The sequence below is a fragment of the Anopheles stephensi genome, chromosome 2, assembly GCF_013141755.1.
Source record: "Anopheles stephensi strain Indian chromosome 2, UCI_ANSTEP_V1.0, whole genome shotgun sequence".
Taxonomy (NCBI): Eukaryota; Metazoa; Arthropoda; class Insecta; order Diptera; family Culicidae; genus Anopheles; species Anopheles stephensi.
In genome coordinates, this window is record NC_050202.1 from 72,913,613 (window position 1) to 72,985,701 (window position 72,089).

The 72,089-nt window shown below is 46.0% G+C and overlaps 2 protein-coding genes across 9 annotated transcripts; one reads left to right on the top strand and one right to left on the bottom strand.

Annotated features, from left to right (window-relative positions):
* Positions 1-4,037: 4,037 nt before the first annotated feature.
* LOC118507935 lies at positions 4,038-22,277 on the bottom strand. 7 transcript variants are annotated; one of them, XM_036047245.1, is made up of 8 exons: positions 22,016-22,277; positions 12,474-13,661; positions 9,251-9,403; positions 8,694-9,171; positions 8,391-8,558; positions 8,024-8,213; positions 7,738-7,886; positions 4,038-7,041 (listed from the first exon to the last, which is right to left on the bottom strand). In XM_036047245.1, exons 2-8 carry the CDS (start codon positions 13,195-13,197, stop codon positions 4,746-4,748), a joined length of 4,158 nt encoding a protein of 1,385 aa, XP_035903138.1. In that variant the 5' UTR covers positions 13,198-13,661; positions 22,016-22,277; the 3' UTR covers positions 4,038-4,745. The 7 variants fall into 7 exon arrangements, with proteins under 7 accessions (XP_035903138.1, XP_035903136.1, XP_035903135.1 ...); XM_036047243.1 differs by having other exon boundaries at positions 21,923-22,277; XM_036047242.1 differs by having other exon boundaries at positions 21,844-22,277.
* A 1,375-nt stretch (positions 22,278-23,652) lies between these two features.
* Positions 23,653-49,731, top strand: LOC118506312 (neuroligin 4-like). Of its 2 annotated transcripts, XM_036043262.1 has the most exons (12): positions 23,656-23,715; positions 24,905-25,808; positions 26,038-26,201; positions 36,105-36,266; positions 36,348-36,545; positions 38,313-38,555; positions 38,674-38,824; positions 38,908-39,120; positions 39,226-39,364; positions 42,683-42,834; positions 43,414-43,520; positions 44,224-49,731. In XM_036043262.1, exons 2-12 carry the CDS (start codon positions 25,360-25,362, stop codon positions 45,171-45,173), a joined length of 2,928 nt encoding a protein of 975 aa, XP_035899155.1. In that variant the 5' UTR covers positions 23,656-23,715; positions 24,905-25,359; the 3' UTR covers positions 45,174-49,731. The 2 variants fall into 2 exon arrangements, with proteins under 2 accessions (XP_035899154.1, XP_035899155.1); XM_036043261.1 differs by having other exon boundaries at positions 23,653-25,808.
* Positions 49,732-72,089: the final 22,358 nt, after the last annotated feature.

A 72,089-nucleotide genomic window follows, 5' to 3' on the forward strand; every position in this document is an offset into this window, starting at 1 on the left:
GGGATAATCGATTCGGGGCTCGAAACCTGGATCTGCCGTGTGAACTGCCGTCATCAGTACTGCCATTGTCACTGAGCCATCCCTATCCAACTAACGGCAGACATCATCAACAGGAATGGCTTAATTAAATCAATTTTATGTTGATTTATTGACTCATTCTTCGGACGTTTGTCTACATGCGTTTCTTAAAGTAATTCTATTTTTTTATATAAACGGAGAAGCTCACATAACATAGATACATTATAATCGAAAAATTCAGAGACTGCATTAAACGACATAAACAATAGTCCGATTACACAAAGCATGCAATAATTGTGCTTAGACCTGCTCAGACTTAGGATCTTGCTAATGTCGAAACATGTTGGACTACTCATACTCATACAAACAACATACTCAGATGTTAGGATCAATCAATAGTTTTGTCTAGAAGGTCAGATACCGAAAAGCTCTAGAATATTTTACGAAGAACTGACAGTGATTGGAGTCTTAGGAACAAACTCTCGGCTACGTACGATTGACGCGAGCTACCCTCTCTCTCCAAGGAAGTAGTCTTATCGCGTAGCGTGTGAGTTTTTGTTGAGTTGCTTCTACCCGTGCTTCTACCTATATTTCTGCAATTAAATTTAGTTATTGCACCTGATAATGAAGTATGTAAGTAGGTGTGCTTAATCTCCTTCTAGAACACGATAATCCTCCATCTCGTCAAGAGGTCCTCATTTTTCGCTTCCTTTTATTGCGTCAAGCACTGCACGTTTGCTCCTGATGAAGAATTTTTTTTGAATATTTCAATTTCTTCTTCACAAAAGCTTGAGTAAAGCAAAATACTTACATTAAATAATTTGGTTCGCTTTTCAATGGTTCCATTACTCGCCCGACGTATGGCTCAATAAAGTCATTTCCGTTCTCGTTCCGCAACGCAATTGAATGGCATTCAAAACATGACGATAATCGCAGCTTTTCCTAACCACAACCAACCTTCACATGCTCGCCACATATTACAAGCCGATTGAGACGCACACCGGAACGGAATTCAGTCGAAGTCGATATCATGATTTCAATAAACTCTTGCTCTACTACCGAAAACCAGAAACACGCGAAACGGTTCAATTGCTTGCAGTTGAAGTACGGTACCGCATTACTTAGAAAACAACCAAAAAACACACACACACACACCTTTTCATTTATTTTCCACAGCCAACAAGCTTTTACCGTGCACATTAACGCGAGCATCTGCAAACAATTCAATTTGCCATGCATTCTTTCGGCTACCACTGTTCGCTCACTCTCGGCTATCTGGCGCACTGCGCATTAAGAAGGATTTACGAAAGAAAGGGGCTTTCCATTTTTTTATTTTTCGTTTGCTTCTCTCTCCCTGGTGCCCTGTCTCAAGCTAACCATCTTCAAAAAGTAGGGCAGTTATCGTAATTCCGTTCGATCCGATTGCGCGACGGCATCGCGCTCTTGGTGCTGCGGGCGCGGTGCCCGATGCAAGCTTACCGGTTCGTTGTGCAAGAAATAAAATCTCCCGTCTTGCGAAGAGGTAGGCGAAACAACAATCTTTCCTGACAACAGTCACCTTGCATCATGGCGCAACCCTCCACATTACCGCCCGCTCAAGGGTGCGCCTTACCGGGTTTTTATTATTTTCAAGCGTTATCGAACTGCTACCGGGAGGAAACAAAAAGATCGGCACAAGAAGGAGTAAAAATGTTAAATGAACTTCCCACGAGCTTAGTTGCCGGGGAGGGCAAGGTAGGCAAGGGTGCCCGGTACGTCTGGCAGTCAGTAACCATAATGAACACGGAAGAGGATGGTGCTGCATGGTTCAGTGCTGCCGCTCAACCGGACCGAACTTGTCCAATGTGCAGCGAAGCCGAATGGGAAAAGCTTAAGCGAACAAGCGAGAAAAACTCAATTAAAAATTAATTCATTTCAGGGCGTCCGGTCCCGGTAGGTATCGGGGGAAGGAGGAAAACGGAAAGACAAGTACATACAGGCACACACACAAGGTGCCGAGAGCGCTGTGAAGTTGCGCTGATGGAGCTGAATGGTCGAGGTATCGATGGCAGCAAGCCGAAGAACAAATGGACGAGAATTTCCCAACCGGACCAAAAATACCCACTGGTAATCAAGTTTTGCTTTCCAATGCACTCGATATTGGCGAATAGTTTCATGTCGGCTTTTGGTTTGAGTGTGGCTGATTTTTTTGTTTCACCTTGCTCTCTTTCTCGCCGATTTTGCTTTCCTTCGCTGCAAGATCCGGCTTTGCCCAGCGGTGGCTGCCCTATTCGTCCGCGAACGGCCACTTGCTCTTGATTTCCCTTGCTGAATCCGGTTTTCTTTGCTCGGTGTTGGTTTCGGTGAATAACGCCAAACAACATGCTGGTTCGGTATTGGGTTCATTGAAAAAGCAACTTAAAATAGGTACGCGTGCGAAGAATGGGTGTTGGGCGCTTGCGAATCACAGAACAGCAATAGGAATAGAAAGCGTTAATTAACAATGAGGCGAGCTTTTGTTAATTTCTTACTGCTAGACATGCCTGTATCGTCCAGTAGTCCTAGATTCCGGGAAGTTTGCATCACAAAACTGACGTACGAATATTTGAAAATGCGAAGTTCTCGGTAATGGTCCGCCATGCCCGACTAGAATTAATGGATTCCTAGACTCATCAGTACTGCACACCTGAATGGTCAGTCCTGAATGGTCAGTGGGAAGTCTTTGGCGTACTTCAGCGCACTTTGATGATTTTTCAATGTCCCAATGTCAAAGTTGAGTGATGCAACGGAATTATATTATTTTTGAAAGGCACGCACGAATTCTAAGAAACATACCTCTACTTCATTAGTAATATTTTTCCGCTTAATTCTTTTTAAATGCCTACGTTCATATCAAAATTCTGGAATGAGAAAGTCTACATGTAAAGTGGAAGAATGAATACAAATAGGAAAAAATATACGTCCATTCGTTGTACTTACCCCAAGGACACAAGCACCTAACGATAAGCAACCTAAAGTGAATTGATACATAATTATATTTTTCCGTTTGCCTTTCTTTGCCTAAAGACTAGTGTTGAGGAAAGTGATCTGAAATAATAGTTTATAAACCAATATGGCCAGGCCGTCCCTCATACATAAAAAATGGTTTATTGACTTAAATATTCAAATATATTACAAAGCAAACTCACCCAAATCGAATCTCGTTTACAGCGTTCCCCCGCAGTAAAGACTTCGTGGTATTAACAAGTCCAATAAGAAATTCAATCTCCGGCGTAACCTAGAAGATCGTTAAGCCAAGTAAAGGTGGTTAAAGCAAAAAAAAAATGCAGAGTATCCCGAAGCTTCTTGACTCAAATATTTTTGTTAACATCCAATTTAAAAAAGGTATTTCAGCAAGAACTAAAATTGAAGTGGTTTACAAAAAATATATTAAATTTAACTAGCTTTGATTTGATTACAAGAATTGTTTTTTCACTAACTGAACTGTGCTTGTCGCAAGCATACTATCCACTGTTTTCTCATTTAAATCATGCTAGAAATTCTTATTGGCAGGCTATGTTTATGTTTATCTTACCTCATAAATAATCGCAGAAAAAATGAAAAAAGGAACGTCTCAAAATAAAATTCAACAAAAACCACAAATTAACACGAACAAACAAATCTCTGGACGCGACGCTTAAAATCGCCGGGATATCCTGTAAAGGCTAAATGGTTCGATCCGTAACTGTCAGTTTAATTCACAGCCACGCTGCCATGAAATATTTCAACCAACTCGCGAGCAAACTACAGTATGCAATGTTGTACGCAAGAATCTTTCATGCAACAGCAATGTTCTGGAGCTTTGAGATTGAGCAAAGTTCAACATAAGCTGAAAAGGATACGTTTAGAACAACGCAACGCTTGGAAAAATAGAATTTTGGGTAATATATTTGAAAACTGTACCGATATTAGAAGCAAATACAATTTAACCGTACTGAAAGAAACTCCATGTTGAATCATGTTTTTTGGTGATTATTTTATCCAAAAAGAAACACGGGCTATCTTGCTATGAAAATTAGTTTATTTCCACCCGATGAATGTATCCGTCGTTCTTCGCTAAATGTTTCTTACCGACTAAAACCGTGTGTTTGTTCTGCGTGCTACTTTATTTGTACAAATAGCGTAAATAAATAGTCGACCACCAACGGGTTCGGTACGGTCTGGCCAAAACTATACCGATCGACGAATCTGTTTGACCGATTACCGTTTGCCAGCCGCCATTTTCCGTTAGCGCTGCGGATTAATGTAATCAATATATGGAATCTTGTTGTGTGTGTGATTGTTTGGTTGTATCTTTGTGTGGGTCTTCAAACTATTAGTACAAACTGCTTGCTACGAGGATGCTCGTACAAGCGAATCGCTCCGTACTGATCGCGCGAATGACCAAATACAACGTTCCGGCTGTTTGTCCCCGGCAGCAAACCGGTCGGGCGTTTGTGTACACGCCCGCCAAGAGATATTGCAAGTAAACGTGATCCTAAGAATAAATACTCCAGCATGCTTCAAGTGCATGACAAAAACGTACGCCCGTTCGATATTGCACAGTGACAGTCCCAGTTCCCACTACCCATTGATTCCACTTCCGTGGAAAGCGGCGGTTCGTTAGATGGGTACAAATCGATATCCGTCTCGTTTGCTCGTTAGTCAAACTTTGCACGGTAGGCCCGACAATGGTGTCCTTCTTGTCCCATCTTGTCTTATTTCGCTATTTACAGTTTCTTTATCGTTCCGGTGCTCCCGGATGTCGTGTCGGTAGCGGACGAGTCGGAACTAAACTTATCCCGTACGGGGAGCTGGGCGTCTCCATCGTGCTGCGGCGAAGGCTGTAACGTTTCGCCATCACCGGCGCTTCGTGTTTCCATACCAACACCCGTTCGGGGCGTTTCGGGACATTTGAAGGACGACGGTGTTCGCATTAAGCCAACTGGCCGTACGTAGCTGTAGTTGTTTTCTGGCTTATGCTCTATACAAATGATGTCGACCGGTGGCTGTTCCTCGACGTCACACAGCCCACGGTCATCCTCCGTTTGCGTTTCACAATCGGGTGAGCATGGATCACTCTCGGAGCCTACCGAGTTCTGGCGGGACATCGTCATGTAGGTACTTTCCTGGTGCGTCGGTAGTAGTGGCCCAACGTGTAACGTGTTCAGTGCGATCGGAGGTTCCTCTTCCACCGGTGGCTCTTCCGCCACTATCGGTGGTGAGCTGATGAAGTTGTTGCTGGTTCGCGCCTGTCGTCCGAGCGTGGAACAGATCCGTGGAGGTGGTGCTGGAATCAATCGACTACTGGCGCCTGATGCATCCCGGCGCAAACTGTGACTACCGTGAGGAAGCGGCCCGTACAAAGACTGCGGTGGCAGGGAACGTCGCTTCATGGAGGTTCCGAGCGTCGCACTGCCAACTCCACCGGACCGTGGATGATCCGGGAGTACTTTGGGGAAGTTGCGCCGCTGTATTACTCGCAGTGCTTCTTCGGGCGAAAGAGGATCCTTTTCCGAACTTTCATCACGGCACGTTACGTTTATGTCTCCCGGGACTTCCGGCTCGATAAAGCTAGTTACCTCTTCCTCGCCTTGTTCGGCCGCACCGAACCGTCGTAACGAATAATCGGGACAGTTGTAATAAATTCCAGCTCCAGCTGGCATGGTCTGCTTCAGTTCATCCGTAGCCGCCGAACTGGAGCAGGACGATGTCGTCCCGGAAGAGCTGCTACCAGCTCCGCTGGAGTCAGCCTCTCTAACCGGTCCATCCACAGGTCCACAGCCTCTCACCGCACAGTCCACCTCATCGGTCGTCCCGTACTCGAACGACTTTGCCTTCGTTATCTCTATCGGTTCCTGCCGCAGGACACTGTTGCCCCGTGCCTGTGGCGTCGCATCGATGGCAACGCTGATCTTGTGCGGCGGTACGACCGGCGGCATGCGACAGCCCGCCGACGCCACCATCCAATCGCACACCTTCGTATGCGAATCGACCGCATCGACACCCATCGAAACCGGCCCGTGGACCTCATCGCCAAACGGTTGCTTCGCTACCGGTTCGTACGAGTTCGATTTCCGCAGCATCATCGTTGCTGCTTCGTCCAGCAGGTACGACCCATGGTGCAGATGATGGTGGTGATGCGCGTGCAGCTGATTGCATCCATCTTCCTTCTCGCCAAGACCCACGCCCGACACCACGACGGCGGCCGCACTCTCCAGCATCGTATCATCGTACTTACTTTTTGTTTTACGTCCCGCACCTCCACCCGAACCACCACCACCACCAGCTCCACCACCCTGTCCAAGATGGCGTCGGACGAGGTATCCCACAATGACGACTATGTTAAACAGCAGAAACACGATAGCGACCGCTATCAGCACGGTGAGCGTCGATTCACTTTTCATGATTTCCGTCGCATTTCCATCCAGTTCCGTCACGCCCGACGAACCAAACGAATCCTTCGTCGACTGGAGCTGCTGAAGATGCTTCTGGTGCTTCTGATGTTCACCGCCACCGGCAGCGAGCTGAGCCGGCCCGTTTCCCTTTTCGGGAATGGCGGCCGCAGACGACGTTGCCGGCGCATTGTACATCCCGGGACCGCCCAGCGGATCCTTCATCTGGTACAGCAGCTCCTTAAACGGATCCTCCGTCGGACGCTCGATGTCAACGTGGATCGGATAGAGATTGATGTGCCCGGTCGGGTAATCGGGATGGGGCGTGGTGCCACCCCGGACACGGCTCACACCCGCATTCACGACGCCCTTGCCCGCCCCCGGCGGACTGAAGAAGTCAGAGTACGGTGCGTACGCCTTCGAGCTGGTAATCTTCTTCAGCTCTTCCGGCAGCTCCTCGTTCCAGAACTTCATGTACTTCTGCCGGTACCGGTGGCCGACCACCGGCGTAATGCCCATGTGCAAATAGCTCTGGTTGATGCTGTTGTACTCCGGCCAGTCCACATCGTAGTACGACCAATCTTCCGGGTTGAGATTCAAAAACAGATCCTTCCAGGGCGCCTTCGGGTTGCTGGACGGGGAAATGCAGGCAAACGGAGGAAAACCAATTATTTGTTTGCTGTAATCATGGGCCAGCCACGGGAAAAGCTGAATGAAACTGCCGGGGCCAAAACTTTCGCCCAACTTCGCTCGCCGTGTGGACGTACGGGCGGGTTGCCGTGCATTGCGAGGGGGAAAAGTGTCCGAACGGGATGCTTTGGCGCACACACACACACACACACACACACACACACACACACACACACACACAAGCGCGTGGTTGGGAAATTTGAGCTCATGCTGGGACGGGAACCCGTGCCGAAGGAATGCAACTCCAGCAAGCAGATTAGTTTGTCGGTTAGTTTTACATGCATGGCAAAACCATAATGTGGAAACATGCTTTTAAAGCATTATCGATCTGACAATTTAATTAAAAAGTCCACCGTTGTGTGGCGGTCCGAAATGGGATATGCTTTCACGATTTATCACGATTCCACGGTTGACGGTAATCTGGTTTAATCTAGTCACTAAAAGGGAATATTCAATAAAGCGCACTTTGCCGGCCTTATCGAAACTTCAAAAAGAATTGTGATGTGTTTTGCTAGGCATGGAAAATATGATTCATTTGGCCTATTTTCTATACTGAGGTTAAGTTTACAAGGTAGAAGAAACTGCTTGTTAGTTAAAGCATCTCAAAATTAAGAAACAAAAATCCACTCTCACTCACCCAGTTTTGGCAAAGTTGGTAAAATATTTCATCACCGCCTCGGAAAACAGACGCTCGCGCGCATTGTAATGATGCTGGAATGGGCCCACCTGCCCGAGCGGTGCACCAAACACGTACGCCAAATCCTCGCCGACCACGCTCTGTGATAGCTGTTGTGTGTGTGTGTGGGTGACAAAAAAGGGGAAACCAAAATAGATAAACCGTTCGGGAACGGTTACCAGTAATTAGACATCATTCATGTACTCCCGGCTGTGGAGACGCTAGTCGCCGGCTCACAAACACTCACCCGGCCATATTCTCCCGCCTCGCTGTTGTGACCAAACACGTACATGTAGCACTTGGGGTTGACCTTCGACAGATAGAGCCCGGTCTGGACCATGGGGGCAGCGACGCGCGCATCCGACAGTATCTCCAGCAAATTGTCCCGATGTTCGTCCGCCAGCGCCTTGTTCGGGTCCATGTAGATGTCGGTGTACCTAGCATCGGCAAAAGCAAAAAAGCATAAAACACGGTGAAAAGGGGAACGAGGGTGCCGTCGAAATCACGCTGCTGTCCCATCCGCTTCCCACATTTTCCTAGCGTGTGCAATTTTCCGTTCCGCGCAGCAAACGGTGGGAAGAAATAATGCAGCAAATGAAATAAAATCCACTTACTCGCGCAGCGTCGCAGCGAGGGCCAGGTCGGGACGAATTTCGAAGCGATTTTGCATGTAAAATCGCAATAAATTGTCTCGTTCGTTTTCCAGCAGGCCGTACGTGAGCGCGACCGCATTCAGGATGTGATAGGATTCCAGCTCGGTCATACCGTACAGCAGATCGTATCTGCGTGATTCGTAGTCCATTGGGGGCGGGTCGGCGACGAGTGTTCGAGTGACCGGGGAAGAAAAATGATAAATCAAAATTAATTTCTGAATCGCACACACACACACACAGCGGGATAAATCACACGACGGTTACCCACTAAAAATGTCACTGTACTGGCCCATGACTTTGTGCGGCATATTGGGTATGACCAGCCCATCGACGATCGGTCCGAAGCGGGTCGAGAACTGGGGCGAGGCCGTTTTCACGCCCAGTATTTCGCTGTACCGTTTGCGGCGCAGACAAGCCGTCACCTCGTCATTTTCCCCGTTCAGCGGACAGTTCAGACCCTGCAGGACTTGCATCGTTGACTGCAGCGGGTGCTGCGTCAGGGCCCAGTCGGACAGGGCCGAGCCCGACATCAGAATCGCCCGATGGAACAATCCCTTCGCGACCGGGGACACCATCAGGAAGTTGACGCAGGCCGCCCCGGTACCCTGGCCCATCACCGTCACCAGCTTTGCATCGCCACCGAACGCTCCAATGTTTTCCTTGATCCACTGCAGGGCCGCTATCTGGTCCAGCAGGCCAAAGTTGCTGGTCGTATGATCGCTGATGCCGGGTTTCATGAAACCTGAGAAGCGGAGGCATACAGCAAATAACAAGTGGGTCCAATTAGCACGGGTTGGCGGTGCGTAGAAATGAGTACTTACCGAGTATCCCCAGCCGGAAGTTGAGCGTTACCACTATCACCTGCCCGTAGCTGGCCAGTATGGAGCCGTCGTACGGGTTGCCACTGTTCCACTCGTACGATTCGCCGTGGATGTACACGATGACGGGATACTTAGTCTGCGGTCCGATACCATCTGCAAAGTACACCCGAGCATGGGAAATGGGATCAGTCGTTGTGTGAGTGTACCGGGGCAGAAAAAAAGGGGTTGCGAGCTAGCATTATGCTGAACAATGCACGCTAATTGAAATTCAATATCAAATTACAACGCGTAAATGCCACGGTCAACCGTGTTTCCATGTACTGCGGGTTGGTTGGAACTGAAAACGGCTGCTTAGGGAATGCGATACACCGACAGGTGCGAAAGTTGAGTTGATTAGATTCGGTGTTTTGTGCGAACATAATTATGCCTTCACGAATGCGCTCGAGTCGCGCTGGATGACCTCTTTCGGAAGTATTTTTGAAACTATTTTGCCCGGAATATCATGCTCATTGAACACTTTAATAATATTCTTATAATATTTTTCAGCTCCTGCTTTATCCTAAGAGTTCCCTAAAAATTCTGTTGAATATTGTTAATGTCAATAATCTTCCAAATAAGGCATTAAAACATCTTCTAGGACCTCGTAGAAAGAGTTTGAGGTCATTCTTGTTGACATTTAGCTGGTAGGAAGCTTAGCTTAGCTGGAAAATGCATCACCGACTATTACTTTTCCTCTTCTAAAATTTCTCTTCCTTGGAAGTTCGTCCCTTGCTTCTTCAAATCATGCCAGCTATAGATGAAGTTCTCAGGATCATAAAACATGGTTCATTAGTCCAATGCATGAGGCATAGCCCAAACTTCAATCGATCAAATTTATGCCTCTCATAATGTGTCTGGTTTGGCATTGAGTAAACGAATAAAGGTATATTTCTGCATCGGAAGATCGATTTTTCTTTGAAGCTAGCAGCAACTCAAGTTGCTTCATGCAAAGTTCCTCCTTTCTATCTATCTATCAATTGAGAGTTCCCTTTGATATGTCACCTAACACCATATTGATTGATATGTTCTAGATAATTTCGACCATCCTTTTCAGATCTGCTGATATTCCATTTTATGTCACAAATAGAGAGTACAATATCAGTCAACAAGCCAGATTTGTCCCTTTTCAGTAATGGTAATAGTTCTTCCTACTGAAACTAATGCATCGCACTGTAGTAGTTAAATACCTTCGAATCAAATATGGGAATTTACTTACTTGTCATTTGGAACGATTTAAGGGACGTTTGATTAATTTAAGCATTGAACCAGATTTTTACTAATTTTAATATAAATCTCCCCTAACAATATTTTCCACAAATTTCATTCGAAAACATCAAACCTCCTACCATCATCAGGCATTCTGCTGCTCTCGCAACATCCCCGAAAAACAATCCTCCGAAATTCCTGACCTCAACATCCTTGAAACATTGGATGCCCACCCCAACCTGCGCCCCAAAAATGCCTGGACTGGCATTGTTCCAAGAACGTCCACGACTTCCCCACCAACCAAAAGCCCAAAACAGAAAAGCGAATGCAACAGGAATTGAACAAAGCGTGCCACTGCAAGCAACCGCAGCGACTCCTGTCGAACTTCGTTTATTCTCTTCATCTTTGGCAAGTATTTTAACTACAGCATCATGATGGGGCTGACCCGTCCATCCTACCGCGGACGATCATTTTCGCGTTTGGGCGAAGTGGGTCAGTAATTGAATTCTGCTGAACGTAATAAAATTTACGCTCTTTACCCGCACCCCTCAAAACACTATGCCAAACCGCCCATCCCCACCGAGGCTAAGTTGTTTTTCATTTATTAAATTCAATTTCTGTCCGACGCTTTTCTGTCCGCCTGCTCTCTCTCTCTCGGCCACATTACACAAGCTGATTTTTGAGCTCGTCTCGGAGTTTCCGAATTCGTTTTTAAAAACCCCGTCCATACTCTCACCTTTCGGTACAAGACAGGTGACAGGCCCCACCGTCGACGACTCCTCCGCTTCCTGAAGCCGGGAGAATGGAGCATGGGGGGGGGGGGGGGGAAATTAATTCCATTCTCAAGCGTCCGTGTATAATGCGAACATAAATTTTCATCCGAAAGCTGAAAATAGCGGCCAAACTGCTAGTGCACGCCGCCAGCGGTCAAACTGCAGTGGAATGAAGCACAGTAATGGGAACGAAATAAACACATACTAACTCTTCGCGATATTCCCAAAGTTCCCGCAGTTCCTGACACGCTCGGCCGACAACACGCATTATCACGATGGTTCAGCTATTTCAATACTGAGAATTTCATTACAACATTCTTGCTGTGAAACGTGCTTTAACCCATCGACAGTTCATCAAACTGTATCAGTTGATCCTTGCGATGGTATGATAATTGTGTTTCTGGTAAAAACCATCTCTAATTTTGCGGGAAATCTATTGGAAAAATGGGTGACTTCATGAACGAGATTCCCGAGAACTCATAGCCCGAATTCTCAAACAAACTTCCGATAATAATATCATACAAAAAGGGATTTCAAAAGCAAACTAATGAGTATTTACAAAAAAACAAAACCACTCAACCAAGCTAAAGCATCAACTTGCCCGATTGCCGTGCCAAAACGTGATCACCGAGAGGATCAATAAACAGCTACGCTCTACCATCTACCAATTAATACCGCCCAGCGAGGAGAATAAAATATGGACCCGGTCCAACTGCGATCGGGATTCGGGGTGGCCTTCTTTCGACCCACATTTCCCAAGACGTGTCCGCTTCCCTGCGATCCCTGCGACAAACCTGTGTTGGTGTCACCGTGGGAGGCAAGCGCCAAACAACGGCAGCGGAAAAAAGACAAACTCGCGTCGAAAATACTTTGCCCCGTTACGCGTGCTACGATCGAGATTTGTTTGGCGCCACGGCACGGCGGTGTGGTCTGCACATTCAAGGACGTGGTGAGTTTGTCATTCTTGGCGGTAAAGAAATAGTGGAAGGTACGCACACAACCACACCCGTGTGTCATTACGTTTATGATTGATGTGTCGAACGCTAAGATAGGTAAGATTCCATTCCGGAACGATCCAAACTATCCAAACATCGATCTGACGTCAACTGACCACCAACGTGGCACGTCACCGCACACACTACGGAAACATGCTGCTTTAATAAGTTTTCTTGAAGAGCAAACAAACCACAACAAAAAAAACTCACCATAACTTGGCACGTACAGGTTGAGATAGAGACAGTCTTCACTTTCCACCTTCAGGTACGGTAGCAATCGTTTGATCTGATCGTACCGGCCCTTCGAGTAGTTGTTGTTCGCATTGTTCAGGCTTGGCAGATTCTGTGGACAGACGGGCGAAAGCTTCGTGGCCATCTTGAGCCCGTTCCACGGTATCGGTGCACTCGGTGGCATAAAGCGTCTCGAGCCAACCGGAGCCTCCGCGTACGGTATGCCCAGGAATTGGTCCACGTTTTTCAACCCCGACTGAGGATGCATCACACGCACGAAACCACGCAGAATGCCCTGTTTGACGGCGATATCGCGTGTGTAGGGTGTACCGTCCCGGGGGTCATAGCCTTGCTGTTGCTGCTGCTGCTGCTGCTGCGAAGGGATGAGTTGTGGTCGTGGACCACCTCCACTGTGCGCTTTTCGGTACTGTTCCGCACGGGCTATAAACGGGTTGGCGTAGTTGGAAGCCGATGGACGCTGCTGATAGGTCATCGATGGACCATCGTTCGACATCGATACCGATGGGAAGAGATCGCTTCCATCGTTCGCCAGGAAGCCCGCAATCTGAGGCTTCGGTTCGGTCACGGTGGGCAGGCCCAAATCATCGTACTCGCTGCTGTCAAGTATCGTTTCCACCTGGGAACTGCCGAGTCTCACCGAAAGGCACACCGTAAGCAGCACGAGCACTGTGAAGCTCGTCATTTTGTTTTGGATTAGATATCTTTAAGATGCTGACATCAACGAATAATTCGTTTGTGAGGACTCAATATTAAGTCCACAATCTTCTCTACCGACGTTGGAAGAACTTGTTTGGCACTTGTCACTTTTCACACAGAAAGAGGGATTTAAACACTCGTACACCATCACTAATTAACAGATTTCGTATCAGTCACACAACACTACTGCTCGCACAATTTGTCACAAACAAGCTCGCTAATCTGGCTTCGTTCTCCGTTTGATGTTAGCCACACGCACACACACACACACACACATTTCTACCCAAGCTTCACTTGATCGTCACACTGTATCGTGTTGATGTGTTTTGGGTGTTGCATGCAGCATCCACTTAGATAGTGCATCGTAAAACCTCAAAGGCTTGGCTCGGATTCACCCACACGCCCGTCGTCGAGTTTGCACGGCTCCCGGTGGCTCGAAATCAAAAACCCCTAGAAAGAGATAAAACGATAACATTAAAACTCTACATTGTGGTACGGTTTTCCCGCCTGCATGTTTTTTTTTTCTCGACCTACAAAACGAAAAGGGCAACTACCACCACCACAAGGGCCCATTTCGTGAGAAGAAAAACAATAGTCGCGCAGTTAGGCGAAGACGCGTTAGGCGATGAGGGCGATGTGAGGAATGTTTTGAGCTAAGCGCAAATGCCAACAGCACCGTATCATAGCAAGCCATGCACATATACATGGGGGAAAAGCGAAAGCAAAAAAAACCCACACACACACAGAGGTTGGGAGGGAAATATGAGGCACTGGGCGCTGGGTGCGGGAAGGATTACCGGTCGCCCGATGACACAACATGATAATGCGCCGTTTTCCTTCCCGGCCACGGGTGCGTAAAACGGGGACAGGTGGAAAATGAAAGAAAATGCTTTTCCCCCTTGGCTCACTCCCCGTTTGCTGCAACGCACAGCAGCAGCTAATCAGATGTTTACGCTACGGTGAAACGCGAAACGGTTTTAAGTGAGTTCTACCAAACTAATGGGGCCGCTGTTTGGATTGTGTACACGCGTGTGTGTGTGTGTGTGTGTATGTGGAGTAAAAGATGCATTAGAGCGGACACCAGAACAAGAACGAGGGGCGTAAGAGTAAGCTCCCACAAACGGTTGAACTAAAAATGAACGCCAACGAGCGAAAAAAAATAAATTCTACGAAAAAAAAAACACCACGCACGACATCTTAAGCATCTGCCCATCTAGTGTGGGGCTATTTTTATGTTGACGGGTGTCCTCTGTCCCTGCAACCCCCTACCTACCACTTCTTCCTACCACCCAACACTCACACAAAAATTCGTTTCTTCTTCTTCTGGCACCGTCGTTGCCATCGTTTTCGATTTCACCAAAAAGAACTCGGTTTGGTACGGTGTACGCCTTCAACGATACCGGGTGCCGTATGTTGTGTGTTATTGTGCTCTTGAATTGCGCGAAAATGAATTGGTAAGCCGATCGGTTTAGCGGGTCGGTTTTAAAAATATCTCACACATAAATGAAAGTGCTTAGGGCACGCGTTAGGAATTCACCACAAGAAGACAACATTAAACTAAAGCCGCATACCTTCCGCCCAATCACTTCCAGCGATGGTGGCCGGTGGTGGCGTGCGGCATCAACACATCACACCGAGAAGTGTATCAATTAGAAACCGTTCCAAAAACAGCTCATTTACATTAACGGCAACACTCTACCAACGTAGCGCGTTTGTCAGCGTTTATGATTTACCTATAACCGCCAACAGACGCCTTTGATGATGATGTTGGGCGCTAGTTACTAGTTCGTTCAGTAGGGAAAACATGCGCTTGAAGAGTGTGTAAACTAGCGAACAAACAGCTCCACTTATTTGTAACCCCCGTTTCAGACAGAGGTTCTTGAATTGGGCAACATTTTACGTGAGTAAAGCAGGGTAGAAAAGTACACTCACCGGGTTGGGTGAAAATTGGTACAGTCTGGGCAGACAATTCGCGCATTCCTGTGCGTTGATGCAGTTTGCTGTCGAGTCGGTGCGACAAAAACTGCGGCCCAATGAGTGTGCCAAACGTCCAAATCGATAAGAGTGGTGTTGTTTTTGCTTCTGCTTAAATTCCTCGAACCCAAAACATCTGTCTACGATGAGTACACATTGTTATGGGTGGCTAGGGGTATGTCACTCTCATATCGTCGTTTTTATAATTAGGACTGTGTGGGAATCTTTATGACTAGCCGTTTTACCAAGAAAGGAGATTTGTCATGAGTTTTATGTTGTTTAAGCTATCAATGAAGCTAGTGCCCTGACTTCATAATTGAGAAACTCATCGGAGACAGATGTTTCATTAAAGTCACGAACATGAAGATATATAAGATAAGATATAAGACATATAAGATAACTACACTTATCAAATTATCTAGCTTAAATTATGAATAATTATTTTTCTTCTGTGGCTCCTTTTACTGCTGACTTCCTTGACTTAGATTTTATCCTTGACTGGATAATCAGGTTATACACCAAGTCTGCCTCAAACACCTCAAACTGTAAGTGATAGAATGCAACCAGAAACGGCTGGCTAAGATCTATTGAGGTTGTAGTGCCAAGGTAGAGGAAGAAGATCTGTTGTCTTATATTTGAATAGAATAAAGACGCTAAAGACACTTCATAGTTTGGGGCTATTCAGTGCTATACAATCACTCATATAGATGATGATGATTAAACGATGTCCCTCTCGAGTTATAAGCTCATGAAAGATAACAATTTGAATTTGGGCCAATTCATTTGCCTACAATATTTAACCATTGCTTGAAGTATGTTGAATACAATTTCAAAAGTTCACCGTTTAGAACTAACTTTTTTACCCCTAAAGAGTGCTGCCTAACTGATATCCCGATCAAACAGCTTCAATACGAACAAATAGTACATTACATATCAACACTAATTCCATTAGTGCTATCATCTACTTCTGCGATCAATCCATTAGCTGTAGTTGAATAAAAACTCCCAGCAAAGCTGTTTGATTTGAAAATTTACGTTGGTGGAGAGATATAGAACCTTCCGCACACACATTATCAAGCTTATCTAGCACGAACGAACGACGGTTAATGTACATTTCATTCACGCGAATTCATCAAATTATCCTACGCTTAGCATGTACGGTTCGCTTTCATCACGGGCCATCCAATATTCAGTATACGTTGTTCGAATCAGATGCAAAATTTTACTGGAAGCCTACACATCAAATCTCAGCACCATTCCAGACCGCTAGTGCTGTTTACCGAACAATAATTATTGCTCTTCGCGTGCATCTGCCGGTTGGACCATACAACGTTGCGTCCGTAACCCGTACGCACGATGTCGTTACTTGCCGCTACGTACCCAACCGCGTATAAATAGAACCACCTTTCGCTTCCTGGCCTCCTGGCTTCAAACCCACCCGACAAAACGATCGCTCTCTCTCTTTCTCTGCGTAAAACCACGTTCGGAACGTATAGGACACACAAGAAACCGGGAAACGGGGCCCATAACTTCTTGATGAATCTTGGAGTTTTATTGCCGCAAGGGACCCAAGAGTGCTGAGCTCATTTTCGATGAAGAACCAAAAAAAAATTGCATCAAGCCAAAACCCGCCCAGCAGATACGCGCGACCAGATACGCGGAACCCACCGCGCGACCAGATACGCGGATCCGGTTAGACGGGCGTCCAAGCAAAATCGTACGGACGGACTGACCGGATGTCTTTATGGTGCGTCTTTAGTGTTTCCTGCTTCTTGCTATCAGAACGTGCACCACTCAAACTTTATTAATTAAGGAAGCGTTCACAAACGCCAGCACCAGCTGCAGACTTCCGCGTTTGTTTTCCCTCCTTTTTTCCTTCCCAGAACCAGGAACGAACGGAGTGACCAACACACCTTTCAGGCAGCACGAAACGGTACCGAAAACCCCATCACAAGAACGGTCGACAGTCGGTAATATTTCATCGGTGATCAAAACAGCATCGTCCGGTTGCGCTTCCATCATGCGAGGCCACTTTCTCCCGCGGCGACCCATTGAGCGCGATTCAGAAATTATCGTCGAATGCAATTAATTAAAGTTTACCCAACCACACGCGAGATACTGCCGGTCCGTTTCGATTCCGCACCAGAAGCCAAAGTTTCGCATTGATCCGGTCAATATCCGGCGATCGGTTGGTAGAAGGATGCGGCCCACCTCAACACCAGATACTTCCCCGGGGAGGGGGATATCCCAGTACCAGGGAAGAGCTAAAATTAAACCCCATCCTTGTTGGAACAACACACACACACACACACACACACACACGCTCTGGACGTCACTTGACGCTACTCCAACCAGCATCACCATCGCGGAACAGCGCACCAGTAAAAGCCAATTTCTTATGGAGCAGAGGAAAGAGCAAATGCGTTTTCCCGTTTTGCGTCAAAGTCCATCATCTTCCAATTGGTGGGACCGTACGCATGGCACGACCACGTTACTGCGGATACACCGGCGTAAAACCGGGGAGCAATCGTACCGGACGAACATCTGTTCCTGTCTGTGGGCAGGAGAACCTGTCTTGTGGCAAGTCTTGTATCCCCGTACCTGGCCATCCCGAGTCCGGGATCCGTTTCGTTTCCCAGGGCAGCAATAAAACCGTACGAACTATATTTCCTACAACTTCTCACCCCAGACAGTGCCCGCAAGACGGGACCGTGAGTGTTCGTGTTACGGCCGTTTCCTCATTCGAAAGGGCATCGGCAGCAGAGTATCGGCGACACCGGCAACACGATCACGATACACGCTGAGCCCTTGCTCCCCACCGATCGGCTCCAGGCAAACGGAAAGTTCAACCTGTGCTGCCATTGGACGCGTTGCTTCATTACGCGTCAACCCTTGAGCCGGCTTGATGCAATTCCACTCCATGGCTGAATGGAGTGCTACCATGGTTGTTACTTTAATTGCCCCTGGGCCACACCATGTGCGGACTTTCCACAGCCAGGACTCGAGTGGAGAAAAATTACTCCACCAACCAAGACAAGCATGGGGAAAAACTTCTGCACTACCCAAAAACCTTTCTTCGGACTGAGTGTGACTGGGTGTTGGGTTTGGGGTTGGGGCACGCTCCAACACACACACACAACTTCTTGCGACTCGGGGTCTTGCCCCTGAGTTGTGCGAATGTACCAACCATTTACAAAATGCAAAAACCCTTAACGGAACGGAACCGGCACGCAGCGAGTCCCACGGCACCATATGTTCTGTTTTAAACCACAATTTTTCGGGATGCACCCGTGCAGCTGTGGGCACGTGCAGCATTCATCATCTCCGCACCAGGACCGTGTCAATGGTTATGGGAGCTACAACCGGCCAAAGAACCGAAATGGAAGAAGACACGAAAATGACTCAACTGTCCTGTGTGTTTGCTCCGGTTTTTGGGAATGGAGAACGGAAAGAGCGTAACGAGTGAAGAAGATTGATTTACTTGTGTGGCCAGAATGCGTCTCCGTACCTCGGTACCGATTGCCAGATGCGTTTTCGCAACTGTACGAACATTTCCTAACCGAGACAGGGCAGCAAGTGAGCAGAGAGAAAAAATAAAAACACACACACATCCAATTCATCCTTGTGCCGTGTTTTCCAAGTGCATACATTTGCTCCGGTACTTTCGAAGATTGTCACTGCAGTAGACGTCTCCGGGTGCACTGGACACACACACACACAAACCTGCGAAACAAACCCAACTGCTAATTAATTCGTGTCCTATCATCGCCATCGTCATCTTCATCGTACGGCTGGCCAGACGATCAGTCAATGGCCAGCAAGCGGCCAAACGTACTGAACAGAAGGAACCAATTTTTCCCCCAACGCCAACACGCCGTTACGGAACGGCTGCCTTCCAAACTTCGGCCGTCATTAGTTGGTCATTAATTTTCTGGGCCTCAACCTTTTCCTGAAGGTGTGCATCGGGACTAATCGAAACCGAGCAACCGAATGTGTTGCCTTACGGTACGGTTCTCCAAATGTATCCGGGTAGCTTGCCCCAGCGGAACCGGACGTGCTAATCGAAATGCGGAATGCTCAGCCGGCTTTTTTTGGTGCGAATGGCAACATCTGTTCCGCAAACACGTTCCCGTTTGTCGGAAGCTAAAGAAATGTAAAAATGAAAGGGCTGCTTCCTGCATTGAACCGAACGGCCGACTCTGTGCCGTGCAGTTAGGCTAAGGCACACATGCGACGGATGATAAGCGTGTGTTTCTTTGAAATTAGTGTAGACGGCTAATAGGAATGTTTACAGCACAGGACAATGTGTCTTTCAGGGCTGTGTATTACTATCAATGCCATTCCAAGAAGTGATTTGATGAGCAATCGGTCAAAATGCATTCGTGATATAGGTGGTTGCAATTTTGTTTTATGGTCTAGTAAGAGTTCTCGTCTAGCTTATAGCAAAGAAGATCTTACATGTATCTTTGACACGTGATTCATGACTAGTCATTGTTTCCACGATTTTTCTTGAAGTAATGAAACATTCAACCGGTCTAGTCTAGTCTAGTCAAATTCCCTCCAGACCGCCTCCCCGTACGTAGGCTGACTACTTTACAACGGGTAAAGATTAAGTCACCGAAATGAAAGGCCAAAACCTCTCGAGGTTTTAGTGCCAAGGTAGACGAAGCAGATATGAAACGTTTCAATTTCTTCAAATAACGTGAAAAATCACATGTGCAGTGCTTAAAACAAACAATAAAGTCACATGTTTAAAAAGGAAAAAATGTATAAAAGTTCAAGACAAAAGTTGAAATAGGTGACATTTTTCAAATTTCAATAGGTTAAAACAGGTAAAGACGATAGAGACCTCATTCAGTACTCCATTCAGAATAAGCAAATACCTCTCAACGTTGCAGAGCCAAAGATGAAGAGACAATTTTAATTTTTATCAAAATATTTGCATGAATTGGTCTTTTCTAGTCATGTACGTGTAAGGAAGTCATCAAATTTGATTGCCTTTTTTGCACTCTAGCACTACCCTACGAACATGAGCTCCCCCATTTAACTCACTTCCCAAAACTAATTTAGCCATTCCTCCCGGCAAAACACTTCTGCCTTTCTAATCATAAACACCAAAGCTCCCAAAAATACTTACAAAAAGAAAGGTGGACAGAGCGTAAAATTTGCCGCTTGATAGCTAAAAATAATTATCCCGCATTAAGAGGGCAAGCATTTCTAAAACAATCCTGCAGAAAGTGCCGTAAACATAACAGTCACACAATCACGAATCACAAACAACAATCTATCGTGAATAGCGCGTGATTGCATTCTTCACAGTGACGAAACTTGTGGCGCAGAATTTAGCTACACTGCATGACTAGTGTCTATGCCCTTTGACAGCTTCTTTTGTTTCGATCAATAGAGGTCCTATCACCATCATAGACCTCCACCTTCATCGCTCTGATAAGATCACCATCAAAGCCGTACACATGTACTCAGTACCTTAAACGCAATCACGATCGCTGCAAACTTATTTGCCACTCCAAGCAACGACGTCTTCGCTCGGGGTTGTGAAGGAATTTGACGTGTGCGGGATTCCTTTCCTAAATCCACTTCCTAGTGTCATCGCCGTCATCGCGCACGGGCAAATCGCATGGGTGTGTTCCTTCTCGAACGTAAACTGCATGGCTTTACACCTCACTGCTGGTCCACTCGGTTCCACTTTCCCTTTCCCTGTTTTTTTTTTCAATCCACCTCAACCGCCTTGCACCCGCCACCATTTTCCCTCCCCAATGCGGTTCCCATCGAGCGGAAATTTCACGAACGTACCGTGTATGGAACGAACGAAACGTCGTGACACTTTATAAATTTAGCGCAACCGAAACAGAAACAGACCCGGTTTGTTGGCCTCGGACGATCGGAGGAGATGCGTGTAGAGGGCCGAAAAAGACACCATATACACGCATACACACACACACGGTGTCACGTGTGAGCACAAACACAGGGAAAAGGCGGAAGGGCGGATCTAAACCAGCGCGACAGGCTCTGCCTGCCAGCTGCGTGTTTAATGTGCGCTAGCTTAACGTGCGCAACGCCTAGTGCCGAGAAGCGCACTCTTTTCGCCTTCGAAAAGAACACAAGGCCTGAAGATGGGCTAGGAAGCAACACTGGCGGATCGTACTGGCGTTATTTATAAACCCCGCTCAAGGGAGGAAGAAGCCGACAAGATCTGTGTTTGCTTGCCGATGCGCTCCGGTTTACTTGCCGTGCGCTGGTTAGGTGCGTTGCGCGACATTTCTTACCCCTTTTTGCCGGACGCGCATCGATGCCGAGCATTGAATACCATCCAACGCACAAGTAAAAAGAGGAGGCGATCCTCGTTTAGCCAGGTGACTGAACTTCGGAGTCACTCTCACCTTTAGCGTCCTAAAATGTAGCCTGCTCTCACCGGCTGTCCTCTGACCTGGTTGACGATCCTGCTTACTGCTGTAGCACTGGCACTAGCACAGTCTCCGATAAGCACTACGGTACGCATTTGAATAATCAACAGTCGAATATTTGAATAACAAACACGTGTGCGTTCAGAATGCTTAACTGATCTTCCCCTCCCAAGCACAATCTTCCAAACACTTCAAATCACGACGCAAGATCACGAAAGAATGGCTTCAACCCGTACCTTTCTCACAACACCCCAGTTGCTTATGAATTTTGTCACTGCCTCACTTGCATCCATACACACAACGCACACCACATACCAACCGGAACGATGCATTCGAACTTTAGCCGTTTTGCTTTTCTTATGCAAATTGTTTGGATACCGGCACAGGCGTCGCTTCCGAATCACTCACAAGGCATCACACGAACGAGAGCTGCGTTTTTGTTTCCTTCTGGTCGTCACTGTCGTCGATCACAATCTTCGTAACGAGGAAATCCGTTTTTCCTTCTCTGTCGCACACACACACACAGTAAGTGTTGTTTCGTGTTTTGTTGTTCGTAATTTACACCGTATGACAGTTTCGATGGCACCCAGAACGAAGGAAATGGAAATGGCGCGAGAGTGTACTGCGGTGATCTGCGATGATCGTACGGCGTGTGTTGACAACACCGCGATCGTTCGAAGACTGACGGAGATGCTTGCCAGGCGACAACTCTCGCTCACAAGCGTAGCCGAACGATCACGCTCTCGGGTTTTTCGTGTCTGCTGCCCAACCATACGATCGGTGACAATTTTCCACCCAAACACAGCAGTTGAAAATGCAGGCTCAACAGATGAATATAGAGAAGGTAGAGAAATTTGGAACGTAGTTTTAAAAAAATTGCAAAGCTCCTCATTACTTCAATATTTATGTGGAACTGACTCCATAGTCAAATATCGCTTCTTCCACAGCAAACGAGCAAGGCCCAGAAGGCATGAAGGATGATGGACGAAACAATAAGACCACCTTGCTTTGTAAAACTCTTATCGTGAGGTTATAGCTCCAATAGTCTACAAATCAAATAAGTTTGGTATTATGTATAGCTTCCATGAAGATTTTCGACGCAATCGACCGCAATGAAGTTGTTTATACTTTCTTAAAATTTGATATAGACCAGTTGAAGAGAAAAGTCTTCTCCGCAAACAATGTGAAACAAGCTCAAAGTATCGAAACCATGTGGTCATATTGTATTGAAATGATTTTTGAGTAACGGTTGAGTTGACTTCCTTTCTAAATAATAATAGCTACAGTCCCTAACACTGCACAAAGTATAGCGCCATCGTCAGCCAATCGATTATCCCAGCCGTTCTGTGACGCGTTAACGAAATCAATTCTCCTCAGTATTGATCCAGCTCTGCTCGTGTGGATAACATCAACGGACTTTCAGGGCTGGGTCGTTCGGTGCCATTCTTATGACATGACTATCTCACCGGACCCTGTTGACTCTCATGGGTGGAGTCTAATGCGATGGTGAGATTACCATTGAGCTCCACATTCTAGAGGTTCCCTCAGGATTCTTCTTCCTTCTAGGTACTACAACCTTCAAGTTGGTTTGGATAGGATTTGAGCCCCGGTCCTGTCCCTGCCCAGTCAACCGTCCATAATTAGCTAATAATAATTAATTAAATATAATACAACAACAATATTTAAAAATTTCGTTACTCATCACAGCCTCCACAGCAACCCTCATCATTATAGCAGCATCGCATTGCATGTGTACACTCACCCAAATCAGCTGAACGACACTCAGCTACCCGCAAAAAAAGTTGTTAGTCATGCGCACTGCCCGCTACACAGTGAGCGCTCCATAGTTCCCGAACCCACCACCAGAGGCTGCCACCATCCAGCGCTGCTGACAAACCTTCGACCAAACTCGATGCACATCGCATACGCTCATGCGCACCCACACACCGAAAGGCTCGTGTGTCATAAACGTCAACCCTTGAGGAACCTGCACAACACACCACGGCCATCGGACGAACGTTCACATGAAGCCCATTCAGTCGGAGTTAGGACACGAGACAGCGCTGTGTTGAAGCACGTTCGCCGTGTGTACGCGTGTGTCGCGTGAGGTAGTTTTCTTCTCCGTTTTCTTTCCGCTCTGGCACTGCTGCACCATCTGCGAAAACTCGTATCGATACGCCACGAGCGTACTCCCAAACCCCCCGGAAAGTGGATATACCTCGGAAGCGCCCGTGTGCATCGACGAGCGACGAGACACATCGAAACGATGGCAGCGCGCTAATCATCCGCAAACAATGTGCCACGATTTAGCGCACGGTGAATGGAATCAATGGAATTAATCGCGCGTGCATTGCCGTCCTCATTTGTGTGGTAAACAGGCACGGCCGTCTGGTGTGGTGCATAAACGGTGCAAGGCTGGGCGCCTCCATCGGTGACATACACCCACCCGCGGCACGTCAGAAGTGTTTTGCATCGATTATGTTCACCATGAATGGATACGCGCCAGTGCTGGGCCTACGATATTTGTGACTGGCAGTGATTTGAAATGTGTATTTTTTCCCTCGGCCACCACACCACCACGGCACATCCTCCGTCGGGCTTCGTGAAGGAATTATGTCAAATTATTGTCGTTTTTCGCATCGCGTACACAAGGGCGGTGTGTGATGTGGGCGGAACCGAAAAGGGAATAGAAATGCACGGCGATACCGCGAGTGCCTGCAAGGACATCGTTCCGTAGCGACCGTTTGGCATTGAACAGCACTTCATCCCTGTCGTTGGGTAAGAGCGTGTGTCAGTGGCTGCGTGTGTGTGTGTGTCTGTGCCAGAGGAAGTGCATCGGTGCGGTTGTTTAGCTGGTTCGTTAGCCAGCCATCGTTGGCGAGGACCAGCGAGTGCAATGGATGTGTGTGCGAGGTGGATTATTCATCGCCAGCAAGCCCAAGGCTGTGGGTAGTGAGCGCTCGTGTCGTCGCGTTTTGCACGGTTCATCCGCATCCGGTGGGATTACGCCAGTTATGCAGCTCGTCGCGGCCCACCGTGGCTGCTAGCTGCTTCAGAAAAACAAGAGCAGTGAGATAAAAAGAATCGCTTCACGTTCGAGTACCGTCAAGTGCGGGCGTCACACGAGGGCGTATGCAGTGAGTGATTGCATTTGTCCAGCACCACCAGTTCTTCAGATCAGATGCTGGTGCATGGCGAGTGAGCAGAAGTTTTGAGCTGGTGTCTTTGACGTGTGAAGGCAAAAATGTATCACAGCAGTGGGTGAAAACAAATGATTCAAGTTAGTTTACTCCACAGTTTTGATGGTTTACGAGCAGTGGAGTTAGGTGAAAGCAAACATAAATAAGCAAAGCCCTTCGGGCAAAGTGCAGTTCCAATCAAAGTGTGGTGATAGAGCTTTAACGGAGAGTGATGTTTGCCAAAGAAATATTCAGCAAATAAAGTGAATATCCAAGTGAATCCAAGTGCAATCAATAGTCGATTCTTGCTGTGAAAAAAAAAACGTAAAAGTGAAGCAAGTTAAATGGAATAACGAAATAATAATTTAAAGCTTCCCGTGTGAAAAAATCATTATCCCTGTATCTTCTCCCGTTATTTTGGGGCTCAGAAAAGCAAGTCAAACCCAAACCGACCCCCCACGATAGTGCACAGTACCGTGTAATACGATTACGAAAGTGTACCCTCCCCAAAACCGTGTACAGCCGCGAAAGGTGAAGCGCAGTGCAAAATATATATATATATGTGTGTGATGTATGAGCTTACACAGCAATGTGGCAGCTGAAGCCTGCACCGGCAGCCGAAACGACCCGAATAAAGTAACCATGCTGCCAGCAACGGTGATTATTGTGGTGGTTGTTTTCACCGTTTCGCTGGTGGCTCCCATTAATTCCGCTGGATCCGGCAGTAGTGGCAGCAGTGGCGGTGGTGGTGGCAGCAGCAGTAGTGGCAACAGTGGTGGTGGTGGTCCGGGCACCAGTGCCAACATGGACGAGAACGAAACGCTCAAGAAGTCGACCAGCTCGCGGATCGTGCACACAAAGTATGGATCCGTTTCCGGCACGATCGAACACCTGGACGGGCGCCATCTGGATCCGGTCGAGGCGTTCCGCGGCGTACCGTACGCTTCGCCCCCGGTGGGCAACCTGCGGTTCATGCCCCCGGTGACCGGGGCGCTCTGGTCGGGTGTGAAAAAGGCAGACAGGTTAGACATACATTCCCGCTTCGAGATAAAAATAGCAGCAACCGCCCGTACGCACTGTCCCGGAAGCTTTTTCCGGATGAGCGGTGCGCGGTGGAATTTTGCTCTCTTGCTTTTTATTTTTCACCAGAATTGATCCAACTGTTAACACCTCGTCTTTTTGTTTTTGGATGTTGTGCCCCGTTACCGTGGCCTCCATGATTTTGGTTTTCATCTCTCCCTGCTGCTTTAGATTCAGTCCCGTCTGCCCGCAGCGGCTGCCCGATATCTACAACGAAACGGCTGCCCTGGAACGGATGCCACGCGGTCGGCTGGAATACCTGCGACGACTCCTGCCCTACCTGCGCAATCAATCAGAGGACTGCCTGTATCTCAACATCTACGTTCCAACGCAAGGTACGCTCGTCAACGCGAACGCGAGCAAACACTTGTCTTGCAAGATAACAATGGTCCTGTGTCCTCAAGAAAAAACCTTGAGCCCTCCGAACCGATACCCACATAACCGTCCCACGGTGTCGATGTTTTTCCTTCTTGCGAAATGTGCTTGTTTTTGGCTGTCACTGCAAGTGTCATTAGAGCGGTTCCATCACAGACAAAGAGCGCAAACAAAAAACACCAATCCTCAAGTCCCGAGACCGAAACAAACAAACCTGGGGGATGTAAAGAAGGGGACAAGCCGCAGAAAAACGAAAAGTAAAACTCCGCCTCGAGAGCGTAAAGCGCACGAGATTTTATGAGATTTAGAATATCCTTTCCGAAGGACATACGCAAGCAAGATGTGGGGTGGGTTGCTTGGGTCCCAAACCCAACCCCAAAAGCAAGAATGGCCCCCGGGAGTGGGGCGGAAAGAGTGGGCAGGATTACGTTTGCAACTTTTGTGGCTGTGGATGAGAAAATAAAATTGGCGCTTCACGCTCCACGTCCTCTTCCCACACTCCAGGCTGTCTGCTGTCACGAAGGCGTCAAATGCGTCGGACGAAGGATGTGAGATTATATTTTAATATCCAACACGCCGCCAGCAGTAGTGGCAGGCGCAGCAACATCAACAACAGTATATACACCCGCTAAGTATCGATTTTGCGACATCAAAATGAAATAAAAAAAAACACTCCGGTTCCATTTTCTCGACCCCTCGTGTCCGGTCGGAGGATCGTAACTTTTTTCTCGCCCGCTCGTTCTCTCGCTCGTTATTTTGGGTCGTCGGTGGAAGTTGCGTTTTCCTATCATCACCACGCCCCGAGAAAGCGAATCGAGCAAGACAATAACAGCGGCAATGGGATAATGCAAAAAAGAGCACTGCTACCCACCCAGGACCGGACATGTCCCAAGTGGGATTTTGGTTGTGGTCGTAAGGGCGTTTTTTTTTTTCTTTGCTGTGAATCCTTCATTGTCTTGCTTTTGAGCCGCCGGAGCTCAAGGGAAGCCCTTGAGCAGGGCGCATTTACTGGTTGCGGGTTAGCCCATTTTAGTAGCTTTCGTAAGTGAAGGATTAGCAAACAGCGCGCAAAGGCTTGCTGAAAATCTTCACCCTCTCCGCGTGCTACCCATCCATCCCGGACCGTCCTCGGATTGACCGCTTTCATGCTTCAGGGAAAATCATTCGGGATGGATGCGCGAAGCGTGCAATACTTGCCCGGCACCATAGTGACATGGACATGGATGGGCAGCACGGTTTGTCGACACAAACAAAAAAAACGGCTGCCCCACAGAATCCTTCACACAAAGTTCCGAACGAATAAAATAAAATCCCTTTTTGATAGCGGCACCTCCGGGCGAGCGTCGCGACCTTTCGATGGTCGTCCGCAAAGCTTCGACGCTTCCCGCTACCGGCCAGCAGTAGTTCAGTGTGCCGTTTCATGTGCTTTTTATGGCATTCTCGTCCTTCGTCTTCGTTCGATGAAATCATAATCTAGTCCGGGATCCGGCCGACCCCCTAAGTTCGAAGGCCAGCAACAGCAGAAAAAAAACTTCAACACGGCCGAGCCACAATATTTTATTTCGATGACGTCGGCCACTGTACGGAAACACGTACCAACCGAGCAAAGGCAAATAAAGTAAAAAAAAACTCGCGCGCCCACCAAAGTCCGGTAGTCTGTCTTTGTTGGCCACATTCTTCAATCGCCATTAAAATGCCGGTGATTCTTAATCAACTCACGAATTCCAGCCAGGGGCCGCACCTTCGAGAAGGTAAGCGGTAAGCGCAACAAAAACAACCTTTGAAAGGAAGGGGAAAAAATGGCGAAAAAAACTCAAAACCAAGCCAAACCGGTCGCCCGTGAACCCCACTTTTCATCTAATGAACAACATTTTCCGGGCGGTCTGAAATGGAACGTTTTTTTGCTGTTTTTGTGTGCGAGCGTATTTCTGGCCACTTTGACCTTTGGTTCTGGCTTTTCTGCAGGTAGCTTCAGGTGGGAAAGGGCGTCCGATTTGCTGCTTTGATCTGCTACCTGGGATCTTGCCTCGTTGTGAATCGTTCCAGCAACGTAAATTAAAGCAGTTCCGATTGAGTTTGTTTGATTTTGGGTATAAGCAGGAAGGTTTGAGGCGTTCTGCGAACGTTATGCGCGATTTCGTATACATTTGCTGGAAATCAAACAAAAACGCCGCTCAAAATTAATCACCCAGAACGGTACCGGCGATCAAACGTTTGTGATAATTTTAGGAAATATTCTTCGATGGGTTGGAAACAGGAACAGGATCTTGAATTGGTTATATTTTAAGAAGGCTTTAGGTTTAATTGGGCAAAAACTTTTTTCAGTAAACCAAACACCTTCTTCTATTCATACTACTCTACTCCATTTTCAACACTACAACTTTAAGTGGTTTGGCATTCACGACTTGATTTTATGTGCAGCTGGACAGTACCTCCTGCTTACGGGTTTCGAACCGGAATACACGAACATTCCGATGTTTGATATTTTCCCAAAAAAATTGGAAAGGCGTCTTGAAATAAGCTTGGTTTGGTTCCGAGATTTTTTTAATAGTTTACCAGGTTTCTCAATAATTTTCCGTTTGAAAAACTATACAAAAAATATTGTGAATTTCTCCGGTTCTGCCTTATGAATACAGGAAACGCTTATGCCTTCTAAAAACACTGGAACACCGTACAGCATTAAGCTGGAAGATATTATAGATTTTGTCACATAAATTTAAACAGCTGGATTAAACAGAAGGAGAACTCCTGGTTATTGTTTACTGGTTTAATGGTACGCTAAGAATCAAACGCGAACCACGAAAAACTCTCGTCAACTGTTCTGTTCAACTGCATTCATTAAGCAAAATTTACCAATTAAAACGAGACATAAAGGAATGCAACCATCATTTGCCTCATCAGTTATAATTATCAATTAGTAAAAGCAGTCGCGTTCGACCAACGATGCGCGAGTGAAGCAAAATATTTGAAAAGCTTTTTCTGATCCGATACAATGTGTAGTAATTTTGTCAGGCGAACAAATTGCAGCTCGTTATACATTTGATGGCATAGCAACGTTTTATAGTTTCAATGTTTACATTCGGCAACATAACATCCAAAATAATTAATTCACTTTAATTTGGCACATGATACAAGCCCTTTGTGCGAAACGCTTTGCAAGCGTTTGAAGCGTTGCCATCGATACGAGATCGATTACGTGTGCGATCGCGAGGTGGAAAATCGTTCCATAAGGATTTGGCTTCAAAAATATTATTGGGAAATACTGCGAGTCGAACATAGCAACCTATACATCGGATGGGTATCAGGAAATGTATTGGAATTTAAAAACGATTTTTTAAAGCTCAGAGACCGATCATTTGCGATTGAGTCGATTTCCTCTTAGCTCGCAACGCAACCTTCATGCACATCATATCCTTCCGTGATCTCATTTCACACTAACCCACCGTTATCAAAACGTTACAAAGCTTCCTAAAACAATGGCACAGGTCATTTAATTCCAGCTAATGGAAGGCATCCATTTCGTGGCCTAATGATATGAAGTTAATTGAAATATAATTACACTCTTTTGACTGTTGTGCTAACCCCACTCGGTCTACGCTAATTACGCACCAACCACAGACATGTACACGATTAGCAATCACACACTATCCCACCTTGCACAGCAAACGTTTCCCGTGGCAGTGTAAAAACACGAACTATAAATCAATACTACTCGTAGAACGATTTTAACCTATATGTTTCACTGTACAAACGATTCGACGTACGAATGCCAATCTAACTATTTCATAACATTTCATCAATCCAATCACATGATTATCTACCACCTCCCATGACACCCGCGAAGTATCCGGCAAACATCACGATGGTCGTGTTCGACATATTTTGTGAAAATCCCAGCCAAATGAATGCGGCCCCCGTTGTACGAAGAGGTTTTGCCAATTACAGTATCGGTCGGTCGGTAGTATGGTGGCGTTCCAGCTATCATAACACCCATAAAACCCGTCATTAATTATATACATCATTTAGAGAGGCAGCCAGCCCGTTAACTGTGCTGGGGCCACCATTTTTTACGAGTGTACCTACCGTCACGTAATCCGTGGTAATAAATGTATGTATGTATGTGTGTTTATATTACTGTATTACGGTGCAGGGATTCCATTGCCCGGCTCGGGACATGAAATATCCCCCCAAAACTGATTCATTTACGCTGCAAATCTTGCCACAAAATGCTCGTACGCCCCAAACACACGCGAACCCGTACGCGATGAAGCGACTGACGCCTTGCTTGCCGACGAAAAAGAAACGAACGGGTCAAATTGTGACGTCTCATCTTATTAGCTCACATAAATTAAATTTCCCTGCGCCCCGGTGTTGGAGCATTTCCGCCCACGGGGAACAACAAGCGGCCCTGCGGAAGAGGAACGCAAAACTTTACTCGTCGGTGGTCGATGACGAGGACAAGCATGACGGCGAAACGCATTTGCCCGTAACTGACAGTTTCCACCAACAATTAATCATTTGTTTGATTGATCAATAAATCTTCCCCGTACTCGGGGCAACTTCGAGAGTACTCAATTCCACGTGGGTGGAAGATTCCACCCATGGGCGGTGTGACGACCGGACTGAATTCATTGTTTACTCACGCGTCTTATCCTTTCCACGCACGATGTATGGAAGTGTGAGTGTGTATGGGTGAGAAGCCTATGGGACCTTGGCTTAGGCTAGGGCAGTGGAAGCCGCACCCCAAAACACAAACTCATTTGCCAACGCTTCATGCAGTGCCGAGTGTACCGAGCAGTACCGCCCCGAGGACTCCCGGGGCCTCCCCACTAGACAAACAAGCGACCGTACGAAGCAACCAGGCGCCAGTCGCCGGTTTGCAGCGTGACTTGACACTTCCGTTTGGGCTCGACTCGCGAGTTACCAGTTCCGGACGACGCGTCGTACGATGCGTTCACGAGTACGACGATGATGACGACGACACACGGACACAAGCACACTCAGCACTACCAGGGGAAAGTTGGTGGCCTGCGTGTCTGAGGCTCGGCTTCACATTTCCGCCGTGCACGCACGCCAAGATCAGGATCGCATTTGAAAACTGCAATGATGGATGAGTCCTCGATGGCCTGGGTCGTCGTCGTCGGATGAATGTCGAAAAATAAGCATAGTTTACATATTTTGCGATGGGTTCGACTGCTTCACAGTGAAAATGCTAATCGAAGGGTTACGAGCTGAGGTTTTACGGAGCGGCTCACTGGTACGCCGGCGGCTCCGTACGACATTGACTTTGATTGATTCATCCGGTTTGATACGGTTGCGGGGTGAAAGTTTGCAAACAGGGACCGTAAAATTAGTCACTCGGATGCGTGTATCCCGATGGGAGCAATTCGGCTATCGAGACAAATCGCTTTTACGGCAAACATTTGCGCCGACAGTTAGGGATATGTATTGTATGTATCGAAAAACGCACAACCATATCAGATGAAAGCCAAAATCAATCAAGAGAAAAGATATGGCAAATCGTTTCGCAGATGTGGTCTGATGAGGAGAGACGGTGGACCAACAAAACATATACCTTGCCATCAAACGATACAAAAATCTTTATGAATAAGTTATGAACTTTTAAAGTTGCTTGATAAATGAAACAACACACCTTGCGCAACATGTAAATACGTCATAAATAATGAATACATGCTAAATGCGAACAAGACCTACGCCCTTCTTTCGAGACCAAACTTACAACAAACATTGTGCCATAAAGTGTTGAAGTCACTGTAGGCCATTGTCGCACAGGGGACAGGCTAGACGATCCCGGCAGCAATTATCCTGCCTGAACAATTCAAAATTAATCAACCCTTTTTGCCGTGCTTACGCCACATGTGTATCTGCTGGCAGCGGGATTGCTAGCACGACCCATTTTGCCTACCAATATTGCCATCCCGGTTCTCGATTGCAGATGCAGCTGTCCCCTAACAACGATCCTCTCAAACTGAGCCACACAGTCTCAGCAGCCTTCTACGGCAGGTCTGTAACTAGCAAACGAAAAAAGACAAGGACAAAAGGGACAGCAGCATTTCATAAATATTAAATGAGCACCTTCGTTTGAACCGGAATCAAACTACTGACCAACAACTGTTCGCCCAACAACGCTTGCCTGCTGCTTGGCTGCTTCCGTGCATGGTCCGGGTGGCTATTGAATATACGAAAGCTGCTGCCTGCAAAATATATGTTTCAAAAGGTACAACACACTCAGGAGATGGAGACCGGAGTTCGTCGCCACCCACCCAACTGAAGCTCGATAAAGCTCGGAACTAAATACTCCCATCAACTAGTGCCCGGTAGCATCCTTGCCAACGGTACCGACGTTTGGCTCATGAAACATGCATTCAAGTGGTCGATCGAGTTGGTGCACACCAACCGAAAGGGTCGAATTGTATCGTGCCTGTGTGTGTGTTCACTTCACACACACACACACAAGTTTTCTTCTTTTCAATTGCTCTCTTAGCTCTCTGGGCTGGGTCAAGGAGTGTCTACTTCACCTAAAACCTACACGGGCTTCTGCATCCCGAACTGGTAGGTCTGTTTGTTTTTCTGCACATCCGAAATTAAATACCAAAAACCCTTCGGTTGCTGGCCGAAGATTGTCTTCACCGGCGCTCAATTCAATAGGCAACGGCGTTCTGTTTTTTTGTTGTTGCGAAATCCTTAAGACACGTCCGATGAACCGAACCGAACCTGAACCGTATGGTACCCACCAATTGAATTCGATCTAGTGGGATATCTTATTAATGGACCTATTTAATAAAGATGAATTCTGATTACACCTACGGTCAGTGTAGAATACAAAACACTAAGCCTCCGGTTTCTAGTTCCTAGCGGCACTCGGTAAGGTCAAGTCCCCAACAAAAATTCGACCCGAAAGCATCGTCCTTTTTTGCACCAAAAAAGCACATTTATCAGACAGAGCTCGCTCGATCTCTCTCTCTCTCTTCCAACCGAACCGTACCCGGGAAAGAATAAACGAAGGTCGCCAAAGAAAATTCGATACGTGTTCAAGTGGTAGCGCTTGGTAGCCCGTCAGAGGCTAGCGATTCGTACTTGAATTGAGATAAATTGAATTTGGACGAGTACCCAGAGCGCCACCAGGCTCTCGCTCGCTCCCCTTTTTTTCCCATCCGTGTTGGCCCACCGGCCAATCGATTGGTTCATCCAGTGCGGGGCAGCCATTCGTCCTTCACGATTCCTATCATAAATTCTTACCAATACCTACCATCCATTACCGCAAGACGGTGAGACAGCAAGCTCCAATAGTGGCCCGAGGACCAACGCCCGAAACCAAAAGAAAAAACCGTTCTTTCGAACGGTTCTAATGCCGCATGCGGTTATTGTGTTAGCGTTGAAGCATATTTTGTCGCACCAAAAATTGGACGACAAACGAGCGAGCGTGGGTTCGTGTGACTGCAAGGTAGGGACAAAAAATATCTAAGCCATATTGAAATTTATTGTGCAAATATTCAACAAATCCCCGCGTGTGCGCGGTGATTTATGCACTGTAATTTTTGCTTAGCATTATCCCACCCAAAAAAAAAAGCGAGGATTGAGCGCCTGGATATTTCACCGTAATGTAATACGATGCGATTTGCGCAAGTAAATATTGCAATTTTGAGGCAAATACATATTTGGTAGGCATGGGCTGGTTTCTAGCTTGCTGCCGCGGAGATGTATTTACCTGATGGGCGAACCAAATTGTTTGTCAACATTGACCGATGGTGAAGCAAATGATATTACTGTATACAACCTATTCCAAACAAGCTAAATGCTGATAGTATCAATATGCGAAAAACCGTGGGGAACACGCAAAAGTAAATCCTCTCTATAACCGATTACAGAAATGTGGCAGAAAATCATCATACACGCACGCACACACACACATGCGTTGTAATGCCGGGCGGTATAATTCCATCGTACACTCGAAAACATAGCTCAAAGATACTGCTGGAAGCCGTACTAGCTAGCTTGTCCTCTGCGACACCACTCTACCAACAATAACCATTACCACCCGCTTTAAGCAGCTCACCATTTGTCGATGAGATGTGTATTGAAGCAGCAGACGACAAAGAAACCTACATCCGACCATGGACGGTATCGAATTACCAACGGCACAGCCTTAGACATACTTACACGGGCGATAGCGAGCAGCTTATCAGTGGCAACAAAATGGTGGAAGCGTGTCGATAGGCAGAGAGAGAGAGAGAGAGCAAGGATCGGTAAAAAAGGGACACAAATAAAGTAAAACACCGACAAAATCCAACAGCCGGGAAGTGAACGCCCAGCGACAGTCAACAACAAAGGAAGATTCTAATGGATTAAACGTGTAGCAAATCCGCTCCCAATGGAGCAAAACGGAAGGAGAAGATTACAATATGACATAAGCATCCAATTAGAAGCTTAACGAAAACTCACATACCTTTGGAGCTCATTTGACAGATAGATTTTATTTTCCCGCCACTGTCGGCCCGGAACCGGTTCCGGTTCACACAACCGGAACCTCTCGCAGGGAAGATTTTGTTTTTTCGAGCCAACCATACATCTTAGCAACTTCGATAGCAACCAACTTTTAAGCACACGGCTTTGGAACAGATTTGTCCTTGGCTGGTGAAGCCTTTCAGGCAGCGTTGATGATCCGTGTACAGTGGGAGTAGTGCGTGCCGGACGTTTTATGTAGGTGGAAAAGTGTCGAACCGGAGCAAACGATTGTTTGAGAGGCTTAAGGCATCTGTTGAGATTTGGTTAACAATCGCATCAGTTTCGGGAACAATGTAATTTAGCCAAGACAAAGGAAATCATTTATCCTGGTGATATTGTGTACATCAGTTTTTTACATTAGCAATATCTGTTTCTGGCGAAAGATATGCATAGCGTCGTACGAGTCAGTTAAAGAGGATAATCTAAATAACTATTTGAAGCTCTTGGGCGAATAGTAGTTGATTTAACATTCACTTAATTAACAACGGTATATCTTTTTTAATATAGTAAATCTCATAGCCTACTATAAAAATCAAACTACTCACAGGAATCCTACTTCGATTTTAAATTCATACGCTCGTGTTGCACACATTCAACAATAACTGCCAGTTTAAAAAATCCCTTACACATCTGACGAAGAAACAAATTCTGTTAAAATACTTCTTACTGCAATAAACGTTTCTCAGCCATAACAGGACCATTTAAAGCTTCTTTAAAAATGTAAGGCTATACCTGGCAACCATCTCGGTTGAAACCTCTTCTCTGCCGACGTTCTGCTAAAAAATAAAAAAATGTCTGTCATACCGTATCTGTAGAGTAGACGGTTGATGGGGATTATACCAAATTCCCATTTTCGACAAGTGTTTTGCAACAACAGAAAGCCAAGCCCTTCCAGTATCTTGAGCGAAACAAAAATACATTACTGGAACGTTGATGTTCGAAGCCCACTTGATGACTTTATGGCACGATATTAAAAGAAAAATCTTACTGAGGGCATTAAATCAGATTGAAATGTTGTTTCTTCCAAACGTGAAGTGCAATTTATGCTTTTCTAGCACTTAAAAATAAACAAATCTGCGCTATTTCATCCGTGAAACATTTATCAATTTCTAGCTCTAGAATAAGTGAAGCATCTCTCATGTCCTAAAATCGATAGACCCTTATACTCTCTCCTTGTTTTCTGATGATACTTTCCACAGGGTAACATCTATGTGATGAAATTCATCCCAGCACAAGCAAGAAGGAAAAACATCTTAAGTCTTATCATCTTCACGCCTTTGATCCCGTCTAGCCATCTAATCTTCGCCCGTTCAATCTAATCTTTACCCTGCTTTCAGCTGGTTCGCGGGAAAGCTCCAGCTCCTCCAAGTATGCCGTCGTGGTGTTCGTGCACGGTGAATCGTACGAATGGAACAGTGGGAACCCGTACGATGGATCTGTGCTAGCAAGTTATGGACAAATTTTAGTAGTTACAATCAATTATCGTTTAGGAGTATTAGGTAAGTAGAGGGACGGGCAATCGTAACTTTAGCATGAAGTTTGAGACCCGCGCTCATCGCTTCCCCATCTTCCCTGCGCAGGATTTTTAAATGCCAACGTGGACCGGTTCTCGAAAGCGCCGGCCAACTATGGTCTGATGGATATCATCGCCGCCCTGCACTGGATACAGGAAAACATCGAGGCCTTTGGCGGTGACCCGAAAAGTGTGACGCTTGCCGGGCACGGTACCGGTGCCGCGTGTGTTCATTTTCTGATCGCCTCCGCAGCTGTACCAGAAGGTAGGATAAGTGTGCAAAGTGCAGCGGCTGTGCTCCGACGTGGCGGTGTAAAAGCTTTTCCTGTGAAGCGTCCATTGTGTTGCTCGCGATGAACGACTTTTCCCTATCACTAAGAGACGAGGTCTTTAAAAGGAGCCTTCTCAAAAGCATTCTCTACCAGGAATCCGCGCAAGCTTGCAAGCTGTTAAAGCATCCAAGTTTCACTTTTCAATGAACGAATCGTGAATTAGCATAAGAAAATACCCGCGCACATTCACGGTCTTCCACGCCCACCAACCGGTAAAGCTCGGTAGAACGCCCAGACGACACCGCCGTGACGTATCCAGCACATCTATGCGCCCGTCACGTTTCCATTATGGAAAAGATAAATTTTTGTTTGATAATCATCAATTACTGTACCAACATTTCCATTTCGCCGGCCTCGATCGCTAATGGAATGAATAAATCCATCACCACTGTACCGCGCGGTCTGCTTTTAACGGTGCCCGCCACCGAAACGCGACGACGCAGCAAATGCTGCCAAGGCGTCCAAAAGTCTCGAGAATAGAATGAGAGTGCCAGAACAAAGACAGCAAAGAAGGAAAAAAAACACAAACTGCTTCGTAAGTGAGAATTTTCTGCACTTTTATTGGGCGTATTTTTTTCCTACGCTTTTTCTACAACATGGTAACACTCTACAGATGCCATTCAGAAGCATTCAGCACGCCATAAATGCCCCCACGATTCGTACAAACAAACGAACGTCAAAATCAATAAACATCGCTACGCCCAAGATGCTGCACTTTAAATTGTTCCTTGTGCCACGTGTTGTTATTGTTTGAGCGGGGGTGAGTGACACGGACTTTTGTCGCACACGTGCATGGTACATTAAAAATGGCGGGCAATTTTTATGATTTATTTAATTTTACTTTTTTATGGGTGCTGTGAATCACACTTTTCTACGTAACACTTTGCATGCGTTTGCCTAGAAACTGGTTGACGGGACCGAGCGAACATGGGCCGGAAACTGTACGGGGCCATTATTAACTTCATTTCCCATTCATTCATTGTTGATTTTGATTTATGTCGATGCCAGCAGTTGGTCGTCCCATTCTGCTAATATTATGTGGACGTACTCGCGATCCAAGCGGCCTGTTTGCGGGTGTTTTGTGCTTTCTCTCTGGGTCCACGGATGAATGAAGCTGGTGCTGCTGTTGAAACTGTACCACAAGTGCGAACTAGAGCGGAATGATTAAGTTCTAGATAATAACCATTCCATTGCCCAACCTGCATTGGCTAAAAGGGAATTTCGATTTTACACCCGCCAAACTCACGCTTACTGTGCGATTGGTTGCTAATGAAACATTCGCCTAAATATTTGACGCCAACTGTTGGACGGGCGTGCTGAATTGACCTGGTACTAGAGCCAGCCTTTACGAGCGCTGAGGCTTGGCTGAGTGACGTTTCGAATACCGCCCATTTCACTTTTCAGCCGTGAAACCGGTTGTGGGCTTTCGCCATTTTCGCGCGGGAGTTAAATTCACGTACCACCAACAACCGTTCTTTTGTTGCATTACCACCAAGCGCCGCACATTTTCCGAAAATGAATTCGAAGCGTTCCCACGGCGCGAGTGTTCCAGTGAAAAGCAATTCGTACTTTATCCACATCAATGAACCTTTTGCAGAAGTTCATCACACCCGACAGGTTGCCCACGCGGACAGCACGCAACAAAGACACACGTGGCACACAGGTATTCGTTTCATGCGCTTCCCTTCCCTCGCCACCAGGGCTGCTGTTTCATCGGGCGATCATGATGTCCGGGTCGGGGCTTGCACCGTGGTCGCTGGTAGGCGAACCGGCCAAGTTTGCCGCATACGTATCGCACCACGTGAACTGCTCGCCCGATCTACCTCACCAGCTGCTGCTGAAGTGCTTGCGGGACAAACCGCTAGAGGACATTCTATCCACCAGCGTACGGGCACCAGATTTCGGGAACGCGTTCGGTCCCAGCGTGGACGGTGTTGTAATAGGTAGGTATCACCCAAACCCCCCTTTCGAGAGAGTTGGTGCACTGGGCCGGAAAACGAATGGACTTTCTTCTGGTCACTGTAATTAAATCACGCTTTACGATCTCACCTGGATTGGCAGACACGGGCGAAATACAGCAGATGGATGGGACGCACTACAGCGATTACAATGGGAATCCCTCGGCTTCGAAACCATCCGCTCATATCCACAACACGCTCAACACGATCAATGCGATACTGTTGCGCAAACTAGCTATTAACAAATTGTCCAAGTAGGTATCTGCGTCCCCGCCTCGGAAAACCATGGCACCCCACGACGCTAATCGTTCATCGGTAATTAAACCACCATCCTCAGGTACGATCTGCTGGTGGGTGTGACGCGTGCCGAGGCGTACTTTGCTTTCAACTCCGAAGACGTCCAGTACGGCATCGAGGCGGACCGGCGGACGAAGATACTGAAGAACTACGTCCGGAGCACCTACAGCTTTCATCTGAACGAAATACTGGCCACGATCGTGAACGAGTACACCGACTGGGAGCGTCCGGTACAGCATCCCATCAATATACGGTAAGCCCGACTCGTTTTTCGATTCGGACCATTTCTTTCTTTCTGGTACGTTTGTTTAATTTCGATTCCTGTCCGTGCCTTGCGCGACACCGTTTTACAATGCAGAGATGAAACGCTGGAAGCGTTGAGCGATGCACGTATCGTGGCGCCTGCCGTACAAACGGCCGACCTACATTCCGCTGATCACCGCAATTCGTTCCTGTACGTGTTCGATTACCAGACGAAATTTGGCGATTTTCCTCAGGTAAGCTTTGGGTGGACGAGATCCCGCGGACTTGAACCCGACCGTAGGACCGTAATCAGCCCCATTAGCGGGTCGGATACGATTTGTGCCACATTCGTGAAAAACTTTCAGATCGATTCTCTAACACACAGACGAATCCCTCACAATAGCTAGAACCGATTGGCTTGCCACACTTTCTAATCCTTTGTCGGATGAAAATCCATTAATTTTCTGTCCCGCACACAGATAAAATGTCAAAAGCATGCTGCTCATTTCACATTCTTTCTTGCCGGTGTTGTTCTACCTTCCCATAAGTTTCGAGAGGGGCCCATAAAAAAACGAGCAATAAAACCCGATTGTGCCATGTTGGAAAAGTTTTGTGCCAGCTGGCAAGTGTGTGACAACAAGTGGATACGATGATCATTTTTCTCGATCGATCATAACCAATGGAAGTAATAAAACCGTTTGACGATGGAAAAAGAAAGATGGCGAAACGCCTTCCGTCAGCACTTTTCGAACTAATGTAAAGAGAGGATTTTAAAATATTTTTACAACCACCAGATAGCACTCTACCAGATATGGTTTTGCTTTATTTTTAAGCACTTTGTTGATTGTTTTACAGAAACGCGAGCAGATTGTAAAGTTGGCAAGCGAATTGTTCCCCCTCCACGGGGGGTACACGAGGATTTGGCCGCTTCCAGTGAGCCAAAACTTTATCGTTCGAACATTGTTTAACCCGCCGTGGTTTCAATAAAAACATTCTTTCCATACCGATTTGTTTGAGGTTACAAATTGCTCAAGTTTGCCATCCGATAGGAAACATAACGCTGCGTAACAAGCGAGCATTCTGCACACACACAAAAAAATCACTATTGAAATTCTTTCGCCCGGAAAAACAAGAAACGGATCAGAACGCTGAAGTTTTTTTCTTTTCTCTCGGGCGGATTAGAACGCTGCGCCTTCGCTCGTGGATGGCTCTGTGTCCATAAATTATTAAACCGTGGAAAAAAGGAACGAATCGGTCCATCATTGAAGCGTTGTATCCCACCAATAGTTTGCTGTCCATCTGACGACGGACAACCAGTGTCACGATACGACTAGCACAGTTTCGGCGAACAGCGTTGGCATTCGAGACGGGTCAAAGATTAAATATCCTGTTGTGTGCAACACTTTACCCTGTCAATCTCCGAGACCACCGAGATTTCAAAAAGCTGAAAAGCTGCTCCGAGCTGATCCTAGCCAATGATCGAATCTCCGAACCTCCGACGCCGAAACTGAACCGAAGAATGTGCCTCGAGCTTCAGTTCCAGTGTGGATACACTGGCTATGTCAATGGTTGGTTGCTGCTGATCTGATTCTAGCGAAAGATGGTCGTCACTATACCGTTACGGAATCAAAGCCAACCACAAAAAGCGAGCATTTTACCCGCTTTGTTTTATGCTTGTACATGTACAAGAGGGATTACATTTTAAACTACTAAACATTGTTATCCCCGCTGGACGTAGCTTGAGCACAAAATCAGTGATTTCACCATCAAGCTCATCTAATCGAAACGGGATTACTCACCTTTTACAATCAAACCACATCGCAACATCTGCACAGCTACAGCTTCGCGGCTATTCTTCAAAGAAGATTGGTAGTGATGTGGAACCACAGGTTCGAAACGACCACATCTCAAAACCCATGAAAGCAAGGTTAAGAAAAGGTGCCCAAAATACAACTCGCAGGCTTAAGGTTCGAATTTTTGTTGACCTGGAGGCTGAAATCGTCACAAAGCTAGTGATGTGCAAACTGAGTCAGAATGAGTGAATGAGTTAAATCTCAGCGATGGCTGAGATGACGATGAATTTACGAAGAGTTATTTCAACTCATTTTTGATTTAACTGTCCCTGCCAACTAACTACTCTTTCTCTCTCTCGCTTCTTGGCCTAACGCCCTCCTAAGGTCATGTCTGCCTTTTCTGGCTTAGTAGACTTAATGATATCACATAAATGAGTCAAAACGAATGATTGAGTTAAAATGTTCCTGGTGAGTTAAAAATAGTGAGTGAGTGGCTTGTTGGTACGGAGAGTTAAATCACTCATGAGTTATTTAAATGAGTTAAAACGTAGTGAGTTATTTAAATGAGTTAGTGGTAGTGGGGCGGTCCGGTGGTCGAGGCGACAGCGGCACCGGTCTTCACATGGCAGGGCCGGGGTTCAAATCCCATCCAGACCGTCTCCCCGTACGTAAGGCTGACTACTTTTCTACGGGTAAAATTAAGTCACAGAAAGCCAGAAAAGGCAGGCCGAGACCTCCCGAGGTTGTAGTGCCAAAGAAGAAGAAGAAAACGTAGTGAGAGTCTGGTTAATCGGCACGGCGATAAGATAGATCAATCATTCTTCGAGATTTAACTGTTTAACTCCTAAAGAGTCAATATAAGATTTAACTCACTGTTTTAGCTCAATCACTCAGATGTAATTCGCGTTACTGAGTCGGTATTCCCATCACTAGACAAAGCCCCCTTTTTCCAAGATTAAATTGTGAGCCAAAATTAACAATCGCGACAAAGAAGTGACCTATAAGCCTGGTAGGTTGCTGGTCGGAAGGAAAACTTCATAATCCTTTTCCGATGGGGTATTTTTGGTTTTTTGGGTGGGCTACCAAATATTGCGTGCCGGTCCAAAAAACGCACGCTGACTTCTTACAAAATGGTCTGACAGCTACGCTCGTTCGCTCGCTCGCCTGTCATTCGTGACCTCATTTTCGTTCGAGCACGGTTTTTCGGATGCCGCGTTCCGTTCGCCCGGTGCACCTTTACCCAATGCTGCAACAACGCGTTGAAGAGTTTGCGTGCGTAAGGGTTACTCGGGATTTTGCGTTTTGCTCACCCCGATGCCAACTTTTGCGAAACCAAAACATTTGTTTTCTGCACGTTTCGGTGGAGGTTTGGTTTTGCGTCCTCGTCGGAAAATGCCGGTCGGGCAAATGTGCGCAACTCGAGGGGTTGGAGTGCATGGATTTGTTCACAAAGTTGCCTACAAAACCACAAACATGAAACACCAACTGTGGGAATACGGAATCAACCAGCAAAAAAACAAAAAACCATGGCACCACAACTCAAAACGACTAAACAGGAAAGAAATAAAAAGATAAACGACTAACCAACAAAAAAAAAAACACAACAGCAACAGAGGACAAAATAACATGCCACACGGACACATAACTTTGCGCTGCACACTCCTAACATAATCTGAACTCATGTTGTTATCACATTGCTCTCAATCACAACTCACTGTTCTCTGGCCTTCTCTCATCCCACGCTACGCCCACAATACTGTACGCCGCGCCGGACAACAGCGACAGGGCTGTATCCATGGGGAGGATCTGCCGTATCTGTTCGGTGCGCCACTGGTCGGCGGATTCAATCACTTCACGCGAAACTACACCAAGTCCGAAATCGCCCTCTCGGAAGCGGTTATGATCTACTGGTCAAACTTCATCCGCACCGGGTAAGTACGGCAGCCTCGTATAATGATGCTTTCTCGTTCTCGGAGAGGGTTTTTTTTTCGTTTGTGTATTCCCTGTTGTACGTTTCAAACCCTTGTCGCCAACCCAACAGTTCCAACAGTCTACGAATCACGGATACTGTTCATATCCATTTTGTATATGTGTGGCTGTGACTCGACAGTTTTTTCTGCTCTCCCCGTCGATCTTACGTGCTGTTAACCGCGTGTTCTGAAAACTACCAAATCCGGTCCAATTCTCCAGTGGCCCTGTCAATGTGGGCACGTCCATCCGTAACACTGCCCAGCCGTGCGTCACCAGCCATCGACAGCTAGCCCGAGCGACCGACCGATTGCATGCTGCGCTGTGGGAAGAATAAAAAACCTCGGAAGTACCTGCTTGTTATGAGCAACGTTTCCACTTAGCTCGGGCGGGATTTGGTTTTAGACTTTTTGCCCTTTAAAAATTCTGCCACCAGTGATGAATTCTTCCTAATGGACCTCTTTTTTTCTCTCTACAACCCACACACACACACACACAAACTTTTCTCTCTCTCTCTCTCTCTATCTCCCTACCTCGAACAGTAATCCGAACGAGCAGCTAGAAAATGATCACGTACGCGACCGGACACGCTTCAAGAACATCGAATGGACGCCGTATGAGAGTGTGCACAAAAAATATCTCAATCTCGGTGAGTAGAATTCCCACTTTTGCGTAGATCTGCTGATTTTTATTTTTTGTTTTTTGCTGCTCAACAACTATTTGACAGCGTCCAAAAGGCGAACTTTTAACGTTCGGACAAACGTCATCACGAGCGAAAGAACAAAGCGAATCGGAACAAAGGCAGCACTACTTGCGGAACTATAGCACAAAGCAGCTCAAAAATGAAGCTGGATAAAATTTCTGTCAAATTTTTCCACACAGTACTGCTCTGTGTGGCGCGAATTTAAGGGGTCCTTACGCTACGGAAACCCCAGCCCGGTCGGTCGGTTTTGTTAAACCCGTTCCGATCGGAATCGTACAATGAAATATCGATCGACGGATTGGTCCCGTTTTCCGCTTCGGGGGCAGACCAATCAGTGTCAAATATCCTTCACCGGGGGAAGGCCACCGGTGATGCTGAATACGATTAGAACGATAGCGCCACTTTGATGATAGCTTTCGTCAGGTTTTCCGTTGCCGAGCCAACGCAATCCCCGGAGGTTATGAGCAGTCCCGACGGTGGCTCAGCCCGAGTGTCACGTGGGGATCTTGTGTGTTGGTTTTGCTTCACATTCGACGTTTTGGCCCTTTTTTGTTTCTTTTTTCCGACGAATCTAATACCATTCTTCTTGCTTATTGTCTTATATTCCTCGGGTTCAACGGATAAAAAACCCACACACACACACACACAGACACAAAACCCAAGCTGAAGAACCACTACCGAGCGCACCGGCTGTCCTTCTGGTTGAACTTGGTGCCGGATTTGCATAAGCCGGGCAATGACGATGTCCCCAGCGGGCACCACGAGCTCGAACCGGACGACGAGGAACCGCCACCGGCCATGCCCACGGTGAAGCCGCTCAATCCACCCCAGCGCGATCCGGCTACAATCGGGTCGAATTATACACTCTTCACCACGCAGGTCTTTTCGCTGCTCAACTTCTCCTCGTACGGTATCCTTCCGAACGGCAGCCGACATCATCCGGGCACACGTCCCATCCATCCGGTGACGGCGGAATCTTCCGAGGGTGGAGACGATGACGGCACGGGTGCGGGTGGTGTTGGGCCAGGTGGAATGTCTTCCTCGCAAGAAGATGGTTTTGCAGCGTACAGCACCGCGCTCAGCGTTACGATCGCGATCGGATGCAGTCTGCTCATACTGAACGTGCTAATCTTTGCCGGCGTGTACTATCAGCGTGATAAGACGCGGCTTAATGAACCGCGAGGCGGTTCCGGCATGGGTCCCGGTGGTCACGGTACACTGCAGACCAAGAAACGCAACGAAAATGGCCAAATGCCGAACAACATCTGCGGCGAGCTCGAGAGTCTCACGATCCACTCGAAAACGGACCCATCCACAATTCTGGGCCACCATCATCCGGCCCTGCAGCATCACCAGATGCCACCGCCCGAGTTTGCCGATCTGCCGCAGCGGGCACCACCGCCACCCAAGCATCTGAAATCGGTCCCGGGCGATGGTGGAGGGATGCTGCCGGCGCACGCCCTTCAACTAATCGGCAGCAACTGTGGTACGCTGACGAAGAAAAGCTGCGTGAAGTCGAACCTGACGGCGGCCACGGTCGGCGGTGGCGGCGTGGGCCATCCTTCGCAGAACGTTACGATGGACGAGCTGCGCGTGTGACGTTAAGTGTCGTTCGCTCTCGAGGACCGAACGGTAGTGGGCCCCGATCAAGGACACATGCTGATGAACCTGGGCGACAGTAGAAGCCTTGCGATCGATGGCGCTATGACTGCCCTGTAGCGAGGCCGGACGATGGGACTGGCTCCCGATCAGGGAGGGGAGTGGGTGGTGGGGATGGATGGGGGTCAGTCTGCCACAGGTCGGTCACTGCCGCGCGGAAGCCCGAGAGAGCGGATGCTGATGATGAATTTCAATAGGTTATGAATAATTAGGCGCAAAGGTATGGTGCTCCCACAAAGGTATGACCCGAACGTGAAGGTATGGCAAGCAGAGCAGCCAATTTTTAGTCGAAAATCGAGTATATAAAAAAAACAACATGCCAAACTGAGGGGCATGTCCAGCAGCAGTAGCTACACTGCATACAGTTTCTCAAGAGCCATGTTGGGTTTATGACAGATCAAAGGAAGTAAGCTCAATTTGTATTAATCTTTGCTTTTCTGATATGTTGTGATCGTTTGCTATCATTTTTAAGTGAGATAGAGCCAGCAAAGATGCAACCCCAGCGTTCGGGCTGGCTCATCTTGAAGATCAGTCATAGGAAATTAAAGCCAATAGTTATGATCTTTTGAACTAATTTTGAATATCTTAATACTAGGTTACCCATCTTAAAATACACAATACCGGTCACCCACCCCAACAACTATCTCCGGTTATTGGTTTTTCCCCAATCTTTCCATCCTAAATCAACTGGCGCTATAGAAACTGGACGCAGTGTAGCGTGTGCGAGAGAGTGCGTGTGTCTGTGAGGGCGAACTTTTCCAAAGGAATTGATGATGATGGTGGTTGGTGCTGATCTGATGGGACGGTACATCCCCCGCCTGTTTATTATGGCTCGGTAGCATGTTCCGTTGCTAGGAGCAGGTGTAATTAATCAATAATGATGAGGATGGCCACCGGGACGAGCGAGCGAGCGACGGGCACACAAACGATCCGCCCTTTTTACACCGCCCCAACGTTCATTTCCGTATTCTTCCCCTATCCCGCGGCAAGCGGTGCCAATCCCGGGGAGGGTAGTGGTTCGTGTGGTGGTGTGCGAGGTGGTAAAATTAAAACATTAATTTTGCATTTCTGCCAGCCGAACGGTTTTCGCCTATGATTTATCAGTGACACTTCCTGAGCTAAATTATCCTGGCCCCGCTGCCGCTCGGTCAACGCGCCTATTCGGATGAGCTAGTGCCAGTCAAAGGTCACCTTCGGCACCGTGTGCTCTTGAGCTGCGAAGGATGAGCTCTTAATTTTCGATCCATCCTTGAAAGAACCAACAAGCGCGCGCCTCGTACCCCGCAAACCCAAATCACCGTCACCGGACGACGGGAATAGCTAAATTAATGATTAAACCATTTCGCCTACGGTGCCGGTACGAGGCACCCGGGCCCTTTGCTGTCGGAGCGGATCGGAAGCGTTCTGATAATTGGAAAATATTTTGATTTTTGAGGTTGTTTGTGCCAGGCTCGCTCAACCGTTGACAGTTTCCATTAACGCCGTCCTACTCGTGCGCTACTTGTCGTGCAAGTGGCAGTGAACGAGACGTTCCGTGAATGAGGCAGCTTCTCGCGAGGTCGTTAAAATATTTTACCTTCTTCCCGGAGGTTCTATTTATTTGACAGAACGACATTACAGACAACAGGGATGAAAGAGCGAGCAAAACGAACAGCTACACAAAACAACAAACCCGCAATAGGCCACCATCAACGGCGTTGAGCTCGTGGAAATTGTGCGTTTGTAAGCAGTTTTTTATTGTCCGGTTTTTCCATGCTGCAAAAAGTAGCATGAAAAAAACATCCGGCCCTCCACTATTTGTCGTGTTCGGTTCGGGTTGGGTTGGTTTGTGATCTTCTTTGCAAACCATTCTTTCCCAACCCCACCCAAAGTCCCGGGAGTCTCACGCCTTGGCCCGGTCTTGTTTTGACTGTTTGAACAGGCAATTTATTTGACTCCATCCACCATTGTTCTGGCCGCGAATGATTGATAGCATTATGCCGGTCGATGGAAGCCACCGGGGGGGCAGGGGGTTTCTATGTTCCGGTTCAGTCTCAGTTCATTACCTTGAATCATCCGGCCTGCCAGCACGCCACAGCCACCACGACCACCACCAGCTGCAGCCGGGTTATCCCAGCTTCATCCGAAATCCTTCGACTTCGAATCCTGCTACGACTCACCCCACGCCGGCATTTTCTTCCCCGACGACAGTCACCGTGCGCACCTTGCCCCGAAAAGCGGGGGGTGGGGTGGTGGGTTGTCTTATGGGAACAGAAATAATAATGCCCTATTGTTTGAATATAGGACCAAAGCGGGTGGCATCATAAATTCTAGGAAATAATAACAATAACAATAAAAATCTCTTTGTACATAATAAACTCCTTCCAACGGTGGGTGGCGCACGGGTGGTGGCCACCTAGTGCCAGGACAAAAAGGCGGCACATCAGGTTATCCGAGCGGACGGAACACACACACACACAGGCAGAGAAAGACCGGTAGTAGTATGGAAACACATTTTCCCGGGCACAGTTGTATCTTTGATTAAGTATTCGATAAGCCGCCATAACGAGCGAGATAAGGGGTTGGAATGTTGTTTGGGATAGGGTTGTTGTTTTTTTCCGGTTTTCGGTTTTGTTCTCGTTGTTGTTTCATTGTTGGTGCAAGCTGGATGGACGGCCTCATCAACGGTTGGTTGGTTGGTTGGTATTGTCGTCGGACACTCGGTGGAAACATATTTTGCGGGTGACTTGTGATTTGTTGCCAAATTTTGGATGGAATTTTCTATGTGTTTTTTTTCCCTCGCGCTGGAATCTCCCTGGAAACCCCCGCCCAGACACGCTTAATGAAGTGTAGCGTACACCATCACAAACAAAAAACGCACCAGCTTTAATTATGTTCAAAACACGAGCAACAGCCTTCTTTATTATTAATAGACCAACTTGACCGCCCAATGTCCTCGGGGGACATAAAACAGGAGCTTATAATTATGCTTAATCTTATTTGAAGCGTTTTTGTTTCCTTTTTTTTTGGGTTAGAATAATAGCCTGGCCTTTTTTATGAGTTCCAATTCGATGCGAAATGATAGCCGAATCCGAGGTCACAAGACACATCTTTTAACCAGCATGTTTTGGAGTAAGTTTGGGGGACAAAACAAGGTAGTGGGAAAAATAACTAAAACATTTTGTTTCCTGCCACAGAACAGTAGTTCCGTTTTTAAAAACGCAAGATTAATGAAGTATTATTATTGGACGTGCTACCGCAAAGCTGGATAATTATCGGTTTGCGTGTCACAGCGTCAACAGCACGACACTTCAACCAAACCAAACCAAACTTTTCCGTTCCCGTAAAACGTAAATAAACAACACTCCGAACACTGGGCACGGATGGCGTGCAGGACGGTCAAAAAAACCCTCTGTTCAAATAGATACTAACAAACAAAACGGCTTGAACAAAGAAAAGGGTGAAAAAACAAAAAACAAAAATACCAAAGGTGTGAAAGAGGATTTTATCTTTGTTGAATTAATTTTAATAGGATTTCTAAAGACTGACCTTTCTGAAATACAAACTCGTTCTATCGGTGGTTAAAACGGGGCGAAGTATGCTGCGATGCCTGTAATTTAAAAAACACAAACAGAACAAACAAAACATAAGTGAAAAGAAACATTACAAACTAAACGATTACAAAGAATTGATTTGCTGAGCAAAATGAAAGGCAGCACGTAAAGAACACACATCTAAAGGTAAATGTTTCCATCGCGAAGCATTTCTTTCCCCTCGGACGAACAAAAAGAGCTTTTATTTCGATTTTTCATCAACAAAACAAACAAAAAAAACGGTGGAAAAAATATTCTCTCCCGTGTTCTAGGCGAGGTTGTTAGAGGGAGTACATAGGACTATTATTGTGTGCGTGTGCGTGTCGTCGTTCAAAGCCAATTCCGAATATTAAACTAAGGCACTGTAGGTATGCATCGAGGAAGCCTGGTCGCGTCGATGCGAACGTAACAAATTAAGGAAACCATTCTTCCGGGCGACTACGTACAACTTTTTCTCGTACCCTGCTAGCCGCTGCTGTCACTAGTCGCTCGAACTGGCAGGGCGCTCCGGCTAACTCAAACCCATTCTAAGAAATCATTAAGCACTTGCCAAAACGCGACCAGAGACCAGAGAGAGGGAGAGAGTCAGAGAGAAGTTGCAAAGAAGGAGAAGCAAATGTACTTTTAACATTGTAAATATTTCCGAAATTAATGAGCTATCTCAAGATATTGTGACAAAAGCGAGCGCGCGACGACACGCAGCAGCAACAACCAAACACTCGATGGGAAATTGAAACTACATGTAAAGCACACACAAACACACACACCGAAGAAAAGCACGCAACCCACAAACAAAGTGTAATGTGCAAAATGCAGCCGCGAGTTGCGAAACAAGACGAGCGCGATAGTAGAATCAAAAACGAGTAACGAAAGAGGCGAACGTGGCGAATGCTCGAAATAAATGCGACACAAGCGTTGAAATTGAACCGATCGTGTATTTGTAATGTCTGTATGTGCTGTGTATGTACTGAGATAATTGTACCGGAGTGCATGTGAAGGGTTTGGGAGGGATGGCAAATTACGCTCATTGGTTGTTCCAATATTTGAGTTTACAGCGGGATTGTGGTAAGTACAAATCGAAAGAAAGTGTGTATTAGGTTTTGGTCGGGAAGAGATGCCGAAAGGAAGGCTTGTGTCTTATTACCTATCACCGATTATCCGGGTGAGTATTTACTTTTGATGCTTGAATTTCCCTTTTTTCTTAATCGTCTTTTTTAATTTAAATTTATTTGTATTGTTGTAACTATAATTATGTATATGTATACATAATTATGTGTTTAAACTTAGCAAAACAAAATGTTTAGGGATTTTAATTTTTTTTTTGCTGGCTCGTGTCTGTCTCTCTTTTTGTATTTATGTCAATTTAGTTGTTCGATTAGCTCTTAGAAAACTTTCTCTTACTCCACATAATCGCCGGGGATTTAAGAACCCCATGTGCCCGAGAGACTGGAGAATCTGGTTTTCCAAGGCAAAGATTCACATCGACCGCATTGAACAGGTTCAAAGGTTCTTCACCAGGTTTATTATCCTCAAACACCACGGTAATCTTTTCTCTGGTCTAACCCATTACGAAACGAGACATCGTCCCTTGGGCCGAGAAACGTTGGAGTCTCGTCGCTCAATTTCCCCACATGTCTTGTGTTGCTTATTAGTTGTCCTCTCCTAAATATCCCTTTATTACGTACTGCCGTCGGCCATAACAATCGTCTGATGCGTTCAATGGATCCATTGAATTTCTTATATCTTATCGTGCTCCTTTCCGATCCTCTGTCTAACTCATTTGCGTCAGGCTTCTCAATAGTAAGATCATAGTACAACTCCAAGAGTCAATTCGTCAATTGACAAGCGTCTACTCCATTGTCCTTCCACATGTACTGAGGTAAAAATCCTTTTGAGCATTTGGCTTTTTTCTGAGTCAAAGACGAGTTCGTCAGTTATGGACAGAATCCATGCCTCAGAATTATATGTAAGGGCTAGGACTGCAAGTTTTCTATATGGCAAAACCTTCATCAATCGCGGCATGTATTTTGAGAGAATTAGAATTGGTGAAAATAAGATAAGCTTTGAATTTTTAATATGAAAATTCCTAAATCTTAGGCCAATCCTGTTGAACAGTTGCATGGCTTAGCATTTTTGCAACAAACACCACACGTTAAGTACCAAATACATTGCAAATGACCAAATAACCGTCACGGTGTCAATATCACTCGTCCAAATAATTCCATTACCCAGCTCATTCTCCGTCAAATGTTAAACTTTATCGTGCGACTTCACCTTGGCCGCCACCGGTGACTATTGAATTATTTATACTGATTTTCATCGTAAATTTAACATCGAGCCCTGTTCGCCGCATCTCCCCGTGGGGCAACAAACCATCAAACAGAAGGTACGACCAAATTTAAACACCTGTCACCTGGTGCCCGTTGGTGTTAAATTTGTGCCCCACCAGCGCCGACAAACGCAAACACAATCAAACAGCGCACAAACGCAACCCAACAAAGCACAGCAGTGGAAAGAAAGTGAAAGTTTGCCAAACGAGTGCTAACGGTAAGGAAACGCGAAAATTCGCAACACGCCGCAGCCCACTGTCATGTTTGCTGGCGGCAGCAATATACTCCCGAAACCCACGCCCAAAAATTACAACGAACAACGCACAATGAAAGTCCCCGAAAGGACTGGCTCGCAAGTGAAACGGGACGATGTTACCTTTTTGCGCGGCTGTTTTTTTTTTGTTCTCCCCGCAATTCGCTGGCACTTGTTTCCATGGGCAAAGAAAAACGCTGGCCAAAAATCGTGCTACAAGCGAAACCCTTAAGTAAAAGTAAATTACTTTCTGCCGAAACGCTGTACTCCCGCGCGCGGGTGTTTGTTGCGCGAATGCCTGAACTTTTATTCCTTTTTTATTACACTCTAAATTCCGGATTTGATTCCGGTTGTTCAACAAATCTTCTTCTCCGACTCCGCCATCCCAAGCCCCGAGTCGGGTGAAGTGACCATGATTTATGGTTTGGAGTGTCTCGGTTCTCGGGAAGCGTTCAGGGCTCGAACTTTTTCGTACCAACTACCGGTAACCCGAGGACGTGTCTTTTCAGTGTTTTGTGGTTTTCCGGCAGCGAAATTGAACATCGCGCCCGCATACACTCGCCCTCTCTGTCTCTCTGTCTCTTTATGTCCATTTTGCTGCATGAGCCGGTTGTTCCAGCATTCGGAACCGTTTTCTCGTTGTGTCTTAATCGATTACGCAATTGTTCGTACCAGTTTTCGGATTCCGAGGACCATTTGCGTACCGCTGGCGTCCTTATGCGTGAGTGCAGCTAAATTATGTAACGCAATGTAATGAAATAACCCTTCAATATGTTACGCGTGAGTGATTCTGAGCGGCCATAAATTTGTCCGTTTGCCGTTGTTTTTCTAATTCACACAATAAAACGAATGGTGATTGAGAAAAGGACCATTTTTGAAGAATTATGGCCGTTTTCGGTTGAGGAAATGGGCTTGCTATTGTCAGGCACATCAAATAATCGTATTCTTTCTCGAATAGCATCATGAGCTTTCACCAGGGTGGGCAGAGCTTTTTCCACGGATCACCACGTTGCCCATAGCAACAATGTCAGTGAGGTTATGTTTTTTGAAATTTCAAATCTTGGAACGGCTGTTTGAAGCGAAGAAAATCACCAACAACAACAAACAGTAACAAAAATCTGCCAATTCATCCATTTTCAAACCTGTTTGTCATCCGTAACCAAATGCTAATTATGTGACCGTCAAACCGCACACGGGATCTGTTTGTTTCCAGCCAACACGACCACCACCACCACTACCAAGGCTTACCGGCGAGTAATTATTTTTTAATCTACACCTGCGGTCATTGCGGTGCGTAAACAACAACGCATTGCGAACACAAAACGGGCAATTCATTGCTTAGAGTTTCGGCGTAAAATGGAGATGAAAGATAGCGCAAAAACAAAAAAAAACTACCTAGACACATACGAAATTGATTGCAATTGTTTGCAACTGCACTGTAAAATGGAATTTCAATATTTTCCGGCAGTTTGTGCGGACCCAAACCGCAAACCCAGTGAGCCAAACAAGAAAGGTGTCACATTGCAACGGTTAACCCTTTCGGGTGGAAAACTAATATTGCATCCAGCGGCAAGCGATCAGGGCACAAACCGTAAAACAATAACCAATTCCGAGCATGGTTCAAGATATGGCACATCCATTCCATTCATGCTCGTGACTGGCGGGTATCAAAGTTTGTCTACCACGCCCGGTATTTGTGCACGTGTTTGTCTGATGCCTCTTAAACGGTGCCGAATACGAGCACTGGCCCTGGACTGCAGTCTGCCTAGAGTCTAGAGTCGTTAACATCGAATCCAAAAAGCATCTTACGATATGCTCCGCTCTGTGTGCGAAAGCGAACAACGAGCTGACAGGACAGACTCGCATAAAAGAAACAAAATCGATTGCACCACACAACCATGCTTGGGCATGGTTGTGAACCATGATGGCCAGAGCCAGTTCGATGTAAACTACTACCCATTCGTTCCCGGTGCGAGGGCAAATTGTTCGTTTGTCTGAAATGCACCGCCTGTCGTGATGTTCCCCTGATGTGTTACCACCGCTAATGGTTCTGGTGCGCGACGATGGTTTCTGTGGATGTGATATCCGCTGGATGGGATATCGTCAAACCAGCATGACATTGAGTATGTATCGTGTGGCGCTAAATTCGTCCACAGTTAGCTGACAGGAGGGTCACGGGGAGTTGTTGGCAGTTAAAGCGAAAGCATGTATATTGATCGCTCAACCATCGTTAACCTCTTTTTAGCTGCCAGTGATGTGGCGCATAAAGTAAAGCTCAGCTGACAATTTAAACTGTTACGTACAACGTTGTTTTATTATTATTAGTATTATTATTATTATTATATATTGTGAATGTTAGACTTACGGCTACACTAATAATGATTTGTCGATGTACAAAAACTTACTACCATTTGGGCACACGGTGAGACCGAGGTTCAAATCCCATCCAGACCGCCTTTTTGTACGCAGGGCTGAGTACTTTGCTGCGGGTAAAATCAAGTCAAAGAAACCTATAAACTGCCATTTCTTTCAAGACCTTTAGAGATTGTAGTGTCAAGGCAAAACAACTTAATACTAATGCATTTATTTACAATATTAAAGAAAAGTGGTGAGAGAAAGAGAAAAAATAGTGAGAGAGAGAGAGCGAGAATACCCTAATTTTGCAATGAGAATGAGAAGAAAAAATGAAACGGTTATTCGGAGGGACGACTAAGACGTGTACGAAACGGTGAAGTGGTTTGGTGAAAGTCAAAAGCGTGAGAGAACGAAATAAAGTAGGAAACGGCACGAAGCAGAGGGTCATTACGACCAGCTGCAGTGCGGTCTTTCAGAGTTTCGAAACCCAGTAACCGACATCTGGACTCATAGGGCGACAGAGCAGAGACCGGAGAGTCCAAGAGACTTCCATGTAGCAAGTCTGGAGAAGGACCTCTGCACTTTTGTTCAATGTTGTGGATATGAATCTTTGCCTTGGAGGTCCAAATAACCGAACAATACTCCAACACTGATATGACCAGTGACCGAGCTACCTCCGTGTTCTTTTGACCATTGGATTTGAACCCCTGTCCTGGCGGTTAACGATTGAGTCCGTCATAGCCTTTGGCTACCGGATCAGTTCCCTTGTAACGTAACGATTAATCCTAAACCTTACTACTTGAAGCATATTTCTCCACAGCCTAAATCTTAACTACTCACAAAAAATTAAAAGCCACTTGCTCGACATGCAAAATCATGCTTCAATTATGTAAAATATTACCTGTAATAGTTTCCATAAGGATGGGAAAAAAATCCCCCCACCGTTCTCTCAAATTATCATTCGCGCCCCAGGTCCTTTGCCGCCAAAGCATCATCTGCGTACGCCAATTTCATGCTTCGGCTCAGCGCTAATTCGCTCGAAACATAAACTCTGCAGCAGACGCCACGCCCGCGCCCTCGGCCCCCTCCCCCATCACCAACACCGATCTGTATAATGCAATTAATTAAAGCCGAAGGCCTCCCGGGCACTCGTTTCGCATCCGGCACGATAAGAGGCTCCCGTCGAAATGTGTCGTTGCGTGCGGGGGGAAACCGGACGGGGCCACCACCCAGAGGAACGATGTGTAATTAATCTTCCTTTTCGCAAAATTTGCTGTCCTTGTACCGGCAAGCAAGCGTGAGCGGATTGAAAATCATATCAAACAAGATGTACGCACTTCGAACCGGCCACACGGTTTACCGTTTGGTGCAGTGCTGCCTGACTGTTGATGTGTTTACTTGCGCTGGCATTCAAGTTCGCAAGTCCGCGGTGTGCCTCAATGGATGTCTCATCGTTCGTGAAGATTGTATCGAACACTTCCCGCCCACGGGTTACACGGATTTATCTTCCAATTTAAGTTTAACCGCACACGGTGACGCAACACGGAAGGAGACCGTTCGTTTGCACAAGTGGACGGAAATCGCCGAAAGCTGATGAGTGTTCTAAAAAATGCTTCATTTGAGCGTTCATGAGAGCGTTCTGAGAGATCAAAGTATCGCTTTATAAAGAATTCCACTAAAAGTTTGTTCTGTTTTTCAATAATGTAAAGCTAATCTTGCCAAAGCAGCTCATCTTGCTCGAATCGTTTAATCGAAGAGCTTGCAAAAAAATTCCTTGGAAGTTTTTGCAGCTATTAGTCGCCCATAGAAGTGATTGGCTTAATTATCAGCTCGTGTATCACAAAGAAGCAACAACTTCCGTAACTTGTTTTTGGCACTTCTTGAGTGGAGCTCACTGAGTTTTTTGTCTCCCGCGAGCTTCACCTTTCAGTGTCACGTAATATTCTGCCCCTACTCCCTGGTAGGTTGGTGCTCTGGGGAATGATCAGCTAATGGCATCCCGTTAAAAGGACACCCATCCGGAGCGTTCGTTTCGGGTTTGCCTGTTGCTCGTGTCGAAAACAGCGAAAAGGTCGACCCGTTGGCATCAATCATTTACCCTATCTGGTCGGTGCCCAAAACAGGGCACCTAGCTGACCAGCGTCCGGTTTTAGGAGAGGCGTTGGTTCTGATAGGTAATAAACATATCATTAATTATGTCCTCGGAAGGGGTCTGACGCTCGCAGGTGGGCCATGCTTGTCAGCACCATTAGACTGATTTTTGTTTTGCTGTTAACCTCACCATGATGATGGACAGCTAAGGCTGGCCAGAGCAAACAAAGGCAAAACTGTTGAAATTATCTACCTAGAGCTTCTAGCAGTTCCTCACCAGACAACTACATTAAGCCATCATCAACTGATACTTTGCTGAGAATCCTTATATTTCAGCAAAAAAACACATCATTGACCACAGCTTTTGATGCTGCATAAACACACACACACACACAAAGATCAAACATGGGAAGGACACTTTTGACGCCATTAGTTTTGGCGCATAAATCAATCCAACCCATCGGCTGGCAGCCCATTATCACGGTAAGCGTGAGAAGCGTTTAATTTTACTACCAACCAGGGACCGGAGCTTCACAACTCAAGGGCTCAAGCTTTTCCTACCGTGCACCTATTAAATCATCGCCCATCGGTAAGATAAGATCGATTGTAATTTTCAATTACCGTACAGCGTTTGCTGTGTCAGCAACAGTACGTAGTGCTGTCGACGAGACAAGATGAAAGCATTTTTGTGTGGCGCGTCCGCCACATTCCCTTACCACGGCAGTGGTTTACTACCTAGGTTCCTGCCGACACACTCGGTTAGGAGGAGGAGGAGGAAACCGTAGAATCAGTTTTAATTACACCCAACAATTTTATGGATCCCTAGAGACGCAGCATGTTGTACAGAATTTTGGATATTATCGCCAGCTCGACCGGTCGCTCAATAACTACGGTACGGTGAGCAGCAGTCAGTTCTGTCAGTTCGCTACTAATAGAATTCGTAGAGGTCGGTTGGCAAATATTTTGAAACGTTCCTGGAAAAGCAGCAGAAATCTCGATGATTTCTTTTCTCTCTCCCCACATTATCCTGGAATTCTTTCAAACGAATCGGTTCTACGCTTAAGATCTTCTTTCGCAAATCTTAAATTAATTGGAGCAACAAAAAACACACACCCACCGGCTTCAGCGCAAAAAGAGTTTTGACAGCGTCTGGTAGCGTCCTGCAAGGCAATTGCCTTTGATCGAATTCGTTTAATACTTTTGCGCCCGCCGTCTCCCCGGGGCTACCAACGCTTCACGAACCGGGCAACACAATTAATACTTGAAATCCCACATTTTTCGTGGTTTTTCACCGAACGCACGCACAACGTAAAAAAAAGCGTACCACGGCTCACGGGGAATTCACCGTGCCATATTGTGGCCTCCCGCTGGAATTAATTCATTGAAAAAATGCTTCACCAAAACGAACTTTTTACCGGTGTGCTTTTTTTGTTGTTGCGTTCGTTTGATTTTTACTTATTTGCATCCATGTCCCATGCTGCGGTGAAGCGTTACATTGCGTGAGGATGAAAAATTTCCCTTTTGGGTTCCCCATTTATGTTAGCGGCGGTGAACATAAGCCGTAAAGGATGCCCCGATGATCGTCAAACGTGAGGCCCGGTGGGAGCGCAGGACTGTCGAAACACCGTGTCGGTTCTCATTACGCTTCAAACGAATGGTAAGCAGGCAGCAGTAAATTTTTATTATGCCTTTTGGAAGCGGAGTTTTGATCTGAACCCATAACTGGCGCTGGAGGTGGTTGACACGATTTTATGATGGGACGTGGTGGGGAAAAAAATCTCACACAAATGTCCCATATCAGGTTTATCAGTGAACAAAATAAAGTCATCGTTTAGCAAAAGGCTTTAGCAGCAGACAAGAGTAATTGAATGCGATCACTTATACTTTGCCACTTTCGATTTAGTATGTCTAGTCTGAACTAACCCTGGACTGCACTTCTTGTCGACTTCTCTCTTGGGTCATCGGATGCCCCATTTCATACTTTTTTTTTACTAATTGTTGTCTATGTTTCGCTTTCTTCCTTGACTTTTCAACCTCGAGAGGTTCCTGCCTGCCATTTCTGGCTTGATATGACGTTATCCGTAGCTGATTAGTCAGCCCTGCGTGCGGGGAGGCGGTCTTGATAGGATTTTACTCCCGGTCATTTCGTGACCGTGACGTGATTTCATTTCAAAGAACATTTGCGTTAGGTTCATGTTTTCGCTAAATATATTTGTATAATTTTCTTCTGATCAGTGATGCCAGCCCGTATGTCACACGAGCCAGCTCGACATTAGTTCAACATTGCAACATTGACAAGACGCCGACCATGAGATCGATGTGCATTGAATTTTTGTTCCATTATCTCCACTAAACAATTTAGTGCATACTCGCTAATACCGAGCGACATGTTTGCTGACTATACATGGGATACACACGGTGGGTACATTCCGCACCGGATCAACCACCACCGAGACCTCTTCCTATTCACTTCACGCACCATCGCATGTTTAGCATTCATTTCTCCCACCGGCCGTCGGGCCAGCGGTGTGGTGGTGCAATCTAATTAAACTGTTCATAATTACAATAGCACACCTGCCATATTCGCCGTGCCAGCCGAACAGGCTGTCTGCGTGCAACCATGCGCATCAGCCGGTGTTTCCCGCGTCGAGGATGTAACGCTGCGAAGCGTCCTAAATCGTAAAACCGGTACATGATTTTCAATCACCTGCAAAACTTCGTCTCACTGCAGCGGGCCACCTGCATTGCACACGGTGACGAACGCGCCCAGGCGCCCCTTAATAATGTGGTTTACAGTTCATTTCGGTCGGGATACGTATTAATTAAAATCTCGTTTCAGTGCTGGTGGTGAAAAAGATTGCTCCGAACAATGGGACCGCCAGGGTCCTGTGTACCCCATAATACCTAGGCCTGACATCTCTCACTACGTACATCTGCGGTTACACACACACAAACACACTTTTAGCACTAGTAGGGATGATTTATTTGTACGATCTCATGACTTATCCCGCTTTTCCATGCGAAACGACAGCATTTGTTGGCCAACACGCGGACCCAGGAGGTTGTTTTGGGAGAAGCGATTTTAAGTGTCGCTATGATATGCAAATTAATTTGCCTATAAATAATACAAATGCTAATATCACCGGAACAGTTGCATCCACTATAATTGCCACTGTTGGAGTGAGGCCTGTTTTACTGCGGAAATGGTTTAATTCCGTGACGGGTGGTTTTATTTTTCCCGGTACATGCTGTTTCATTATAACGTACTAATTATGCACAACATTATACACTCGTTTGGAATCTTATTTAAGATTACTTTTTGGTAGCCCAAGAACTCGATACGAACAAACGAGTGTAGCTGTGTACCCTAGTGCATCCTACGCAAAACCGGATGGACTTCGAAAGAAGTTTACTCCCAGCTGCCCAAGTGTTGATGATTGCCACACACGGACGGTAGGAGATTCTAACCTAGATGAGGGCAAACAATATGCTGAATGCTGACACATACCGGTAACCAAACAACTTCCGGGTTCTTGTAATTTTGGGGTGCTGCAATCTGTGGTGCGAGACAATTTTGCCAGCTCCCATTTGCAACCGGACGTCTTCAAACGATCCGGCACTACCAGCATGAGTGCTTTCTATGCTTTCATTAAGTCCTGGCTACCGCCAGCTTGCATTGCTATGCCGGCACACCGAAATGGCACAGTAAGGTGCATTGATTGCCTGGAAGCCACATTCACCGGAAGAACCGAAAAAAACACACACACACACACACAAAGGAACTAAGTGTTGTTGGTTTCGCACTATAGACAAAGAATTCGGTTTCTGCTTTAAGCGTACTATGAAACTAGCTAAGACTCTTTAACAAAATTTACTTAAACAGAGCTTTTGGGACGAAAAAATGAGTTCTAGGACTTTAATCCTGACAGTTGACCCTCACCTTTCGTTGGGTCCATTTCGGAAGAACTTATTTTTTGCAAGGATTCTTTTTAATTCCTTCCCGCTATCTCTCACTTTTCTTTGGCGTGTTATTCAGAGCTTAAATTAACACCGTTATAAATCACTCCATTGTTTTCCTCTAATGTCTCCGAATGCCGGCCGGCGCTTCAAAATGCCAGTCCGCACGAATTTTAACTCATATCTTGGCCATTCCCGCACTCGTCTCCTTATTCCACCCGACGGTGCAAACTAATTCGGTTCTGGCACACCTTTAAGAACTGTCGTCGCATCGCGCCTTGCGAACGTTCGATGTGACGGCACAATAAACCGACTTGATTTATGCAACCCAATAACCTTTCGGAGGAATTAGTATGGCTTCTTTTTTTTTTTGCTTGCTTGCTTTGCTCCTCTTACGTCCATTCCAGCGTGGGACGCGGTCAACCTCCTGTCCGCATGATGTCGCGCAATTCGGGTGGCACACAAACGATGACAAATTAAAATTACAAGTATAAGTGCAAAAGACGAAAAAAGAAAAGCTCCTGCTCAAAAATAATTCACTCGTGGTGGAATCCGGGGCACAAAGACACGTAGCTTGGACACGGCAAAGGCCGTCCCCGGGTAGCTTGTTGGCACCTGCTGTGGTAGCAAAAAAAAAAGAGAAGAAAGGAGCGAATTATCATTTGTCATATTTAGGTTATTATGTGTAAAGCGCACGTCCGGTGTTCGGTGGGAGCTTCAAAGTCGTGAGCGGAGAAAAAAATAACGACACCGTTCCTAGGGCTCTGTTCATCTTTGATAGAAGCCACTCAAACCTAAAACCACTCGAACGAAAACATACGACGCGGGAGGGGGGCGGAGGCTTCCGAGAAGGGGGGCGGGATGGGTGGAAGATGAATACAACATTATGGGAAAATTTTTGTCGACCAGCTAAGATTACACGGCGCCCTTGCCCTTGTCCCAAGCTGCGACCGGATGTAACCATTTTCGCTTACCTTTTGTAGCCTATTCAAATCGGCCAAGGGTTGCCATCGCCATCGGGGATGGAGACAACCGGCCCCACAGAACTGCCGGAAGCCGGCTGAGTGAGGTTGGTAATTTTCATTTCGTCCTTTTATCGTTCCCCACCGAACGCCGCCCGTTTACCTGTGTGTCGCCCATTACGTTCGGTGACAAGCTTTCGTTCGGCCTCGTTTTGTCGTTCCGATCCGGGTTTTCCAACCGACGCGTGGAATGCACGAACCATCGTCTCGCAGCACAACTATTGATCGTCTTATCGTAGCGAGGTGGGGACGGGGACAAAATTGGGATAACCTCAAGCCTGAATGGGAATGGGGTGTTATCATGGTTAAGGATGGATATCTGCTTATGCTCATCCCGTGGAAAAGCGAGCAAACCCTAACCGTAAGCTGTCCGCCACTAACGAGTGAAGCCTTAGCACGTTCCTGCACAATAACTGTTGGGAACCGTGGAATGCTGCCGTGTATTTAATGAACCATCCCTTTTTTCGGGGGCCCGGAAAACGATATGTTAAAAATTGAGCCATCAACGTATTTTACAGCTGTTTCCCAAAATTTCACACCACGGAGATACTTTAATGCGCCGACCCACTAAATGGTGAGTTACAAATTGACGGGTTACTTAACAGTGGATGGGCGTCTGGATCGTAAGCTAGCTCACTACTTACTTCTGCTTTAGTAAATCTGTATTTAAGCTGCTTATCAACCACTTAGTAGAAACTCCTTTATTTTTGGCTGGAAAGAACCAATTTCCTTATAGAAACTACAACCAGTTCAATTTAAATATGTTTTATAACTCCTCTCCCTTGAAAGAAGCTTCTTCGATGCCGGGAAACATTTACTTAAATTATGCCCTTCAATTTCATCAGTATTGCACAGCCTTTTAAAAAGCTTCATAAATTTTCTACCTCGCATCGCATATCCGGAAGTGTTCAACCCCGAAAAATCAATATCATTCGCCCATTGAAAGGATCGTAGCACGACATAACCGTAACCGGTGGGGGGGAGGTGGTTGGTTCGGTTGAAGCCCACAAAATGTTTGGCCACTGCTTACCTGCCCGTCCGGGCCTGTTTACCTGCCACACCAAAACCATTACTTCAACGACCTCATCATATTGGCTATAATGAACTTATGAAAGTTGTTATGAGGGTCGTTAGCAATAATACGATGGAAGCGAGCAATTTCTGTCGAAATGCAAGAACTTCCCAGTTACCCGGTTGGGCGATAGTGCGCAAGACGGGGTCTTCTGGGATGTTGATACACCCGGAATACGGATCGGAATGTTTGGTTTTTGCTCACTCAAGCAACGTTGAACATTTTAAAATTCATAGAGCTGGAGTACATCCAAGAACTGTTTTAGGTACGTCGTAAGGCGCTTTGAGGAACAGTACGAAAGGGAAATATTTTTTCTTTAATTTACTGTTTGCTTTACCCATTTTTCTAATACAATTGAAGAACTGTCATAAGCTGACTCAACTCTATTCAGCTATACGTAAATATTCGCAAAGAAAATATAAAGATCAGATCTTTCAATATCAAACGTTGACTTCAAATCTCGCATTGGCACTCATAAAATGCAGAACATTAGATGCATTCTTTAAAAAAAACGCACACACTCTCCGACTGCACTCTCCCAAATTTAAGCTACCATAAATTTAATACATTGTTTAATCTAAAGCATTCTCACCAGCACCAACCATTGTTGCACTCGTCCGTCCGTGCAGCGAAACATCGATATGACACGATACGCGTAAGCCTCACAAAGCTGTGGCAAACCGTCACTTGCTTTGCTGCAACATTCTGCTGTGGATGGAAAGAATCCGGCCCTTACAGCGAGATTTTTCCGGCAGAGGGACAGAAAATTATTACTCATATAAAAGGTGGCCCCCGGTATGCCCGGTCCACCTGGTAAAAGTATTCCCGGAACCATACGACCGGCTCAGCCGAATAGTTTTGTCCATCTTTGTTCGCCACTTCCCCGGTATGGTTCCGTACTGGATGGAAGGAATTTGGTAGCATGACGTCCAGGAAGAATCTACAACAAAAGTGCTAGACGGTTCTGCAAAAATTGGAATACATCCTAAACTTGTAGCTACAGCAAGTTGTGAGGCTTGTGCATCAATAACAGCAAAAAAAAAGCTTGATGAGAATAAAAAAGCTTTCTCGGAGAATTGTTTTAGGCAAAAGCAATATAAAACCAAATTGAGGTGCTTGTTTTTCACACACACCAGTCAGGGCAGACCACTCACGACTATGTTATTTGCATGCCGAAACGCGCAGTACATCACGTTCCCATTTATGACGCACACACACATAAAGTCCACCAGTTTAAGTACATCGTGAAAGTAAGTGCGCTTTGCGTTCGGTTTAATGTACGCGCGCGCGCGAAAAGCAGCACACATCTCCACTAAAAACGACCTTGATGAGATGAGTGTGTGTGTATGCTCGTTTTAAGGCCAGCAAAGCCCAGCGAAAATAGTATCGATCTTATCATTGAGATCCCATCTCAACAAAATGTTATCCTTCAAACCACTTCGAAACAATGGCAACGACAAACATACAATTTAGGGTTGTTGAAACCGCAACACGCCATAGAATTCGATAGAACCACAATCAACGGTACGGTGGCCACTCGAACTGCACCGACAATCAATAATAGTAGTAGCAGTACTAGTAGCGACATCAATTTGTGTACAAGAAGAACTGGCAGAGCGAGCACTGGAGCTGCTGAGAGCACCAATGCCCTGATACCACCGGGACCGAAGTGCTGATTTAACTTTTGAAACACCGCGGTGTCCCACTCTGGGGGGGGAAACGCCGATCGAAATTCGTCGCAGTGCCACCAGCGGTAAGACGGTTGGTTGGATAATCAATTTTAATTATATTTGATAATAGTATGAGCCACCGGGGAGTTCGCAAACGCCAGTCCAGCAACACTGGCGGCTAGGTGAGTGTGACATAAATTAAAATTAACTATGATTACAGTGATTTGTGTTGGCATTGGGTACGTGCTCCGGCTTAATGCTCTTAACTTTCCCCGGTACCGGCACCGGATATCGATATCGGTGCGCGACCGGGGTCGGATTCTTAAACTTGCAGCTTGACGGTTGTCCCCGGGTAAATGTGCTTATCGTGCGGTTTGATAATTGTTGGAAGCGACAATACGTACTAGACGAGCACTTCAAACTTTGCTTGACAAAGTGTTTTAATAATGTGTACACAACACTAATTGGAAGAAGGATAGCCATAGAATGTTTCTAAGCGACATGGTTAATTGAATTAGCTGCTAAAGACACCCTGACTGACTTAAAGACTTCAACAACACTGGGCACAGAGCTTCACGATAAAATGGTAATTTGCACCTTTCGATGAAGCCATCTTCTTCAAATACTTTTCCGAGAAATTTCATTCCCGTGTATCGCAAGGAACGGTCGAATACTCACGCACCGCTTGAGAAAGCTCTTCTTGTCCATTCCCTAATCCCTCTTCAAACTTCTCAGCTTCTCGGGCCTGCCTGTTTCAACCGAGCAATTCATGCTCCTAATGGATGCCTTTTCGACAGACATTTATTGCGTTAATGTGCGAGGCGTATCCTGGCTAAATTATTTTGAGCTTTAATGACAGAGCGTGGAATTGGGACTGGCAGCATACCAGCCCGAAGCTACCCTAACGATGCATTAGCTCAGCGCCGCTCGTTTCGTTCAATAATCAGGAAACCCAATGAATGGCCTTGTACCGAGTGTTACACACAAAGCTCTCAACCTTTCGCCAGCTTTCGGAGCGCGCTGCTTATTAGAAGCGGTTGAAGGTAAAATCGATGCCGATAAGCCGTCATGAGGTAAACGCCATCTTTCAATCCCTGCACGGGGACGAAGGTCTTCCGCAACATGACATCTCGACCCGCAAGAACATAGCGTCGTTGTACTACCATCACTCGTAAAAATTTATGGTGCTTTCAAGAGAGGTGAAATAAATTTGGCGACACTAGACGATCCATCCGACACGTTTGGTTCGGGGTGCGCTGCGTTGCGTTGACGCCACCCTTGCGTCCACTACACCGTGTCCACTGGCTGACTGTAAAGTAAAATCAGAAGTGCATACATAATTTAGCAGATTGTTTCCGCAGTCGCACCCGGCTGGCGAACAGATTTTAAATGAACCGTTTCCGTGCCCTTTTTCTAGCCCGCTGCACAACCACCGGGTTGATTTCCCTGGAGGCACACCGTGTCCTGGTGTACACACGCTAACCCTGGGGGTATAGGAAGGCTCTGGCAGTGCCGGTTGTAACTAATGAAATAAAATATTGAGCATGAACGGATGAACGGGAACACAGTGCTTACGGGCCGGTACGGTTCGGTTTGGGCTGTGACTTAAAGGCGCCGGAGTACGTTGACCAGAGGTACGGACAGGTTCTGATGCTGTCTTTAATTTCTATACTCTTTGCAATTTATCGTTTTTTTTTTGGGTTGTATTCCAGAGGGGTAGCGTGAAGAACCTTATATTTTATTTACTGAGACTCAGGAATTGTTTTGTGAATTTAAGTTGTCTTACTAATGATACTACGTCTACGTGATATTAAGTCAGTCCTCACTACAGAAAGACGGTCCGGATGAGATTTGAAAGTGTGAAAATCGGCGCTGCTATTGCCTCAATCAGCTATCAACCATTGACATCTGGATATCCCATAGCTCACTAAGTCCCAAAACAGACAATAAATCTGATCCAGTATAACAGTGTTTTAAAATAGAATTGACATTTAAATCAAAACTCACCTTCCGTTAGCTCCATTATTCATATTCCCGAGCATCACCCAAACGTTCCATATTCGAACGTTTAATAAGCTCCAATAACCCATCCACGGATGAGCTATTAAAACCGACAGGAACCTTATCCGGAACAAGTGTAAATTGCATATCCTGAACCTGGCGTCCCCTAATGAGCTACACCTTACCTGGCAGTCGTGCAGCAGCAGAAGTGCGATAAGGTTTCCTAAGACCCAGCCCAGATGAAAATCGACCCATTACACGAGTGTGTTTGTGTGTGTGTGTCTGGGGTTGTATTATTGCATTGCTCAGCAGCAGCACCAGCGTGAACCACACAATGCAATCCACCTCGTCATCCGATGCGATGATCGTTCTACCACTCACGCCACGCCGCCACTACCACGGTTCGATGTGCTCTTTTGTTTGGAGAAAAGGCGTACGTTGTAGGTACCGAAATGATGCTGCTCATTGTTGAACTTTTTTGTCGTCGTCGTCGTCGTCGGTACTGTTACGATGGGTCTCCTGGCTTCACTTCCGCATAATGGTGAATGGAATTGTAGACACGACTGGCTGGGTTACCAGTTACCGGTGCGATGGTGTGCAGAATTTGCAGCATAATCCTGGGGACTATCGTGGTGCCCATTGCACTGCTGCACTGGTCGTGTTTTTGTGTGAATGATGATTATCTGTTTTTGTCCTTAAGCTGCTGGTGTACTATCCGGGATTTTGCCCCACCCCCCTCCTCCCCCTTCCAAGCAGAAGAAACAATGTTACAATTCTGCGAGAAGTTGCATCCAGCACCCGTTACCCCGTCACTCCGGTGTACGAGTCTGTGATTCATTTGTCAGTCAATCTCCGTCTACAATGCAATGGTATCATCTTGTTGGTTCTTGGTATTGCTATCGTTCTGCATCGAAAATTTCGCCCCAGAATGCCCGGCTGCTCCCGTGTGACAGTGACAGAGACACTACCTAATTCATCCTAATTTAAAGCATATATCGGATGATGTTTACCATTACACGGTCATCATGTAATGCTATCAACGCTGACTTCTTTCGAAGAAACAAATAACCGATTCGATTGGAGAGTTTGTTTTTTTCTACAAATCCATTTCGTTGTTAAAGTTCATCGAAGACGAAACAAAGCGGCTTAACATTTCCGACAGACAGCCCTCACGCTGTAAAGTTCATTCGCTCCAACATACTTTTACATAAAACCGTACGTTTAAGGCGCTTGATGAACGACCCCGTGCCTACACCAGCACCATGCCTGGTGCGCCATAATGCCGGCACACCGATTGTCAGCTATCAACACCTTACCGTGCCCTGCCGATACGTTGCTGCGTAGGAAGTAGTTTTGCATTGTGCTCAGATTTCAAGCAAATGTAGTCCGGGAAGGCGGAAAAAAGAGCCTCCAGCCATTGGGAACAAGAAATGAGAACTGAACGAAATAACACTTCACATCCGCCTGCCGTGCTGTTCGGACCACACCGGAGGTCTTTCCCTGTATTTCCTTTTCCGGGCTTTTCTTCCACTGCTGTTCCGGTACAAGCAGAAGCAAACACACACACACACTCATGCAGCGCCACGTGAGAGCCCAACCGACTCGAGAAAGTGTTGCTGCCGTAGTCAACGCGAGCGATTTGGTAATGTCTTTTTTTATATCATTGTTTTTCTTTCCCTTGGTGTATTTTTTTCTGTTGTCAACCATTTCCAATAGTCCTACTTTTTGCCATTTTAATATTCATGAGCTGGAATGACGGTGGTCGGTTGTGGGCATTGTGAGGCACAGGGAAAAAAACATAAGAAGTAAAAGAGTCCGGTGCTACCCGGATCGGTGGCTGAAGGGCGTTTAAGCTAACAGGAACGAGCAGCTCCGGAACGGCGAGTAGCTGCGAAGCTACTGGCTACTGGGATTGTACTCGTGATAAAGGAAAATAAATGAGAAAAGTATCGATCCATGTCTTGAGAAAAAACAAAAAAAAATAAACCACGCGATCTCAGATCTCAAACTCAACAATCGCCGTAAAGCACGTGCAGCAGTGGTACGGCAGAAGCGGAAACTAAAACTGTACAACCGTCGGATAGTGCTGTGGCACTATGATTGGATAAGGATTGTTTTCCTTCCCCGTGTTCGTTGCTATTGTTTTGTTCGTGTTTCGGAACTCGTTCACCAGAATACAGAATGCCAGCCCCACTTCGTGTAGAATATCAATCAAAGGACGTAGCAGCAGTTGCAACTCCTCGCTGTTGAGCGGGCTGTTTGTTCAAAAGAAGAGTTTTATATATTTACACCGCACACCACGGGTGAACGAGACGCGTTAAAAGTTATCATTAAAATGGCTACTATAAAGCGCCGAAATAAAGTCAACCCGCGGAAACGAATAAATTCCGACCCCGTCGGCCCCGTTTGTTTCCGATTCAAAGAATGCATACTTGCAAACATTGCCGCGAGCGGTGAGAAATCGGTTTTATGTATTTGGAACGCATCATAAACATAACAGCGAAGTTAACTCGTAAAATATCCGGTAGGAATGAATTTTGTTTACCAGAACGGTTTGGCTCATCCATTGCGCAGGATAAAAATCGAATGCTACACGAAGAACGCCATTGCTGGAGAATGTTAGCAATGTTAACGAAGAGCTGTCAGGTCGCCGTAATTCACGGAAGTTGTGAAAGAACTGCTTGAACGAGTTATTGATATTCGTGGTGATTTCAATTTCAAAATATCACCAAAAATGTAATATGAAAGATCGTTATCAAAAACATATAATTCATTTAATGAAAACCCATGTTTAAGGTACATTTTTCATGCGAATACAGTACGTAACAGAAGAGAGAGACCACTAGGTTTATGACAATTACTAGAAAAATTTGATAAATAGGTAAAAACTATATTCTGCAAAGTTTTATATAAATAAAAACAAACGCTTTTTTATAAAGAAGAATAAAAAACCCGCAGTAAATTTCAGCTCACTTAAAGTAATTTAAATCACAAAAAATACCATTTCTCACTACATTTATTAAGCTCCTGTAGGGCTGCAAAATATAAACCCATTTTGAAAAAATGCTTTTTGTAGCATTATATTAAAAGAAAAATGGGATCGAACGAAAGGCATGACAAAAAAACTAAAATCCAAAATCTAAGAAGTTTGGCTTAAAAACTCTAATTATGGCCATGCCAGGGATCACTAAAAAATATTTTACATTATTTAATAGCCTTTTTTACTACCTATAATTTTTAACAGAGTTTAAAATGGATGATTTACACCAAAAAAGATGGATTTCATCAAGAGGCTTGGTAGTTATGATACAAAAAGCTTTCTTTTTTTTCAATCCAGATATTTTTTTTCGAATTATTTATTAATTATGACAGTTTGATGCCGTAGTGTCGATGCTAGAAAATAAGTGTGCATAAAAGTATGAAAAATTTATTAATAAAACGTATTTTTTGTATTATCTACAACTTTGCAGAACATCATTTTTATTTTTTTACCAACAGTTTTAGCTATTCTAATAAAAAGTAAGTGGCATTATTGTTCTGTTACGCTCTGTATAGTAGAGATGTGCACACTGAGTAAGAGTGAGTGAGTGAGCTTAAACCTACAAAGGAGTTGATGTTTTCGACTCAGCTTCAACTCATTCAAAAAGAGAAAGTAAGTGTTTTGTTACTCCTTCTTGTATAGTTACTGTTTGGGTTGCTTTGCGCCAGTCACTATCAGGAAGCATTCTACTTTAGCGTGCACAGAGAGCCACAGAGCATGAGAGTGAGTTGAAACCCAAAGGAGTAATTAAAGGATTAGTTTCGGAGAAATATTTTTCCTTCAATCTTTAAAGAGTGAGTCAAAGATTCAAATACTTGTAAACATTCTTTCAACTGCTTGGAAAAAATGATATTTCCCATCTCTACTGTTTAACACACTTAACTGCATACTACGCTACATTTTGAGTCCCCCGTATATTCGTTACGGATTCACCCTGCGGTTAGCGGATAACGTTAACCGCAAAGCTATTCGATAGAATTTTAGATAATTTTCACCGAAACCACGTCGCACCGATACGTATACACGCCTGGCCCAGAAAACCACACTAGCACAAAACTCACTTTCCTACCGGAAGTGTATACTATAATTCCATCCATCTACTCCCGCACGATGTCGTCGGTGTGAATCTCGACAGCGGGGAAAAAACACACACACAGAAACACGAACCCACTCACGCACGCTTGTTTTGCACAGCATTAGTTAGTCATTCAATTTGGTTTATGGTTTTCGCGGTAGTAAAACAACCCTGGCCCGTTTCCCCGCCATATACGGCGGTCAGTCATGTCGGATCGCATCAACGCAGCACACTGTCACCCGCAGGTCGATATCCTTTCCGTTTTGTTATTTTATTTGCATCCGCACTTCCGCTGCCTCCGAGCCTGAAACCTCTCGTACACGGAAGTGCGAGAAGCCCCCACTATCGCGGTCCACTTCTGGTGCACCTGAGACCAGAGTGCTCCGTACGGTCGGATCAGCTGCAGCTGTGTTGTTTGTCGATCGTGAATCGATTAATTCAAATTGCGCGCAGTATGCAAAACCGGTCTTCAGCAGCCCCGTTTTGCTTTTCAGAAGCAGCGTTACAAATCAAATCGTTTTAAATGATAATGATGCAACCTATCAGTGTTCACAATCCGGTGGGTGTTATGCTAGATAAATTATTCCAATTGTTGTGAAATTGATTTTTTATTAAACACCCTTCATTGCCTTCATTTCCATTTCGGTCCACTCACTCACACAAGGGGTTTATTTATTCGGGAATCTTAAAGTTAAATTAAACACCACACTTATTGGCACATTATGCACTTGAAACAATCATTTGCCTCCGTTTTCCCGTTCGCATTTAAGCCTTTTCGCTTTGAGTTCGTAATTTCCCATTTTTGCTAGACCAAGCACTTGATCGATTGTGACGGGCGACCCACGCTCAATGGGTGTGTTGCACGCTTGATAAACATTCCAATACATTTACACCACATTTATACCCGAACGAAGCCCGTTTTGGCGAACCTCCGAGGTTCAGAAAGGGGTTAAAACCAGGCCCGTACGTTTGCTCCGAACGTTCCGAAACCATCTTCCAATAAAGTGACCACAGACGACAATCATTCTGTCAGAGTGATTGACTGCTTAAGCCGTACATCGTCACGGGCTGCATGTCAAGCAGCGGGTGTCTCGGCCCTCGGAACCCGGGCACCGGCCGCACCGGGTGCACGGCACCCGGGGTCAAACCGGTAAGTGATAAATGAAGCTTGTTAGAGCGGAACTTAACGAAGAAATTTTTCAAACACTCACTCGTGCCCGAACCAGTGCCGTGCCATGGCCTGGCCTGGCCGCCCGTTCGCGCACACTCGCCCCGGACACCGGAAGTGCTTACGCGAGTTAAAACTTTTCTTTCTGAATAGATAGAAAGAGTCTTTTACAGTTCGGTGTCTTGAAATTAACTATTTTATTGAATTCAGCCGATTCCGTTATCGGCCCATAAACGGCCCAGCAGCGATCGCCGCATCAGCATAACTCGTCGCGTTGGATACAACACGACACTCCCAATGCTGATTTAGCGATTACCGACGCTCGTTGCTAACTCGCCCCCCCTCAGATGTGAACGTCCACGATTCACTGTGTTTGTTTAGGAAATGTGACGTAGTCGGGTGTCTGATTTGGTGACGAATTATGTACTGTGACTACCGTTTGCGTGTTTTTGCACCTCTTTGTAAACCAGTAAAGCAATGCTACTCCCAGTATAATGAGAGGAAAGATGATACCTCCGAAAATGTTTATCGTTGGCCAGGTTATTTGAAAAGAGTTGTTTTGTAAGCGAATGTGCTCCAATTCTTTACGTGTCTCGATGTGCAGATTATGTAAATCTTCCAGACTTATGTTCGAAATTTCCAGCTGTCTTTTAATAAACACTCCGTCGAGTGGATATAAGTTCAACGTTCCAACTAGATCGGTGAGTTTGGATGAGTATCTCACGTCGTTTATGTAAATATCGCATGTGTTGAAGCTTATTACGAACGATCCCTGAAGTGTTCTGTTGCTTATACCACAGTTGGAGACGAGTGTAAATTTCTCTACAGAGTTAATCAATATGGCGTGATTATTAATCTGTAATATTTCAGTTTTGGCTGGACTCTTCGTAAAGTTACATTCTGCTTCTCGACCTTCCATTAATCTTGGAATGCAATCTGATTCATCCAACTCTATTTCATTGATTTTATAGATTTTCGGGGTTAGAGTGCTAACACGGTATCTGATTGCTTCGTGAGTTATGAATCTGTCATACTGGAGGTGAATCTTGCCGTCGTGGTACAGGATTGGATAAATTTTTATCTTACGGAACGTTCTTGGGTCGAGTTTGGGTGTTTTTATGAGCAGCATTATTTCTTGGCGGTTGGTGGCGATAGAGGCGTCGGCGTAGGAAAGCGCTTCTAGAGTTGTGTCGAACGGAATGTTTTCTGCTGCCAGGTTTTTTTCCAAACAATTGATTTCATATTTTGAC

What these genes read in the sequence shown, in the direction of transcription:
- LOC118507935 (XM_036047245.1), bottom strand. Translation starts at nt 13,197, where the DNA reads ATGACGAGCTTCACAGTGCTCGTGCTGCTTACGGTGTGCCTTTCGGTG. An exon ending in CTTCCGGCTGGGGATACTCG is followed by an intron (nt 9,172 to 9,250) that starts GTAAGTACTCAT and finishes TCCGCTTCTCAG; the next exon opens with GTTTCATGAAACCCGGCATC. An exon ending in ACCAACTTTGCCAAAACTGG is followed by an intron (nt 7,042 to 7,737) that starts GTGAGTGAGAGT and finishes TTCCCCGTCCAG; the next exon opens with CAACCCGAAGGCGCCCTGGA.
- LOC118506312 (XM_036043261.1), top strand. Translation starts at nt 25,360, where the DNA reads ATGAGCTTACACAGCAATGTGGCAGCTGAAGCCTGCACCGGCAGCCGA. An exon ending in GGTGTGAAAAAGGCAGACAG is followed by an intron (nt 25,809 to 26,037) that starts GTTAGACATACA and finishes CTGCTGCTTTAG; the next exon opens with ATTCAGTCCCGTCTGCCCGC. An exon ending in TTATCGTTTAGGAGTATTAG is followed by an intron (nt 36,267 to 36,347) that starts GTAAGTAGAGGG and finishes TTCCCTGCGCAG; the next exon opens with GATTTTTAAATGCCAACGTG.